At 47.1% G+C, this 72,089-nt stretch overlaps 1 protein-coding gene across 1 annotated transcript; it reads right to left on the reverse strand.

Annotated features, from left to right (window-relative positions):
• Positions 1-2,607: 2,607 nt before the first annotated feature.
• Positions 2,608-40,310, reverse strand: LOC146799785 (fibrinogen-like protein 1-like protein). The gene is made up of 3 exons (XM_085627468.1): positions 40,212-40,310; positions 8,936-9,106; positions 2,608-4,278 (listed from the first exon to the last, which is right to left on the reverse strand). The coding sequence occupies exons 2-3, from the start codon at positions 9,081-9,083 to the stop codon at positions 3,584-3,586; spliced, it is 843 nt and encodes a 280-aa protein (XP_085483594.1). The 5' UTR covers positions 9,084-9,106; positions 40,212-40,310; the 3' UTR covers positions 2,608-3,583.
• Between the last annotated feature and the right edge of the window lie 31,779 nt (positions 40,311-72,089).

Consider the following 72,089-nt stretch of genomic DNA (forward strand, 5'->3'; position numbering starts at 1 on the left):
CACTCATTTATTTTAAGTTTCATCGATAAAATTGCTCAAACTGGAGTGCAAGCAGGAGCATCCCCCTGTATTCACACTTTCCTCAAGTGCCTCTTGCCACTCCGTGCAGTTGGTTGTAGGCATGCTAGCCATTAATTGTGGACATGCTAGCCATTGTTTATCGGCACGCTAGCCATTGTTTGAAGGCACGCTAGCCAATGTTTGAAGGCACACTAGCCAATGTTTGAAGGCACACTAGCCATTGTTTATCGGCATGCTAGCCATTGTTTGAAGGCACGCTAGCCAATGTTTGAAGGCACACTAGCCATTGTTTGAAGGCACACTAGCCATTGTTTATCGGCACGCTAACCAATGTGTGTGAGCGAGCTAACCATTGTTTGTGGGCATGCTAGTCATTGTTTATTGGCATGCTAGTCATCATTTATGGGCATGCTAGCCATCGTTTATGGGCATGCTAGCCATCGTTTATGGGCACCCTAGCCATCGTTTATTGGCATGCTAACAGTTGTTTGTGGGCATGCTAGCCATTGTTGATGGGCACGCTAGCAATTGTTTATTGGCATGATAACAGTTGTTTGTGGGCATGCTAGCCATTGTTTATCGGCACGCTAGCCATTGTTTGAAGGCACGCTAGCCATTGTTTGAAGGCACGCTAGCCAATGTTTGAAGGCACACTAGCCATTGTTTGAAGGCACACTAGCCATTGTTTATCGGCACGCTAACCAATGTTTGTGAGCGAGCTAACCATTGTTTGTGGGCATGCTAGTCATTGTTTATTGGCATGCTAGCCATCATTTATGGGCATGCTAGCCATCGTTATTGACATGCTAGCCATCATTTATGGGCATGCTAGCCATCGTTTATGGGCATGCTAGCCATCGTTTATGGGCACCCTAGCCATCGTTTATTGGCATGCTAACAGTTGTTTGTGGGCATGCTAGCCATTGTTGATGGGCACGCTAGCAATTGTTTATTGGCATGATAACAGTTGTTTGTGGGCATGCTAGCCATTGTTTATTGGCATGCTAGCCTTTGTTTGTGGGCACGCTAGCCACTGTTTGTGGACACGCTAGCCACTGATTATGCGCACACTAGTCAATGTTCATCGCCCCTTTTGGTTCTGAACATGCTACAGGTCGTTTATTGCCTCCCCTGTAGATTTTGCATGAGCTCATTACAGGTTGCTTATGGGACGGTATAGGTTTACAGGCCTCCTGTAGGTTGTTTATGTTCATTCTGAGCATCCTGCATGCTGTGGATTAGTACTTTGTTGTTTGTAGGTGCACTATAGGTTCCGTGGGTGCATGCATTAGGCTGTTCATGGCCATACTACTGGTTGTTTGTGGGAATACTTTAGGACTTTGAGGGCCATACCATTTGTTCTTCATGGGCATACTACTGGTTCTTTGTGGCACGCCTTATGTCCTTTATGGACATACTACTGGCTATTCGTGGGCATACTACTGGTCGTTTGTGGCATACTAATGGTTGTTTGTGGGCATACAACTGGTTGTTCGTTGGCATACTACTGATTGTGGGCGTGCACTATGGGTAGGCTATTTGGTTTTAGGTTTAAACCTATAATAACTGATAAAACCCCACTGAAAGGAAAATACCCATCACTGGTGTAATCATATAAACACTGAAAAAACACCTTTGCAACCACAAACTAAGTGCCATTCAAAGGAAGGAAAAGATGAGTGAAAGAGTCATTTTTATTTTGTCTTTAAGGGGCCAGTACAATGTAACTTTGTTATACGAGGTAGTATCAAGAGAGACTGGGCTAACATTATTCTGTTTGAGTTTTGTTGTTTAGGGATGTCACTGAAACATTGTCTCTTCTTCCTTCTGGTCTAAAGATGCAATGTTTAGATGCATTTGTAGGTCTTATTTAGTTATTTTATAAACTGTAGAGAATAGGGAAATATCCAAATCATATATGAAATTTTGGCTACATTTGACTTCACTGATAGGTAAAATGGCTGGTTTAATTAGAATCTTTCCTAATATGTAGCATCACATTTACCCACAGACAGAGAATGGGTGAAATCCTTTGATACATCTGCCCCCCTTTCTAGTGAGTCAGCATTGATTGTAAGTGAATTGCCAAACACCCCAGTTTTCAAACATTCAATGCAAGATGTAGTGACAGGTATGTGTGAAAAGAATGTTGTCACCAAGCATCTGAGATAGTGGTGAAAACATGACACCAGGTGTTTGGTAAACATGGAACACAGTCTCACTTGGAATGCTGCTGAAAAAAGTTCCTACCAAGTTCAATTAAGATTGGAGTGATATTATTTGTATTTGCTGTAATTCAGCTATGTAAATGAACATGTTATATGATGGCCTGTCAAAATCAATACCTGAGCTGAAGCGCTTCCATGTAAGAGATCCTTGTCACTTGCTAGGTGGTATGCTGAAAGCATCTTTACAATCTTCAGAGTTAATGAAGAATGCTATTGACTTAGTAGTCCATTCTGGTGCAGTAAAAATGTATTTGGTCCTCATATACCCTGTGCACACACTACCTATACACATGCACTATTAGTGCAGAAAGCAAGCAATAATTACAATTAAATTAAAATTCCATAAACACCGGAAAAACACTGTTTCTGTTGTTTTTAATGGCGCAAATAAGTGTAACCACTGATAACCACTGTTTTTTAAGGTATTGAAAAAACTGAATAATTCCCACCAGAATTTACCAAAAATAGAAACTGAAAACAGGAAAGCCTAACTATGGGTATACTACTGGTTGTTTGTGGGCATACTACTGGTTGTAGGTGTGCACTATGTCCTCTGTGGCCATACTACTGGTTGTTTATGGGCATACTACTGGTTGCTCGTGGGCATACTACTGGTTGTTCGTGGGCATGCAACTGGTTGTTTGTGGGCATGCACTAGGTCCTCTATGGGCATACTACTGGTTGTTTGTGGACATACTACTGGTCGCTCATGGGCATACTACTGGTTGATCATGAGCATAGTACTGGTTGTTTGTAGGCATACTACTGGTTGTTTGTGGGCACACTAATGGTTGTTTGTAGGCATACTACTGGTTGCTCATGGGCATACTACTGGTTGTTCATGGGCATACTACTGGTTGTTCGTGGGCATACTACTGGTTGTTTGTGAGCATACTACTGGTTGTTCATGGGCATACTACTGGTTGTTCATTGGCATACTAGTGGTTGTTCATGGGCATACTACTGGTTGTTCATGGGCATACTACTAGTTGCTCGTGGGAATACTACTGGTTGTTCATGGGAATGCTACTGGTTGCTTGTAGCCATACTACTGGTTGTTCGTGGGCATACTACTGGCTGTTCATGGGCATACTAGTGGTTGTTCATGGGCATACTGCTGGTTTTTCGTGGTCGTGCACTAGGTCATCTAAAGGCATACTGCTGATGTTTGTACGCATACTACTGGTTGTTCATGGGCATGCGCGACAAAGTCACTGAGAGATGCAGTGCTAAGAGGATGCTCCTTGATGTCCTAGTGCTTTTAGATCTTTCCAGGACCTCCCAGCAGACTTGCGACCTATGGTAGAGTCAGCTGCCCACACCACCAATGCAGGTTACAGCTCATCCTTGCTGCAGCGGCAGCTCTGGTTGCACGGTGGCTGTGTTGCAGGTTGCACCATCATCCAGGAGTACTTGCATGGGTGCTCTTTGTTGCAATCTTTCTGCCAGTAGATGACATTGCGACGGTTGAGATTGGCGCCCGCGCAGGCATCATACCACCAGCCACCTCCGGGGACTCCATTGTACTCCAGTTTTGCACAGTTTTGAAAGTAGTTGTCATTGTCTTGGTCCTTGGTGGTGAACCTCTGGTTGTCATGTAGGTAGGCCTCGGTGTCCTGGGTCAAGGCGTCGGCTGCAGTGCCAGAAAAGAGCCCCAGCCGGATGCGGTAACCCAAGTCCTCAGACTCGATCTGGAAAGGCTCGTACTCGCCCCACTTGACCTCACCATCCATGTCCACCAGCTTAACTCCCAGTGTGTAGCGCCGTGGGGCTTGGGTCAGCTGATGCATGTACTCATTGCCAATCCAGTGGTCCCCAAGTGCCCTCCCAAAGCCAGCTTTGTAGTCTTGCCAGCCACGGTCAAAGTCCTCTGTGCTGTTGGCAGTGAGGTGCTGCAGGACAGTCCAGCCACCATCACTCATGGCACAGAACACCACAATGGCCACTGCCGCCGGCCGGATGATATACAGGCCATCGTTGGCTGCGCCTTCTGACTGATGGAAAACCTCATGGCAATCACGGGGGAGGTCTGTGGGGAGAAAAGAGAGAGAGAGAGAGATGAGACACTCATTGCAGACTCCACCCTGTTGCACCAGACCAATGTCAGGCTGAGGTCCGTGATTAATATACATGGGGCCACTAGCAGCTGACCCCAGACTGGCAATGCGTGCACTAGACCGCCATCATCATCGGACTGCGGTCCTGATACGTCAGACCCCCTATAAGTGGACTCCAGTCTGGCAATAGGAACACTAGACCGTGGTCATCAGGGTGCAGTCTGGTAAAAATGACACTTCAGACCCTATCAGCTGCCCGAGCCAGGCAATGTGTGTACCACTCCTCTGCCAGCTCTAAGGAGCCTGGCATGACCTCTGCCAGCTCTAAGGAGCCTGGCATGACCTCTGTCAGTAGACACTAGACTGGCAATGTGTCCACCACACCTCTGCCAGCTCTAAGGAGCCTGGCATGACCTCTGTCAGTTGACACTTTGACATCAGCAGCCAATGGCTGGACAACCCTGGTACCACATGAGCCCCGTCAGCAGCCTACGGATGGGCACCCCTGGTACCACATGACCCCCGTCAGCAGGCTACAGCCAGCACCACTGGTACCACAAGACCCCCATCAGCAGCCTATGGACGGGCACCCCTGGTACCACATGACCCCGTCAACAGGCCACAGCCTGGGCACTATTGGAAGCGCATGGCCCCCATCAACAAGCCATGGCCGGGCACCACTTGTACGACATGACCCCCATCAGCAGCAGGCAAAGGCCGGGCTCCACTGGTGCCACATGACCCCCATCAGCAGGCCACGGTTGGGCACCCCTGGTACCACATGACCCCCATCAGCTGCCTACGGCCGGGCACCACTGGTACCACATGACCCCAATTAGCAGGCCACGGCCGGGCAACACTGGTACCACATGACCCCCATCAGCAGGCCACGGCCGGGCACCCCTGGCACCACATGACCCTCCCCCCCCATCAGCACGACACGGCCAGGCACCACTGGTATCACATGACCCCAATCAGCAGGCCACGGCCGGGCACCACTGGTACCACATGACCCCCATCAGCTGCCTATGGCCGGGCACCACTAGTACCACATGAACCCCATCATGGGACGATGGCCGAGCACAACTGGTACCACATGATCCCGTCAGCAGCCTATGGACTGGCACCCCTGGTACCACATGACCCCCATCAAAAGGCTACAGCCGGCACCACATGACCCCATCAGCAGGCTACGGCTGGGCACCCGTGGCACCACATGAGCCCCACCAGCTGGTTACAGCCGGGCACCAAATGGCCCCATCAGCAGCCAATGGCCACGCACAAGGAGCACTCTCTGTGAGCTTCCGAGTGCCAGATCACCCTTACATGCCCTAGTCATCCACCCTCAGAAAACAACAGTATTGAACAGGGAAAATCATGTGCCACAGGGAGCAGTGATACCCTAAACAGAATCCTGTAATTGTTCAAAACTACTATTGATGAGGGAGTCCTGCAGACTCGTTGCCTTGGCTGTGTGGATTGAAGCGGGTGAAACACTGTGCCACCTCATCTGGTGGTACCCCCCCCCCCGCAGGGGGAGTGCAGGCATCTAGTCCTAGCTGATCGGAGGACCCAGAGACGCCCAACGCCCCTGTGGTCTCCAGCCCCTGGTGCTGCTGCTCATGGCCCATGGGTCCGACACTGCGGAGCAGCAGAGGAGATGTACTGGGACTGAGACCAAGGTTTATGCCTGTGACTAGAGGGGCACAAGGGGTCCATGGGGGCTGGCTTGGGTCTCATCCCACTCCGAGCTCACGGACCCAGAACGGAGGAGTGGTGTCGCAGGTTGGAAGAGGTGGAGAGGGCCGACTTACTGGTGGGTGAGTCGATGGACACTGACCTGGTCGGGGCTTCTGCACTGGGCACATCTGGTGCCCCCCCGACCCCTCTGGGTGCAATATATACCCAGGATTTCCCCCAACTCTCAAGAGTTGGAGGACGTTCAACCTGCTCAGGAGGAAGACATATCAAAGAAGATTGGAATTCCAAGCCCACCTCCCATCAAGCAGATCCTCTACCAGCCTCACGAGCGAAGAGCCTCAACCACGCTCTAGCACCCCTGTGGACAAAGATAATAAACAGCTCCCTGAACAATGGGTTGTTGCCCGACAGGCTCAAACTACAACAAGTCCCTCCTTTGCTAAAGAAACCAGGTGCTGACCCAGAGCACCTCAACAACTTCAGGCCCATTTCTAACATCCCCTTCCTGGCAAAAATACTGGAGAAGTGCGTCCTCTCCCAACTCAACCAACACATTGACTCCAACAATCTTCTTTACTCTTTCAAATCTGGTTTTAGAAAAGGATGTAGCACGGAAACAGCCCTACTGAACATAGCAGACAACATCCAACAGTCGCTGGACACTGACAAATGCTGCCTACTCATCCTCCTTGATCTATCAGCGGACTCCGACACAGTCCATCACCAGATGCTTCTACAATCCCTTCAAATATGGATTGGAGTGGACGGCCCGGTCTTGAAATGGTTCACCTCATATCTTCATAATCGGTCCCAACAAATCAAAATAAACAACTCAACCTCTGACACATCCGCCATAACCAGAGGTGTCCCCCAAGGATCAGTCTTCTCACCTACTCTCTTCAATATTTACATGGAACCCCTCACCGCTATACTGAAACAAGCAAACGTCCTCTACCACCTCTAGGCAGATGACACCCAACTCTACCTTGACGTTTCCTCAATAGAAGACTGCAACAAAACTCTCAAAAAAGTCCAAAACTGACTATCTCACAACCACCTGAAACTCAACCAAGATAATAGAGAAATACTGCTCCTATCCAAAAATGGACGGACAAAACAAATCCAAAAGTGGATACAAACCACTGACGCTCTGAATTGTAGCAAGGATGGTCACTGGTGTAAAAAGACACAATCACATTTTCCCCTCCCTCAAAAAAATCCCAAGTGGCTTCCGATCAAAGCCCGCTGCAGCTTCAAAATAGCGTGCCTCACACACAGAGTCCTCTACACTGGGAAACCAGCCTACCCTGCGTCCAAACCATCAAAGGCGGGCCAGTCAAGAAATGTAAGAAGCAGCGATACTCTTCTGCTCCTCCCACCAAAAAAACACAAACTAAAGGCCCTTGCACGCTCCTTTTCGGGCAATGCTCCCAAAATCTGGAACTCCCTCCCAGTCCTGATCGGGAATAACCCTTGCTATATGAGCTACAAGAGACGATTAAAAGACCTTCTCCTCAATCGACACCTCAACCCTCCAGGCTCTATCACCTAGCCTACTACTTCTGGAGGCCTGCTGCTCTCCAGAACTTATGTTACCCTTTCTGAACCCTTCCCTCAGGTATACCTCCTAGACTCATCTGATTCCTCGCCATCCTTTGCCCTAATCCACTCCTAGAGCCTCCCCCCTCCATCCTTTATTGATCCCAAACCTCCTCCTGCTGGTATGATCTCCAAATAAACACTTTCTAGACCCTTCCCTCTTCTATCCCTCCACTATCCTTATCAATCCAACTAACAGACTCACATGTCCACCACTCAAATTAATTCATATTTCCCTAACCTAGTTCACCACTAATCATTTTTGGGTTCCAGAGTACTAGCTGGAAAGTGGCTTGACGCCCCGTTGGGGGTAGTAAGCGCTATATAAATGCAATTAAAATATTAGATGGAAACACTTTTAGGGGGCTTATTTACAAGCCCACTGCACTGCCAGTGCATCACTTTGTTTGACACACCAGCGGCACAGTATGCCTGTCCATATTTACAAGGCCGCGTAAAGCCGCCCTGCGTGACTTTTCCTAGCCTCGTAAATATGGGCCCCTTTCATGCATCACTCTGCGTGAAAGAGGAGTTCCATGGGTGTTTCTGTGGATGAGCCCACGCGACATCCATGGAACTTGAAGCAATCCCGGATTTACAAGGTTTCATAAACCTGGGAATGCGTCAGTTTCGAACACCTCCTCAAGGGAGGCATAAGGGAGGCGCAACGAGAAGAAATACCTTTATTTCTCCCAGTTTATCCTTTTTGTATGAGTGCTGCATTCTGCGGCACACATAGAAAGAGGAAAACACCTTTTGTGATTGTTTTTGTGCAAGAAGATGTCCTTTCCTGCACAAAAACAACCACCCTTCCAACACAGACACTCTTGCACCATGGCACAAGGGCACATACGTTGGCACATACGTTGGCACATGGCAGCCCATTGTGCCCAGGGCAGGGAAAATCGACAGGAATGCGCTGTATCTATAGATGGGGATCATTCCTGCCTTGTTTCTTTTGACGCACGGCGGCGGGGCAGGAAGGCTAGCGGCGCTGCTGTGCTTCAAAATACTGTAAATGAGAGGCTTAGAATTTAGACCAGTGTTCCGGTCAATGGGTCAGGGACCTGGCCAAAGAGGGCATGAAAGAGCTGTAATTAGATCATGAATTCAAAGCTGTTCTGAACAGGATCCTCCAAAGCACATTTGGCCAATGACCCCCAAATCCTTAAGATGTCCCTGGAAGAAGGGAGAGGTAGGTGCAGTCAGAGAGCAGAGGTCTCGGTGTATGGAGGGAGAGGAGGGTAAAAGGGTTTGGAGAGAGCAGAGGTCGCAGTGTGTAAGTAGTCGAGGTCTGAACGGGAGACATAGTGAGGCAGGCTGACATACCTTGTCCCCCTGGATTCAGGATTCTCCCATAGTCTTCAGGCAGTAGGAGGTTGGCATTGGCCAGGACTGTGGCGTCTCCAGCCCCTGCATAAATGGCTTCACCCAGGAGCAGGACCAGGAGGCTTGCGGATTGGCACCAGAAGAACATCTTCAGGGCAGAACTGGGGATTGCTGTGAAAGGAGAGACATGCTGGTTACAAGCCTTCAAACAGCAGGGTCTATCCAGAAGGAAATGTCAGCCAAACACTAATGAAAACCCCAAAGACCAAGATCAAGAACCCACAGAACAGAGAGGTTGAGGAGCTGCTGGCGAGAACATAACAGAATGTGCACTCTAGGGAATCACTCAGATAAGAGAGAGCTCGGGCATACAGCATGAAGTGTCCAGATGTGCAACGAACATGTGCGCTTGCTTTCTGCACCGGGGCACTTTGTTACTACAGAAGACTCCTCAGATGCTTGTGCAGACCCTTCTGTAACACAGATCATGCAGACTCAGTTTTCAGGGGGCGTTCCCCCCTTTAGCATGGGGCGTAGCCCCCAGCGAATGATGGAAACATAATAACAATCCCCAGCACACGTTTCGTAATTTCAAGAAAGCGGCAGCAGCAGCATCTGTAAGGCCACTTAATCACAACACAGACATAGCAATGGGGGTCTTTGTTTGTTCCTTTCTTTTCTTTTCCTCTGTTTCCTTTTTATTCATACAGGTTCTTAGCCAGCCAGCACGTGTTTCGTCAACACAGCGGGAATATAAACCAACGACTTTTTCAAGGCTCTAATGTCTCTTGTTTTCATCCATTTCAAATGTGGTGATAATTCCAACCCACACGATTCCTCGGCGGAGAGAAATTGTACTTTTGTAGCTTCCAATATGTTTATTCACTGACAACCGGATATTTTAGGTATGTCGTCGCGTGCGCTCTTTCAAAGAACACATGTACATTCTGTGCCGGTTCCTCGAGTACAGATGCTACTGCTGTCACTGTTTTTAAAATTGCGAAACGTGTTCTGGGGATGGTTATTACGTTTATTTGTAGCTCAGGCCACAAGGTTTGTGGAGGCTGGTGGTTCTCTCCACCCTTCAGCACCGTTGAAGCAATAGAGTTAGCAAGATATTGTGTGGCTTCTCTCGAAGTGCCAGGATCCCTATGTATCATACCACCGACCATTTGTTTAATGATGGAAACACCTTAAGTTTGCATCCGTGCCATATTAGGCAGCGGGCGCAGAGGCAAAGAGATCGTCAGAAGGCACACTGGGTGGTGCAGTCAGTGAGACCCCAAGAGCAAACTCTGCCAGGGGATAAGAGTGTTCAACAAACCTACTAGGCACCCCCTGCAGGTGGGGGCAGTCATTCATTGCACCCACTTGCAGGGGCATCTCTTCCCCCGTTCAAAGGAAGTCCAGAGGGATCGGCTGCTCCAAACAGCCGATCCCTCATTATCATGGAATACACCGCACCTAGTGAAAGGTGTGTCAAGAGACAAACAGGGACAGTGCACCCTGTGTATAATACAGCCCAGGTCTCACCTGTGCATTTTGAGAGACATCATCACTAGAAGAAGCAGAAACCTGCTCTAGAAGCTAGAAAAACCTCACCTGGTAACAACTAAAAAACCTGCAAAGAAGTCAGAGACTGCTGGAAAGGAAAGATCTGACCACGTCTTCCCATGTTACAGGGCTCCACAGCCAGAAAATACCAGAAATATACTAAGAGATAGAGGTCAGACTTTGTCAAGGACTTCAAACTAAAGATTAGCCTGAACTTCCGAGGAGTAGAAATCAGACAACATTTACGTGCGTTGTGGAACTCCATGTCCAGAAGAAGGCTCACACCTGCCCGGAAACAGAAATCATAAGTCACCTGACAATGCCTCAGGACTCTAGAGTGCAAGGCAAGCCCCATTGCTCTTTCACGACTTACTTTCGGTGACCACTTCTGCTACAGAGTCAGTCAGGGGGACCAGCAAGGTTCACAGAAAAAGTTACCTCGAAAATAAGAGCAGTCTTCCGTCGGTTCCAGGCACTTTTACCCCTTGTCTATAGGTTCCTATGGAAGTGGCCCTGATGTAAGGGATACAGGATCCCAAAGATGCTCATGGAGGCTTCATCAGCTGTTGTGGCCTTGTGATGCGAGCAGGAGGTCAGTCAACTGACCCTTGGGGTTTTGTGCTTTACATCTGAGCTCCGGAGAAGACTTCTCCACAAGCAAGACCAGGGCTGTTTCTCCATTAGGGCTCTGAGGATGGGCCCTTCTGAAATTCCTACACGTTTACCTCACTACATATTAAATAGATGAATTTATTTAGAGATACAATTGTATCTCTAAACAGTAATGTATTTAAGACTGGGCTGTCTGTCCCAGGCTGACTGCCCGCCTCGCTCTGAAGCAGAAGATGAAAGTTAAGCAGTAAATCAACTTTCTGTACTGTGATGCACGACGCGGTGCTTACCTCTCTAAAGCCCTTCATTGCCTTTGTAGTCTATGGTGGAATCCACTGTAGTGAAAAAAACCGAAATCTCAGATAGAGGACCTAGCAGGAGATAATCGCTCAAATGCAGGCGAAGAAATGTAAAGAAGGAAAAATGTCCTTTCTTGAGTCCCCTCACTCACCAGGGTTTCCCCACGGTGACATGCTTCATCATAGGGGCCATCTCAACCCGCTACGGGTTGAGGCGTGCTACGACTTGCGGAAATACGTTCGTTTTGTGAGACTATGTGTGGTGTAGTGGTGTGTATGGAGTGGAGTGAGTTTTAAAAATATCTAACTAGTGGGCTTAATAGCTTTTATTCTTGCTCCTCGTTGATATATTAAAAGGGGGTGAGTCTCTAGGGGGCCTGGTTACCATGAGTCAGGTGTCCCTAGTGGGTGTCAACATGTTTCGAGCTTCCCCTAAGCTCTTCTCAGGACAGGCACAGGGTCCAGCCCTATGCCTTCCACTCCTTAAGTGACCTAAATTCGGGATAAAGAATCGTGCTGCAACTAATAAGCAAGCACGTTAATACATACGAGTTTCTTAACGTAGTATCTCCGAAAATGGAAAAATCACAAAAGTTAGTATGTTGGACAACCTACTCCCGGTGGGGTAGGTAAATTCACTAGCAATCGGTGAGTACGTTTCAAATGAGTGCGCGTGTTAATGACATGCTTGATCAGAGACACACACACACACACAGTTTAGGGTGCCACAGAAACTGTGCCTTGTTTAAATTAAAACCTATTCCTTAGTGACATTTACAGAAAAAACCATGACTGACGGATTCTGTATGAGGGAGCTAGTCATGCAGTGTCCGTGCCTGGGGTGCTCAACATCATTAAGCCAAAAGTAATGACCTGTACGCGCTGACCGTTTTTAAACGCGTGACTGGATGTACTGTTTTAGCCGTGTGCCTTGCTGTAACGCACCTAGGATTAGTTGACAAAAGGAGAGCCATGAATACATTTTACTGTTGTCTCGCTGTCTTATAGAAAAGCGCGTAACAGCATCTAAATATTTGTTGTGTCCGGAGAACCGGAATGCGTGCTTGTGACGTCCTAACAAAAGATCGTAACAATGAGGCATGCTGATAAAATGCCGGTGCTCGTGAAAAATATATCAAATGAGTCAAACAGACAGTACTAACAACATTGAGTATATGTTACAACACATGAAACATATAAAACATACTAGTTAGAGGGCAACAATGCGCCTGATGGTACTGGAGGGGCTGGGAGGTTCTCGAGCGCTGTAAATCCTCTGTAGGCCAGTGACACTCTCCGTGTCACAGCTTTGGGCGTCGGAGTCTGCATTAGGCGAGACGTTACAGGCATAGATCCCACCCTTTCCCGTTCGTCACACGGTAAGCTTGGATGCAAGCCTGTGTGGTTTGGTGCCTTGTCCTTGGTAATGGTAAGTGTTATAATGCTAATCTTGTGTTATATACATTGTGCTGAGACCCCAGGCCATGCTACCCTCCCACCGTGTGAGACCCCAGGCCCTGGCTGCGCGTCGAGGGTCCCTTCAAAAGTGGAGCTGCTGTATTTGTTTCCCTGAGCCGGGTTTTTGTTTCCTTGCGTAGTTGATCCAAATATCCGAGTCAAGTGCAAAAGGCGAAATGCGTTCTTATAGTAGAGACAGTTAAATGCTGCATGGTGTTAAAAACTGGCCCTGTCTTCATGCCCTAACCATTTATGCCAAAAACATGGATTCATTTACGAACAATGACTGTTAAAAACATTAAGGCAATGCATGTTTACTTCCTCTTTTATTTCCCATGTTTTACTTAATCTTGCATTCCCTAAGAGTTGGATATTTCATTATGTTTTGTTTCAGGTTTTTACATGCATGTCATTACTCTTGCATAGTGCATGCTTTGAGCCCTGCCAGGTGTTTATGAGGGGCTTTGATTGACAGCTCTGGCGCTGAGGCTGACGCAAAGCAAAGTGGCTGTCAGTGGGTTGGCCTCTCTGCAACACACCGCATGGTTATGTATTCCAGTTGCAATATATATTCTGGATAAATGTGTGAGAAGGAGGTACACAGATGTTGAAATATTTACAAGACAAAAGGGAGGACCTGGCCTGGCAGCTCGGGATGGACTGGTCCCATTGGGCGCAGAGTCAAGACTGATTTGCATATGGCTGGGTCCAAAGTAGAATGGCATGGTGAGCAAAAAACGATGGATTTAGGCCAGATCTCTGTAGTGAGATTAATGCATGACATTGTTCTGCATTCTGTCCATCAATTGTTCTTTTTGCAGCCCGTGACAGCATACCACATGCGGGTATGGGCCCAGAAATGTCAGTGAAAATTAAAAGGCAATTCTTATTTCCTACACAGGGGGAAACGTATCAACACCATCTGCACCATAGGACAAAGATTGCTAATGTAGGTGCAGCAGTTGAACCTGTGAAATGGACTCAAACATCCAGCATGCCATGGTAATCCACTCTATATATAAACAGCAAAGAGGGACACATCAACTTTCTTACTACTTTGAAAAAGACCAGTCGAAATGCGTCAGTGGCTTTTGATGGAAGTTTCTGCAATGAAAGACAATATTGTCAATTTATGGGAGTGCGGTGAAACTTTGTTGGAACATATATATATATATATAAATATATATATAAAATTCACTTAAAAAACCATAGGTTTCACACACGTTATAGTTAGCTGGACATTTCACTCGTAAAAAACCATTGAAATTCCCCCGTTATAGTTAGTTCAGCTAACTATAACTCGCGCACCCGCAATCCACTGCTGATGACGTTACATATTACATCACTCATGACATGGTCAGTGACATCACTCATGACATCACTGATGACATCATCCTTGTGATAGAGTGGCGGTCGCGCGAGTTAAAACTAACTATAACTGGGGAATTTCAATGTTTTTTTACGAGTGAAATGTCCAGCTAACTATAACATGTGTGAAACCTATGGTTTTTTCAGTGAATTTGCAAGGTTTTTTAAATGCTAATTCCTAACTATAACGTGTGTGAAACCTATGGTTTTTAAGTGAATTTGTAAGGTTTTTTAAATGCTAATTTATGTATGTATTATTATATTTTTTATATATTTATTTTACAATAAACTACCTATGTATATAGTTATAGATTGACTGTATCCTGTAATATGGAATGGCTCATTTAAAATGTTTTTTTTTAAGGGTTTTTTACCGTGCGCACACGGTGCATGCACCCCGCGATTTTTTTAAAAAAAAATAAAATGATTTTTTCACCCTTCGGGGTCCTTCAAGGACCCCCTGACAAAGGCTAGGGGGTCAGGAACTCTCTTCCCTGCCCCCTTTTCACGTTCTCCACATTTCTTTTTCACTGTCACACACAAAATGGCGGCCGACACTTCCTGATTTCGACCGATTCGAATGTTGACTGACATGTAACCACCAATCAGAATTACACTCGCGCACGTTATGGTGCGCGCACGGTGCGCGCTTATAGATATTTATGTACCTTTAACTGCAATTTTCTCAGGAACTACTGAACAGATTGACACCATATATGCAAAAGGCACATGCCTGACCCGAGGACTACCTCTTTGCCAAATTTCAAGTAATTCTGTTCAGCCGTTCGGGCTGTACCTTCGACTAAAGGTCCTATAGGAAAATGCATGGGGAAAATGCATTTTGGGACCCCCCTTTTTTCTCAGCCCCCGCTTGACGAATCACCCCGAGACTTTCAGGGTAGAAGCTGAGCGGAACGCCCCATAAGTTTTGAAAATTTCGCAAGGATTCGTCAACCGGCGCCAAAGTTATTCAAAATAGAATTTTCAGATGGGAACTCGGTCCTAACTATAACTATCTACTGGCGACCGCCAGTAGATAATATATATATATTTATATATTTATAAAGAGTTCTCCCTGTGAGGTCGACCCATTGGAAATTTATGCCTCAAAAATGACGAAGGCAGCTTGTGGGAACTCCGCTTTTATTTATAAAAGGGTCGACACGTTTCGGTCTCACTCTCTTTCTCATGAGCTGCACATCAAATGACACAAACAGCAACTCGATGCCGAGCACCTGCATAAATTCATGTCCCGCCCTTGTGGGTGTGTTCTCTTGCCGAGTAGGCATCTGGTATTTGCGGTCTCTCACCGTAATCCTCCCCATGTGGGGGTTGTTGTGTGCCTAAATTCCAGCCTTATTCATCAAGTGGGCACAAGCGGAATGCCCAGTCTGTCTTTAAGATTTCACCATTTTGTGCAGTTTCCATTCCTGTGGCCCAGTGCCAGGTTCTCCCAGCGCTGCATGTCCGTTTCATACGGCGGGTCATACCTCGCGGCATAGGCTAGCCGCTCATATCCACAAAAACAGTTGCCCCTGTGAGGTCGACTCATTGGAAACTTACGCCTCAAAAATGACAAAGGCATCTTGTGGGAACACCGCTTTTTTGTGTATATACATATATATTACCTACTGGCGGTCGCCAGTAGGTAGATATAGTTAGGACCTATTTTCCATAGGAAATCCGTAACATTCTATTTGGAATAACTTTGGCGCGATTGACGAATCTTCGCGAAATATTCAAAACTTTTGTCCAGCTCCGGTCCGCTCCTATCCTGAAAGTTTCACGGTGATTTGTCAAGCGGGGGCCGAGAAAAAAGGGGGTCCCAAAACGCGTTTTCCCCATGCATTTTCCCATAGGACCTTTAGCCGCAGCTACAGCCCGAACTGCTGAACGGAATTACACCAAATTTGGCAAAGAGGTAGTCCTCAGTTCAGACTCGTGCCTTTTGCTTAAATGGTGTAAATCCGTTCAGTAGTTCCTGAGAAAATTACAGTTAAAAGTACATTTATATATATGGCCTCGAAGGATCCGCGCACCCTCCCGATCACGAGCTGAATTTTAATTGGCTGCCAACACTCTGAATCAGGTAGTGTTGGCAGCCATCTTGTGCCTCGGTAGAAACCCCCCCAAAAAACGTTGCAAAACGCGAAAAGGGGGCAGGGTAGAAACATCCTGACCACATAGACCTGCTCAGGGGGTCTCACAAGGACCCCCAAGGCCCAAAAAAAAAATGTTTTTGTTTTAAAAACCGGGGGATGCGCACTGGATGCGTGCATCCTGCCAATAGAAAAAAACATGCATAACTTGGACTAAATGCAAATCCCATCGCTGTACCGTTCACTTGTCTATAAATTTCCTCTCCAAACATGAATACATTTTCTGTTGTGCAGATTTGAATCATCTCCAATAGCATTTGATTATGGTGGAAAATTGAAGAGCGAACCATATTTTTGGATACTGAGATCTATATCCATGAAAACCAAGTCCACTCAACATTATCTTGCATGCTGAGAGTTTTCATCAGCCAAGCACAATTAAAAGCATTCCATTTGGTGAACTCCTGAGAGTTCGGAGAATATGCTCACAGGAAATTGAATGGCAAAAAAATAGCCAAGCAATGTGTGCGAGATTCAAGAAACGAAAATATAATGCACAAGAGATATATGCAAGCCACCATGAAACTGAAAAAATGGCAAGAATTGAACTGCTCAGACCTAATAATGATCAAGAGAAAGAAGAAAACAAGAATGAAATTCGCCTGATAACGACACTGTCAACAGAAAATAAACAGATTAACAAAATACTATGCAAAAACTGGAACATATTGCAGTTAGATCCAACAGTGGCAAAGATAGTTGGAGATTATCCCAAAATGACTTACAGAAGAGCAAGCAATTTGAAGGACAAATTAGTCCATAGTCACTTCACAAATATAAAACCAAAAACATGGCTGAAAACAACTGGTTTTGTAAAATGCTCAAATTGCAAAGTTTGTACAATTGCGAAAAATGTGAAAGAAATAGAGATGGCTAATAAAAAGATGTGGAAAATAAATCAAGTAATAACATGCAAAAGCCAATTTGTAATTTGCATTGTGGAATGTCCATGCTCACTAAAATATGTGGGCAGCCCTATCTGTGAGTTAAAGAAACGTATCCTCGAACATGCAAGGGCGACAACTAATGTTGACAGAAGTAATGCTATGGAGAAAGAGCATGAAAGCAATTGGCGAAATCTGAAATTCTATGCAGTGGAACAAGTAACAATAAACACAAGGGGCGGTGACCGAGAAAAGATATTAAGACAGAAGGAGTCTAAACATATCCTAAATTTCAGAACACTGACCCCGAAGGGTCTAAATCAGGACGAAGAAATGCATTCACATTTATAAGGACTAAGAAACCCAATTTCGTAAATTTCTTTTAATGTACATGTTCGAAAAAGTGAACTAATCCTGTAACATTATTTTGAGATAATGTGGATAGATTAATCAATAATTTTTGATAATTGATAAAATGTCAGATATGAGCTTCCCGTAATTAATGTGTTAATGATTCACTACCGAAATGATTCTAATATGATTAAGTACAAGTGGTATAATGAATTTGTGTAGGATGAAAATATGTGTTAAATTGTAAAAATATGGTAAAAATTAGGGCGATAAATATGCATATAGTAGATTGACCATTAAGATTAAAGTCCAATTAGGTTACACCTTATTAATTGATTAAATGGTAGATAACCGTAGGAAGATTGGGATACAATTATGCCCACTGGAGGGCTGGACCTTAATGAGAAAGAAAAGACGAATTGCAATACTTTTTGTCAGTTTATAATATCAGTGATGAATTGATATGAATATGTTTAACACCATACATACAAATCGGAAAATAGAAATGAGTAAAATCACTTGTAATGAATATTGGTGGAAAAAAGGAATCGGTATGTGAAAACGGAATGTTTTTATGAAAAAAACACAATTACCAGAATGCAAAGCGGCGCTGTAGAGGAAATGATGTCACTATGTTTAAATATGGAGTTGTAACGCCGCATTTTATGTTTGTTTGATCCCCATGAACAAGGTCTCAGGGAAGACCGAAACGCGTTGGGGTAGCTGGTATGCTTTAATAACAATAAAACATCGGAAAAAGTAACATATTGGGAGCGAGATTATTTTCGGATACTGCGAGTGCACAAGAATTTCTCTGGAAAAGAGTGTTGTGTAATAGATAACGGCGCGGCTCTGCTGTATCTTGAACGCACCGCCGAAGAGCGCCCAGAGGACCGGAACAGGGGGCCACGGTTTGGAAACAAAACATATATATATACATGTATATATATACAGATATATATATATATATATGTATATATATATTCACTTAAAAAACCATAGGTTTCACACATGTTATAGTTAGCTGGACATTTCCCTCGTATAAAACCAATGAAATTCCCCCGTTATAGTTAGTGCTGGCAACTATAACTCACGTGACCGCAATCCTCTGCTGATGACGTCAGATATTACATCACTGATGACATATGTGTCTTTATGAAAAATAAATATTTGTAATATATGTATAGCTAAAGATTAATGGAAGAAGACATGGGTAAATAAGTGTCTAAATACAGTGATGTAATATCTGACGTCATCAGCAGAGGATTGCGGTCGCGTGAGTTATAGTTGCCTGCACTAACTATAACGGGGGAATTTCATTGTTTTTTTACGAGTGAAATGTCCAGCTAACTATAACATGTGTGAAACCTATGGTTTTTTAAGTGAATTTGCAAGGTTTTTTAAATGCTAATTCGTAACTATAACGTGTGTGAAACCTATGGGTTTTCAGTGAATATATAAACATATAAATATAATCTGCATATCTATATAAATATAAATTCATGCAAACATATACATATATGCATACATATGCATGGCATTTACATGAAATTTTGAAAAACACTAATAAAAGCAAAGCTAAAAAGCCACCTAATTACAAACAGAATTGCTTTAACTTAAACGAGGGCGAGACCTATTGCATTTTCAATGCTTGTTTACTTTGGTTCCATCAAGAAGGCATTCAGATGTGACACATTTGCCATAAATTCTGAATGGTAGCACTCTAGTTCCTCATTAGATCACTGTAGTAAAGCTACTGCTCACCAGGGAAGTCTGCTGCTGGTATTCAAATTTCATGTTTCAGTCTGCATGTCAGAACTTTTTAATGAAATAGAAGAGGATTTGAGAAGTCAAAATGTGCCCTAAGTTTTCTTTCTGCAGCACTAGTCATAATTTCTATGGCAAAATGAACCCCCTCATTTTGTTCCTTTGCAAATTAAATGTTTTAAATGTTACCACTTTATTCCAATCAAGATGGCTGCAGGTGTGCCATACCTTTGTCATAAGTAAGACTGTTAGCGCTCTAGTTGTTTTTAAGAACACTCTGGGACATTCTGTCATTGGGCTATACTTGGGCTACATCTCGGTGATATTTGTGCTACATTTGGGCTCTTTTGTCTCTGGTGGCCATCTTGGGAGACTTGTTATGAAGTTTCCTAATTTCCTCATTTACTGCAGTCTCCTCAGTAGGCATACTGTCAGTTTTTTTACTTTGATTCAATGAAGAAGGCATTCAGATGTGTCACACATTTGCCATAAATTCAGAATGTTAGCACTCTAGTTGCTCATTAGATCACTGTAGTAAAGCTACTGCCCACCAGGGAAGTCTGCTGCTGGTATTGAAAGTGCATGTTTCAGTCTGCATGTCAGAATGTTTTAATGAAATAGAAGAGGATTTGATAAGTCACTCAAAATGTGCCCTAATTTTTCTTTCTGCAGCACTAATCATACATTCTATGGCAAAATGAACCCTCTCATTTTGTTCCTTTTTAAATTAAATGTTTTAAGAGTTACCACTTTAATCCAAGCAAGATGGCTTCAGGTGTGCCATACCTTTGTCATAAGTAAGACTGTTAGCGCTCTAGTTGTTCTTTGGAACACTCTGGGAAGCTGCAGTAGAACACAAAGGAATCAACTGACAGTTAAAAATTTGCGAACATTCGTGACAAGAATTTTCAATTCTATTAAGGACACGGAGGCGAGGATTATGCTTCTCATTTTCTTTACTGAAAATCTCAGCAGCCAATCAGAGAGAAGAAAAAACATAACAAGTACTACAATACCCATAAACCTAGAGGGTATCACGTCATAACCATAGAGAAGTCCCCTATAAATGCATCACAGGATAATACCACTTCCTCTTTCTTTGTGTGAAAAGTTAAGGCAAAAGATAGTCACAGTCTGGAATGCGAGGAGCAGGAAAAGAGTCCATTCAACCAAAGGCGCCAAGGGCCAACTGCAGCAACGAAGTGAAGACAACTTCAAAGGAACAGCATGTTCTGGAGGACGACGAAAATCCTTCTTTTAGGAAGAAAAGGCAGCAGAGCTCACTTGAGGTCAGAACCTGGAAATAGAAATATGAAGCCGTAATACCATAGTCCCAAGAGGGAAAATAGCAAAAAAGGGGGGGGAAAAACCTGAGCATAAATATACATTGCATGATAGAGCATTTCAAATCAGACAGCACAGTGCTGATTATGGGTGGGATAATCCTCGCCTCCGTGTCCTTAATAGAATTGAAAATTCTTGTCACGAATGTTCGCAAATTTTTAATTCTATGTCAGGACCGGAGGCTCCGATTATGCTTGTTCAAAGCTGCGCCACCACAACAGATGAAACATTTACAATAGGTTTGTAATAAAAAGTTTTAAATGTAGAATCAGAGGACCAATCAGCTGCATTCATAATGTCCAATAAACTGACTCCCATTGAAAAAGCCTTGGATGCCATAGCACCACGAGCAGAATGAGCTCCAAATTTGGAGACATCGATCCCTGCTTCGCTCATGAGCCAACGCACCCATCGTGCCAGTGTGGCTGGAGTCACCGGACGAAAAGGCTTTTGCAGTGCAATCAACAATTGACCCGCTAGATCATGACGAAAACCTGCAGTGCTTACCTCATAGTCTCGAATGCATTGAACTACACACAATTTAGGGTTTTGAGGAAAAGCCGGATAAGTGATAGAAGAGGTGTTACATTTAGTGCGTCTAGAGATCAAAAAGGTAACACCCTCTGGAGAAAATCTGCGACCTGCGAGGTCAAGGGCGCGAATATCAGAAACCCTCTTGCATGATACCAGACACAGCAACATAGCTAGCTTGGCAGAAAGCTGTTTACGAGACAAAGCCTGATTTTCAGGCCAGGAATCCAGAAAACGTAAGACAATGGAGACATCCCAAAGTTCAGAATATCTAGGACATGGCGGTTTCACCAATCGAATACCCCTGAGCAATTTACATATTAAAGGATGATCCCCAAGAGGTTTGCCATCAATAGCCCCGTGACCCGCCGAGATGGCTGATCTAAAATTGTTAACGGTACGATAAGCGAGGCCTGAAGCGGCTAAAGACGCAAGAAAATTCACTGCCAAGGAGACATCTGCTGTAGCGGGATCCACCTCCCGTTGAGAGCACCAATCACACCATCGTTTCCATGCAGAAGCGTAACGTTTGTGTGTGTTGGGTGACCAAGCCTCATTGATAAATCTGGTAGCGTCTGTTGAAAGACCTGGGACTTGCCAACGACCCCCGAAATTCGCCAGGCCACCAGCCGGAGTTGACCTGATGTTATCAATGGATGAGGGGTTTGAACAGGATCCAACAGGAGGTTCCACCGTTGTGGAAGAAGGACCGGGACCGCACAAAGCATGTCCAGAAGGACCGGAAACCACGCTTGAGCCCTCCAAAGAGGAGTGATCAGAATCAATTCCGAACGAAAGCGTTTGGTGCGTGCGAGGACCCTTGGAATCATCACAAAAGGAGGGAACGCGTAACAGAGAGTCGGAGGCCATACTTGCAGAAAAGCATCCGTGGCCTGGGCTTCCGGGTCCGGACGCCAACTGAAGAACTTCGGGATCTGTTTGTTGAGTCTGGAAGCAAACAGGTCTACTTGACAAGGACCCCAAATTGTGTTCAACATGCGGAACACACGAGGGTGAAGCCTCCAATCGCTGAAATCCCGAAGATGTCGGGAGTTCCAGTCGGCTATTCGATTGTTGCACCCCGGAAGGTATTCCGCTATCACAAACAGATTGTTCTGAAGGCAGAAGTGCCAAAAGTCTTTGGCAATCTCCGCCAGAAGACGAGACCGAGTCCCGCCCAACTTGTTGACATAACGGACTGCTGACACATTGTCCATGCGGAGAAGGATGCAGCAATTCGTCTGAGTGGGCGATAAGCATCGAATCGCAAAAGAACCCGCCAGAAGTTCTAAGCAATTGATGTGGAGACTCAACTCTTCCGGAGACCAACGGCCGCCCGTGGACACAGGACCGCACCGGGCTCCCCAACCCGATCGGCTGGCATCGGACTCGATCACCACCTCCGGAGAGGTGCCGAATAGGGCACGACCGTTCCATGATTCCATATGTTCCAGCCACCACAACATCTCCCACCTCGCCTCTTTGGAGAGAGGAATCTGATCGGAATACTTGAGGCCGTTCTGGAGATGCCGTATCTTGAGCCTTTGAAGAGCTCGGTAATGAAGGGGACCCGGGAAAATCGCTTGAATAGAAGCAGCTAACGAACCCACGACCCGGGCTACAGACCTCAAGGACACAGTCTGCTTGCTCAAAATCAACCTCAACTCTCTCTTGATGGATCTGATCTTCTGATGCGGTAAGAGGAGTTGACAAGTGAGGGAGTTGACTAGGAAACCTAGAAACTCGAGAGACTGAGACGGAATCAACGCAGATTTCTGCGGGTTGATCAAGAAACCCAGATTCTGCAACAGATCCAAGGACCAAGCAAGATGCTGAGAGACAAGGTGAGGAGACTGACCCAGAATGAGGATGTCGTCCAGATAAATTATGAGTCGAACGCCCCGGGCACGCAGAGCTTCGACTACAGGCCTCAGAAGTTTCGTGAAGCACCAAGGTGCTGACGAGAGGCCGAAAGGAAGGACTTGGTATTCGTACCAGACTCCCTGCCATCGGAACTGCAGAAAACGGCGATGCGGTTTGTAAATGGGAACCGACAGATAGGCATCCTTCAGATCGAGACGGACCATCCAGTCCCCTTCCTGCAGAAGATCGCGCAGAAGATGGATCCCCTCCATCTTGAAGTGTCGATATACAACCCATCCATTGAAGTCCTTGAGATTTAAAACAAGCCGTGATCCACCCCCCTTCTTCTGAACGAGGAAGACGTTGCTGACAAACCCGCGGGGGTGACGAGAAGTCTGCACTATGGCACCTTTTTGAAGAAGAGACTCGATCTCGCTGGAAATGAACAGTCGGTCTTGAAGGGAGAAAAGCATGGGACGAGGGGACTGAGTTTGAGAGGGGGTCTGAAAGAATTCGATCTTGTAACCTAGTACTGTATCCAGGATCCAAGCATCCTGCGAGATTCCTTGCCAATTGGCGAGAAAAAACTGAATGCGGCCCCCCAACCGAACCCCTGAAAAGGGAATCAGGCTCACCTGAAGGTGTGGCATCACGGTGTCCTCCTTGGTTGCCTCCAAAGCGTCCTTTTCTATTGTTGTTGCGGGACCCACGGGTGGGGTAAAAGGAAGCTGAGGAACTGGAATCTTGAAATTTTCCCCGTTGGGAAGAGTATCCTCGTTGGGAGCCTTGCTGATATCCACGGCCGAACGACCGCCCCCGGTGTCGTCCGGCCCGGCCAAAAACCGGGCGAAAAGCCCGTCTTAAGGAGCCCTGTGCCTTGTCAAGGCCACTGAAAGTAGCGACAAATTTGGTAAGTTCTTTCAAGAAAGGTTGACCAAATAGAAGGCCCTGCGCCAAGGGGCCGGACTCCGAGTTAGACAACTCCGCCAATTTGGGATCAAGTTTTAAAAGGATAGAACGACGACGTTCAGAGGACATGGCGCAATTGGCGTTGCCCAATAGACATACTGCGCGTTGAGCCCATCCAATGAGGTCATCAGGATTAATAATTTGGCCAGAAGCCTTAGATTTGTAACCCAAATCCAAAATTTTTGTTAAAGGACCGGACAAATCCAGGAGTTTGTCCTGACAAGATCGCCACGCACGATCCAGACCCTTTTTTGGATCCTTAGTATATTTTTTCAGATACGTCAACATAGATGGGTCCACTTCAGGAGTGTCCGCGACTTTGTCTGCCAAATCCGGCCTGGGACATTCTGAGCGCAAGCGTGCTCTAACGTCTTTATCAAAGGCTTGACGTAGATGTGACTGCACATATTCTGCCACTTCTGAAGAGGGAATCCACGAAGAGGAATTAGGGTGGATAATGGCAGTGGGATCAAAGGTAAGTAAGGAAGGATGAGAAGGGGCATCGACAAAGCGCTCCTTGCGGAGCTTCTTAGCTGGTGGAGGAGAATCCTCCGGCTCCGACGCCGTTTCAGGGGAGGAATTGCCATCATCCCTGAAAGGCGAACTGGAAGGAGTATCCCTGGAAGAGGTGCCATAAGAATGGTCTGCATGAAAGGTCTTGGCCAGTTTGGCAAAATCCGAAGAATGAGGGTTTTTTGAACTTTTACCTCTAGATGATGAACGAGAAGAAGAGGAACCTGAAAACCAGCCTTGCTGTCTGGCAAAATTACATAAGTGCCGTTTGAGGGGTTCAACAGCCCTGACCATAGCCTTATTGACGGAGTGCTGGACTCCCACATCAAGAGCGTCATCAAGCTCATGCTCAAACGACCCAGAAGGGTCCTCCTCAAAGTAATCCTCCTCTTCATAATAATCAGACATCTTGGCACAGTAAAGTGACCAGTTAAAAACCCACCAGAGGAACAAAGGAGGAGCAAATATGCACTGTACTGGTGAACAAAACGCACACAAGAGTAAAAACTGTGTGAGAAGACAGTGATATTATAAAGGGGGAGTGGCAAAAACCCCTGGCAAGCCACAGCCACACAACCTCACTTGTGTGGAAAAAAGGCAAATTCAAATGTGGAGGGAGGGCTTGCCAAATAAGCCACTCTAGGCAAAGCCTATGCCAAGTTTACAGCCCAAAGTAATATAATGTAGTCTCTGAGCGTCAGGAGAGGGTGGCAGTCACAGGTGGGAATTTTGAGCAAATAGCGCTGCTCCCGCGCTCTCTCAACCCGAAAAAACGGCAAAATCGGGAAATAAACATTCAAAATGGCCGCCGCGCATGCGCGGAACGGCCAGAAAGTGAAAGCCAAAAGAGGACTACGCGTCGGAACGACGCGCGTCCTCACCCTCGTCTCCCTCTCCACCAGGAAAACACACGGGCGCAGAGCGCCCGGTGAAGGAGGCAGACGCGCTCCCAAAAGTAAACACACCGCAGTGTGAGAACACAGGCAGACAGCGCGAAGCGGGCTGCAGGACAAAAACGTCCCCAACACGAAGAAAACAGGAGCTGGCAGTACGGACACGCGCAACAGCGCGAGCGCGAACAGAGGATTAACAGTAAGGCGCGTACAGCGCTAAAGCATAACAATAAGCAAATGCAAATACCATGACATTGTTAACCATAAGAGAAAAAGTGATGTACTTAACTGGCTGCGGAGCAGCAAAGAAAGAGGAAGTGGTATTATCCTGTGATGCATTTATAGGGGACTTCTCTATGGTTATGACGTGATACCCTCTAGGTTTATGGGTATTGTAGTACTTGTTATGTTTTTTCTTCTCTCTGATTGGCTGCTGAGATTTTCAGTAAAGAAAATGAGAAGCATAATCGGAGCCTCCGGTCCTGACATAGAATCTCTGCCCTTGTTGGATGTACATGTTTTACTGAGAATGTCAGACTTCATTCTCACATGACTGAGAAAGATAATGTGAATTTACAGAAAATATGCTCTCAGTTTAGCTTATAGATCACCTTCCAAACCTCTGTGGGAAAAGCATGTGAAAATAGTTTTCTCTCAAACATGATTCATGATATCCCAGCAGAAGGCTTTTTCACATGGTAAAATCACCTTAGAACATACCACAATTCCTAAAATGAGTATGGTACCATCAACAAATGATTTATAATGTAACTAAAGTCTTAAAACCTTCTATTAACTGCAATGCTTTTTAATAAGGTGCTATCATGTATATTGGTCCCAAGATGGCTGCCAACACTTCTTGGATGAAGTGCTGACAGCCAATCAGATCTCAGGATGAGATGTGTGGTTAGGCTCCGCCCAGATATATATATGATTTTACTTTTGATTTTCTCAGGAACTACTGAACAGATTTACACCATTTAAGCAAAAGGCACATCCCTGACCTGAGGACTACCTCTTTGCCAAATTTCAAGTAATTCTGTTCAGCCGTTCGGGCTGTAGCTGTGTCTAAAGGTCCTATGGGAAAATGCATGGGGAAAACGCGTTTTGGGACCCCCCTTTTTTCTCGGCCCCCGCTTGACGAATCACCCCGAGACTTTCAGGGTAGGAGCGGAGCGTAGCGCCCCATTAGTTTTGAAAAATTCGCGAGGATTCGTCAACCGGCGCCAAAGTTATTCCAAATAGAATTTTGAGATTTCCTATGGAAACTAGGTTGTAACTATAACTATCTACTGGCGACCGCCAGTAGATAATGTATATATATATATATATACCTGTCAGCCCTCAGTGTGAGGGACACAGCACTGTTGATGCCTGTTCACTACCTGTTCTAGGAGAAGGAAGCTTGCACTAGGTGCTGTCAGACTGTACCTATTGTAGATGAAGGAAGCTTGTACTGCTGTCAAGCTGTACCTATGCTAGATGAAGGAAGCTTGCACTGCTGCTACGCTGTAGCTGTTTTAAGTGAGGTACTCTTGCACAGCACCTACCAGCCTGTACCTGTTCTAGGTGAAGGAAGCTTGCACTGCTGCTAGGCTGTACCTGTTCTGCATGAAGGCAGCTTGCACTGTTGCTGCAGGCTGTACCTTTTCTAGTTGAAGGAAGCTTGCATTGCTGACAGGCTGTACCTGTTCTACTTGAATGAAGCTTGCTTATCTGCTTCCAGGCTATAACTTTTCTAGGTGAGGGAAGTCTGCACTGCTGCCAGGATGTACCTGTTTTAGATGAAAGAAGCTTGACCTGCTGTTACCGGGCTGTACATGTTCAAGGTGAAGGAAGTTCGGACTGTTGCTGCCAGGCTATACCTGTTCTAAGTGAAGGAAGCTTGCACTGCTGCCAGGCTGTACCTGTTCTAGGTGAACGAAGCTTGCACTGCTGCAGGCTGTAGCTGTTTTATATTAAGGAAGCTTGACCTGCTGTTGCCAGCTGTACATGTTCAGGGAGAAGGAAGTTCCGACTTGCTGCGAGGCTGTACCTGTTCTAGGTGAAGGAAGTTTGCACTGCTCCCTATGTTGTATCTTTTGAAGGTGAAGGAAACTTGCACAGCTGCTGCCAGGCTGTACTTGTTGTAGGTAAAGGATGTGTGCACTGCTGCCAGGCCATACATGTTCTAGGTGAAAGAAGCTAGCACTGCTCCTCCCAGGCCAGGCCTGTTCTAGATGAAAGAAGCTTGCACTGCTGCCAGGCCATACCTGCTCTAGGTGAAGGAAGCGTGCACTGCTCCTGCCAGCCTGTACCTGTTGTAGGTAAAGGAAGTTTGCACTGCTGCCAGGCCATGCATGTTCTTAGTGAAAGAAGCTAGCACTGCTACCAGGCTGTACCTGTTTTAGGTGACAGAAGCATGCGCTGCTGCCAGGCCGTACCTGTTGTATTTGAAAGAAGCTTGCGCTGCTGCCAGGCCGGACCTGTTCCAGGTGAAAGAAGCTTGCGCTGCTGCCAGGCCATACCTGTTCTATGTGAAGTAAGCTTGCACTGTTGCTGCCAGGCTGTACCTGTTCTAGGTGAAGAAAGCTTGCACTGCTGCTGCCACCCAGTACCTGTTCTAGGGGAAGGAAGCTTGCACTGCTGCCTGGCTGTACCTGTTCTAGGTGAAGGAAGCCGGCACTGCTGCTAGGCTGTACCTGTTCTATGTGAAGGAAGCGTGCACAGTTGCTGCCAGGCTGTACCTGTTCCAGGTGAAAGAAGCTTGCGCTGCTGCCAGGCCATACCTGTTCTATGTGAAGTAAGCTTGCACTGTTGCTGCCAGGCTGTACCTGTTCTAGGTGAAGAAAGCTTGCACTGCTGCTGCCACCCAGTACCTGTTCTAGGGGAAGGAAGCTTGCACTGCTGCCTGGCTGTACCTGTTCTAGGTGAAGGAAGCCGGCACTGCTGCTAGGCTGTACCTGTTCTATCTGAAGGAAGCATGCACAGTTGCTGCCAAGCTGTACCTGTTCTATATAGAGGAAGCCTGCACTGCTGCCAGCCTGTACCTGTTCTACTTGAATGAAGCTTGCTTATCTGTTGCCTGGCTGTAACTTTTCAAAGTGAAGGAAGCCAGCACTGCTCCCAGAATGTACTTGCTCTAGGTGAAGGAAGCTTGCACTGCTGCCAGGCTGTACCTGTTTTAGCTGAAGGAAGCTTGACCTGCTGTTGCCGGGCTGGACATGTTCTAGGTGAAGGAAGTTGGACTGTTGCTGCCAGGCTGTACCTGTTCTAGGTGAAGGAAGTTTGCCCTGCTCCTTACATTGTACCCTTATAAGGTTAAGGAAGCTTGCACAGCTGCTGCCAGCCTGTACCTGTTGTAGGTAAGGGAAGCTTGCACTGCTGCCAGGCCATACATGTTCTAGGTGAAAAAAGCTAGCATTGCTCCTACCAGGCCATACCTGTTCTAGATGAAAGAAGCTTGCACTGCTGCCAGGCAGTACCTGCTCTAGGTGCAGAAAGTTTGCACTGCTGCCAGGCCTTACCTGCTCTTGGTGCAGGAAGCTTGCACTGCTGTCAGGCCGTACCTGCTCTAGGTGCAGGAAGCTTGCACTGCTGCCAGACTGTACCTGTTCTAGATGAAAGAAGCTTGCACTGCTGCGAGGCCGTACATGCTCTAGGTGCAGGAAGCTTGCACTACTGCCAGGCTGTACCTGTTCTAGATGAAGGAAGCTTGCACTGCTGCCAGGCTGTACCTGTTTTAGATGAAGGAAGCTTGACCTGCTGTTGCCGGGCTGTACATGTTCAGGGTGAAGGAAGTTCCGACTGTTGCTTCCAGGCCTGTTCTAGGTGAAGGAAGTTTGCACTGCTCCCTACATTGTACCTTTTCAAGGTGAAGGAAGCTTGCACAGCTGCTGCCAGCATGTACCTGTTGTACTGCTGCCAGGCCATCCATGTTCTAGGTGAAAGAAGTTAGCACTGCTCCTACCAGGTTATACCTCTTCTAGATGAAAGAATCTTGCACTACTGCCAGGCCGTACCTGCTCTAGGTGCAGGAAGCTTGCACTGCTGCCAGGCTATACCTGTTCTAAATGAAAGAAGCTTGCTCTGCTGCCTGGCTGCACCTATTCTAGATGAAAGAAGCTTGCACTGCTGCCAGGCCGTACCTGCTCTAGGTGGAGGAAGCTTGCACTGCTGCCAGGCCGTACCTGCTCTAGGTGCAGGAAGCTTGCAATGCTGTCAGGTCGTACCTGCTCTAGGTGCAGGAAGCTTGCACTGCTTCCAGGCTGTACCTATTCTGGATGAAAGAAGCTTGCACTGCTGCCAGGCCGAACCTGCTCTAGGTGCAGGAAGCTTGCACTGCTGTCCAGCCATACCTGCTCTAAGTGCAGGAAGCTTGCACTGCTGTCAGGCTGTACCTGTTCTATTTTATTTTTTATTTATTTTTTGTTTGCTTTTATTCAGCAGTATCAGATTTCATTAAGGTTACATAATAGCCAGTCTTCATACAATGCAGATACAGATCAAACATAAATTCCTTAAATAAACCTTTTAACATTCATCTCTTATCACAACCAGCCTGTTATCGGTGCCCATAATTGCTCACCAAATTGCTTTCTTCTATGACCCTTCAGTTTGTAAAGCACCATTTCCATATGGTATAGAGCAAGAATCCTAGCCCTTCATTCAGAGAAGAGGGGTGGAACCGGGCTCAGCCACTGCGAAGTTATGCAAAGACGCAACACCGCCATACATAAAAATAAGAAACCCCTTTGAGGTGGTAACCTTTTGCTAATTGCTGTATCAAATTCATTGCCAAACAGAACAAAGCCCGGATTAAGAACTACCGATATATCTAAGGAGGAATTCAAAAATATTGCAAATCAGATAGGAAGGGGGCTAGGGACTGGCACAAAAAAAACATATGTGCAGCATCAGCGACTATCTCACCACACCGAGCACATTTATCCCCCCTCCCCGTCTTCCATTTTGCAATCTTAGCTGGAGTGTAATACAAGTCAAAGATCGACATATAACACTGACTTTTTAGACTCCCAGACAACAAAATAGAACTTGCCCTTTCTAAAGACTCCTGTAAATCTATTTTCAGGATCCCAAGCCTTCTTTCCCATTTTTGTTCCTGTACTGGGAGATCGTCACGCTGTCCACGAGTAACTTCTTGATACAATTGCGTCAGCTTCCCCCTGCGGATTATAACCTCAAGTATGGGTATTTCCTCAAAAGAGCAGGTGTCCTTCAATATAGCTTTATGTAAAAAACTACGCAGCTGTAGATATTTTAAAAAGTCACCCTTGCCTAGATTAAATTTCTCTCGCACTAAGGTATATGACATTATTTAACTATGCTCACATAGATCCCCCACAGTCCCAATACCTACCGCGCGCCACTTACGGGCAACAGAATCCATAAAGACTGTTGAGAGAGCCCCTGGCAGGCCGATCGGGGTATACTGATTAAAATCCTTGATCTTAAACAGCGTACGTATCTTTTTCCAAACAAAGAATACGGCTAACAAAGTTTTAAATCTAGTTTTTTTGTAATAACTTGGCTCTATAAACCTAACTAATAAATTCCGAGCTTCTGAGCCCCGAACTAATTCGTAAATAGAGGGAGAGATGGCCGGATCCTGAGTAGCTCTATCTCCAGAGATCAAAATTCCAAAATATTGGATCATCGATACATAATGATAAAAACGAAAATTAGGAATGGCCCACCCCCCACGACTGTTAGGAAAGTAGAGCTACTTCAAGGCCCTCCTCGCCCTTTTATAGCTCCATAGAAACCGAGAGCCTCAAAAATAAAGAATTAGGAAACAGTAGCGGAATTGCCCGAAATATATATAAAAATTTCGGAAAGATTAGCATTTTAATAACATTGCTTCTTCCATAAAGTGAGAGATGCAAATGATCTAATCTCTCCAAAGTTTTATTAGAGTCTGAAACAATAGGATCAGCATTTAAGACTGGAATATCCTGTGCTTTCGCCGAAATTCTAATACCCAGATAAACTGCCTCATCAACTATTTTGGGGTCTGCTGGGGGTCCCTTTTCCAAATGTAAAATCTGAGTCTTGGCTAAATTCAGCTCATAGCACTGAAAACTCATTCGTCAAAATGTCGATTCTATTTAATGCACTAACCACGTCACTTGTAAGGACTGCTAGGTCGTCGGCGTAGGCTAAAACTTTAACATCATGTAACTGAGGTTTAACGGGGATAATTAAAGAGTCATATTCCAGTTTAATGATCAGCGGCTCTATATAGAGTGCAAAGAGAAGAGGCGAGCAGGGACATCCCTGTCGGGTGCCCCTTAACACTTTAAACTCCTCCGATTCCACCCCTGAGACCCTAACAGTGGCAGCCGGCTTCCTATATAGAGTCTGTACAGCCTTCAGAAAGTCGGGGGGAATCCCTTCCAAATAAGGACTGACCATAAATAATCTCAGGAGACCCTGTCAAATGCCTTTTCGGCATCCAACAGGGCCACCCCCATCTGGGAGTCCGTCGCCTGTGCCCAGTCCAGGAGGGCTATGACACGGCTTATATGATCAGTGGTGCCCCGTCCGGCAATAAAGCCATGTTGACGTAATGAGACAATTGAGGTGATGACTTTAGCTATTCTCCTAGCAAGGAGTTTTGAATAGATTTTACTATCTGAATTTATTAGAGAAATGGGCCGGTATGAGCCAAGCTGAAGCCCCTCCTTCCCCTTCTTCTTAAAAACCATGATTATCGTTTTGGACCATGAATCCGGCGGGAGTCCTTCAAAAGCATTTTGAAATAGAGCCAGTAGCTCTAACCCCAATTCGCCCTAAACTTAATATAAAACTCCAGTGGAATTTTATCAGGGCCCATTGCCTTGCCACACGGAAGTGAGAGGAGGGCAGTCTCCACTTCCTCCAGTGTAATTGTCTCTGATAACATATCTTTCTGTTCCTCTGTTAAGGAGAAGGACTCAATCCCTGCTAAATAGCTCTCTGCCTTGTCCGTTTCCTCATTAAGATATAAATCCTCATAAAAGATTTGAAAGGCTTTCCTCACCCCTTGAGGCGTTTCCTGAAGCATTCCCTGAGTGTCTTTGATTTTAATAATTTTATTTTGCACCTCTCTTTGGCGGAGTCGATTGGCAAGGACTCTTCCGGTCTGCTCCCCGTACTCATAACATTCCCTCTTATAAAGCTGAAACTTTGCAGCAACCTCCTCAGCAAACTGTTGGAATAGTATAGATCTATTAATTGCAAGCTTTCTCAGTGTCTCGGTCAGATCCACTCCTTCTTTAATTTTTTCATCCAACTCACATTCACTATTACTTAACTCACTGATACGCATTTGCAAAACTGCCTTCATATTTTTGTGTTTTTGGGCAGCAAAACTAAGGGTCTCGCCCCTAAGCCCCGCCTTAAATGCGTCCCATACCATGTCTTGTGAGGCAGAGTTCCTATTGATCTCAAAAAAGCAAGTTAACCAGTCCTTAATGCGATTGCAGTACTCCAAATCAAACAACAGTTTTCTATCAAATGTCCACTCGAATTTCCGTGGGGTAACTGTATCAAGCTCGATCTTTAAGACTAAAGGGTTATGGTCAGAAATAAACCTTGGCAAGGAAAATATATTCCCCTTCCCCAACAAGGAATAAGAAACAAGAAAGTAGTCCAAACGAACCATTTTTTTTATGGGGGGCTGAAAAAAACTTATAGCCTGATTGGTCAACATTAAGTCTACTCCATGCATCAAATAGTCCTTGATCCAGGATAAATCTACGCAGACTTTTATATGCTCTTGGCTTCCTGCCGTGATAAGCCTGATTACCAACTACATCAAACCCCCATCCAAATGTATATTTAGGTCCCCACAAATTATAAACGGTTGAGTCCAGGTAGACAGTTCTAAGTTAATCTTATCAAAAAATTCAGAATCATCTAAGTTTGGACCATAGACAGTGCCGATTGTAAACATTTTGCTATTAAAAATAACTTCTACCAATACCCAACGCCCCCAGTTATCCTCCTTAAATTTCCTAACCATTACTGCCCCCTTCTTAGATAGAATAGCGACCCCCCTCGAGTTTATTGACTGACGTGAGCAAGCAACCAAGTCCATAACCAAAGCCTTAAGCCATCCTCGGTTCGACCATGATATATGTGTCTCTTGCAAGCACAAAATATCCCAGGATAACGCCTGAATTACCCTAGCCAGGACCCGCCTCTTATTAGAACCCTTCAGCCCGCATATATTAAGAGAACATACTGAGAGTTTACCCATTTATATTATGATAGTTATTTCTAATATAACGCTACTTCTTCTCCAATACTCTCCCCCTTATACTCTTTCTTTTTCAGACTTAAACATACTGTTTCTAATTCCAGATTAACACTATCAAAACAAATTGAGGAAGTCCCTCCATACCAGTACAAAAAGAAATCATCTACTGCTGCAATTTTCACCCCTAGATCCCCCCTATCTCCCTTAGCCCCCCCACCCAACACAAACAATCCCTACCCCACTCCCCCCCCCTCATTCCAAAAAACACCCTACCACCCCCATGAGGCATTGGGACCATGGTCCCTTGTGATGCAGAGTCGGACACCCCCCCCCCCTCCCCTCCTCACCCAAACAATATTAAGTCTACTTTTCGTATCATATTCAGACGGGTAAATATGACCAACTGTCAATACACATAGCCCATTCATAACCAGTTATTGAAGAGAATATTACAGTCATCAATTGGGATTTATAAGGACTGCAGAAACTCCTGCCCTTTAGCAATAATCTTCAGCCTTGCCGGATTCTGGAGGAAAACCTGAGCACCTTTGGCCTGAAACTGTGGGATCAGCTGCCGCAACCTCCAACGAAGATCAACTGTGGACTGGCAAAAATCGGGCCTTACAAAGAAATCACAATCCTTCGCATGGCCCTTTTTGGTAGGATGTGCCAGATCGTAAAGGGCTTCACGAGCCAGAAAGTTATTTGATGATATAAGGATTGCACAAGGATAAAGAGTACTCTGTCCCAACTTCTTTCTCTGACTAGCTGGGAAACGATGCGCTCGCTGTATCTCTACCTGCCGGTCCCATTGTGACAGCTCCGGAAAAGCCTCTCCCAATAGTTCAGCTACAAACTTGCGTGGGTCCGCAACTTCTTTATCTTCGGGAACCCCCAAAATTCTAAGATTGTTGCGCCTTACACGATTCTCTAAATCGGTCAGTTTCCACTGTAGATCGTCCCGATGAGCTTTCAGAGAACCTGCAATTTCTCTCTGCGTAGTAAGGTCATCCTCCAGAGCAGAAATCCGTGTTTCAGCCTCGCGAATTCTATTAGACATGTCCGCACATGTCTTCACAACCCTCCGTATTGAGTTCTGCAATTTCTTAGATGAGTTTAGCATATGTAAACTCTCAGCCTGGGTTTGTGCCGTAATCAGGTCATAAATAGTTGACAGCGTTATCTCTCCAGTCTTGCTCCTTACTGCACCATCCTCAACAAATGCAAATGGATGAGTTTCTAAAGGGGGAACTATTGTATTCGGTGAGCCCTCATAATCCCAAGAGAGTGATGCATCTGACCCAGGTGGGCTCAATCTTTCTGCTCCCTCTGCTGAAGTCGTACCACATATTGCGTTCTCTGTGACCAGACCAATTGAGGGCCTTGCCGCTTTATCTCCACCCTCCCCAGAACTCGCTTCCTCAAGCCCATCTTCTACAAGGCTCTCATCTGAGGAATGGTCTGACAAAGAAAAAAAGTTGTCTGCATTCGATATTTTGTCAGGCGGCTCACAAAGATCCGGATGATTCTGATTGTCCACCACAGTAGAATCCTTGCATTCTCTTTTATAACATTTCTGACATCTCCGCTATCACACACGCATGCTAAAGAAGCATTATCAATAGGCCGTTCGATTGTATCTGCAAGTAGGACTTCAACGCCCAGAATACCTTCAGAGAGAGATTGACATACAGGCTCAGAGCCCTGTAAAACAGCTGAATGAATTGGGGCTACTAGAACAGGGCATGATTGATGAGGCCAGGCAGCATGACAAAGGTCTTTTCGGCACTGGCAGAATGGTGCAGGCGGCGAAGTAGTGCCATTACAGAACATGGATTTGTCAACATTCAGCTAGGAAATGATTAGCAGCAGGAAGGTATTAAACCAGGGTGAGCAATTGGTTTTGGTTTCGTGCTCAACAGGAGCAAGGGAATTGCATTCTGTCCCATCAGGGTACGGGGACCGTCTATAGCACCAGATACTGTAATGCTGCCATCTTCGCCCTGGGCTGGGGGGTCAATGTCTTCCAACTTTACAGCCAGACTCTGAGCAGGCAAAGGCATACTTGCGATGGTGCAATGGGCACTCAGCAGTAGAGTTAGATGGGTCATCATACCCCGGTATGACGCAGTGATGAAACATAGGTTATGGCCTCACACGACCAGGCACTCGAGGGCAGCTGTGGCGGGGGTGTGCCAGTGCCAAGAGGGTGCGGGTTGCCTGTTAGGGCTGCTGGCTTGGAGGGAGCACTACTCTGATCGCCACAAGGGCACGTTTGTTTCATAGAAGGCTGAACTGTTACTTTTATGGCATGGTGCCAGTTGCTTTAGTTATGCGCATGTTTCTTGGCAGTGTCAGAAACATTCAGAACGCAATGCTGGTGGTTAGCCTGTTGTCAGGCTGTTCAGAGGTATTTTAGCTCAGGCATGGCCAAGCATGGGTTATAGGCCGGTGGTCTGCCCTGGGATTCGTGTTAACAGGCAGGTGAAGCAGCAGAACTTGGAGGGGCTTGGGTTTGACCTCTGGGTACTAGGGCAGAGTCTGGTTGCTCACTGAGTAGCACGCCCTTGAGTTTGGCGAAACAGGTACCTTTGCGAGCATCAGTACCGGGTAACTTCGCCCGCCCTACAGCACTGGCTGGCAGCTATGCAGGTTGTGGAAGTGGCCTTCCAACAGGGGCCTATGGTCCATATGATTAAGGGAAGCACCGGGGGAACACTTTAAGCTATAAATCTGTTGGAGACCAATTGGCTTTTCCAGTATTCAAATAGAGAAGCATTTTACACGTTGTTCTCCTCTGGGGTCACTCTGACCTGTCTCTCCCTGGTATACTAGCAGAATTTTGGGAGGGCAAGGCTTTACATTTGGTGGTGACTGATGGAATACGATGGGCATACTCCAACGGAGTGAAAGAGGAAGGAAGGCAGGCTGGGCACTGCCAGGCAGGAGTGTCTTGGCAAAGGGATTGTTATTTAGCCATGCAAAGGCAACTTTGGACCATCGCCTATTTAGGTTTAAGGTCATTTCAGTCAAATCCACGGAGGAGTTTAGAAAGGTTGGGGGAACCTGTCCTGATGGTGCACGCTGGCCGCCGGCCCGGTTGGGCGTAGACTTGTTTTGACTGGACCTGGGAGAAGCCCGGTATCAGTATGCTGTAGGTATGATGGCCTACCAGGAGCCATGCGCAGTTGCGCAGAGCAAAGAGGTCTTGGCTTCATCAGGCATGGTCTTATACACGCCAAGTCCACAGGGTGCCGGGAGGGAGATGGGGTGCACCTCCCTAGTTTAGGCACGGTTCTTTTCCTACTGGACCTAGGGGAAGCTTTGGCTGCAGCAGGCTGTTAGTAATAGGCTACCTTGGCAAGGAGCCCGCTCAGGAGAAGCCATTGAGGTGTCAAGGAGAAAAGTTAATAGCGCCATGTGCAAGTTCACTGAGCTAAGAGGCTTTGGCTTCATCAGGCATGGCCTTTTACACGCCAAATCAACAGGGTGTCTGGAGGGTGATGGGGTGCACCTCTCCACGCTAGGCATGAATTTAATTTTACTTGACCTTGGTGAAGCCTTGGCAGCTGCGGGTTGCGAATAGACTGGACCTACTGGGCCTAGGGGAAGCTTTGGCTGCAGCAGGTTGTAAGGAAATAGGTCTACCTTGGTGGGGGGCCCTGGTAGTGACGGTGGCCACTCCCAAGGCTGTGGAGGAGTTACAGGGCGATCCAGGGTCTGCACATACCAAGGGGTATAGCATGCAGCAGCACCGTGTGGTGCTAAGCCAGGATACCCAGGGATCTTTTAGCGTGTCCACTGGAAGACCTACGGCGCCCCGCTAACCGACAGGCGGTTGTGGGTCTGAGCAACCGGGGGCTGCCATGTATGCTCCGCCCACCCATCACGGGGGGGCGTGGTGAAGCATGTGGACTGGAGGTCCACGGATGGGAGGGGTGGACCCTCCCAACATTTGGTGGTCACCAATTGGCGTTGCCATGGTGACTCTAGGCTTATCAGACGGGCAGGCGGCATGGGGCTGGCCTGCCCTGGGATCGCCCGTAAGATAACCCACCGTGTTTGCATATTTATTATGCTAATAAACCTGCAGCAATATTTCTCCACTTACATTCAGTGTCATGTGTTTTATTATGATTATGTACTGATGTATGCTATGATAACGGTTGCCGATATTGGCACTATGTAAGGCTGCCCGGGGTGGGGGTTGCGCAGCGGCCCGCCCCCTTGAGGGCGGCCGCCTTAGTGCCACAGGAAGGCACAGGGGTGGGAGGTCGTGTCCCTGGGCTTGACCTAGGGAGACCCCAGTCAGGTAGCTGCTTCCGGCGGGGAGGAGCCAAGGGGGGGGTACATATTCGGTCCCCGCCCCCTCCTCGCCCTCTTGTCCGCTCGTTTGCCTTGCCCGCCCATCCGCTTACCCGGCATCAGGAGGGACAAGAAGGGGGGGGAAGGTTTTTCTAACAACTTTCACTTTTGTGTTGCAGGAGGAGTTACAGGGCGATCCAGGGTCTGCACATACCAAGGGGTATAGCATGCAGCAGCACCGTGTGGTGCTAAGCCAGGATACCCAGGGATCTTTTAGCGTGTCCACTGGAAGACCTACGGCGCCCCGCTAACCGACAGGCGGTTGTGGGTCTGAGCAACCGGGGGCTGCCATGTATGCTCCGCCCACCCATCACGGGGGGGCGTGGTGAAGCATGTGGACTGGAGGTCCACGGATGGGAGGGGTGGACCCTCCCAACATTTGGTGGTCACCAATTGGCGTTGCCATGGTGACTCTAGGCTTATCAGACGGGCAGGCGGCATGGGGCTGGCCTGCCCTGGGATCGCCCGTAAGATAACCCACCGTGTTTGCATATTTATTATGCTAATAAACCTGCAGCAATATTTCTCCACTTACATTCAGTGTCATGTGTTTTATTATGATTATGTACTGATGTATGCTATGATAACGGTTGCCGATATTGGCACTAGAGTCTCAGCAATGTCTTTCACTGCCCCCGATTTTGCGCTTTCCCTGCTCACCGCTATTGCAGAACTTCCAATATTTTCCCAGACGTCAGGTTCGTCACCATGAATCAACCGAGCAGCAGTCTCGTCTTTTCGGTTTTTTTTATTCGCTTTTTGTGTGAACATCGCCGGTATAGCCGGATTTGGCACGTTGTCTCCCCCTTGAGGGTCATCCATTGAGCCCGTTGGACCCTGCCCCGGAGATTCCGACACCAACACGGCTGCTGGGGGTGAGTGATTCTGCTGCCGGGGCCCTGCTGGGCTGAGCGGAGCTTTATTGCCCAAAGTGTTTTTGTTTAAAGCAGTAGTAGCGGCAAGCCGTGTTTTAACTGGCGTGCCGCTCTGCGGTGCCGCTGTACGAGGTACGATTTTAGAAGCCATAGCTCGCCCTCCGTAATCAAACACCCTTAAATAGGGCAACCAGTGAGGGGTTTTTAGCAGTATCAATATCTGCCAGCACATCAGGAGTTTCACAGTTCGTTCTCTTCACTTTCAGCTAAGCAGATCAGCAAGGTCACAGCATCCGTAGCAAGATTGAAGGGAGCGAGGAGCAGCCCCTCAACCGGCCATCAGCGTGGCCGCCATCTTGCCTCTAATCCACACGTTTTTCAGTGAAAAAAATTATTCACTCATAATTAAGGCTCCAGGCTGTACCTGTTCTAAATGAAAGAAGCTTGCACTGCTCCCAGGCTGCACCTGTTCTAAATGAAAGAAGCTTGGACTGCTGCTGTACCTGCTCTGTGTGAGGGACGCTGCACTGCCGCTGCCAGGCTGTACTTGTTCGCAGGGCACAGCGGCTTCGTGTTAAGAAAGACACTATATTTCTGAGAAAAAATATCTTATCTTAACAAATGACTATGTGGGGAAGGACTGCGAAGCTCTCGTTTTGTGGCCTCTGCCCCTGATCCCGGAATACAGGCATTATCAGTCTACGGGTGTCAGAGCCGGTGAGGCCTCGGGGGGCGGAGTCCATGGTATCTAACTGGTCTCTGTGGTGGGCCCTTGACCTCAGCACTGACACTGAGGCCTCGGGAACAGGGCCCCATCATCGTCCAGCGAGGCTGCCCCACTTACGGGAGTCCGGACAGCACCAGCCGGGACTGCCCCTTAAGTAAACCGTATAATACACCCTCACTTTAAGGTGTAATTAAGGCAGGTGGGTGCAAAGGCTTCTCAGCGCCTAACACAGATGATGCATCCTCTAGGCGCAGGCCCTGGAGCGCCTGGAGACGCAGCGGACTCGTCCAGGCCTGGGGCGGTGGTTTCCTTGGCACAAACCTTGGCATCTATCGGTCAAGGTAGCCATAGCGTGGAACACAGCTCCACATTCCCAAAGCAGATCCGGCACGTGGGGCCCGTTACTTCCCCCCAACCCCTGAAGCGGCCCGTGCCCTCGTCCCGGTGCCCAGCTCTGCCCCCCCAGACGTGGCACCGGTGCCAGAGGCTGCTCCAATCTTACCTGCGCGTCCAGGTGTGCTGCTGCCGTCGTCACCTGCCTTGGACCAGCGTCTGAGAGCTCGGACTCTGCCTCCTCCGGCGGTGACTCCCTGGCAGGACTTTGCCCTGGCACACATCACCTTCCAGTGACTCACCTGCAGAGCCCCTGCGGGCCGAGGAGTGGGGTCAGTGACGGTGCCCAGGTCTGCAGAGGAGGCAAGGGGCAGCGGGGTCACAGCAAGCTACTTACCTGGGCAGTGGGGCCACAGCAAGCTACTCACCTATACAGCGGGGTCACAGCAAGTTACTCACCTGGGCAGCGGGGCCACAGCAAGCTACTTACCTGGGAAGAGGGGCCACAGCAAGCTACTTACCTGGGCAGCGGGTTCACAACAAGCTACTCACTTATACAGCAGGGTCACAGCAAGCTACTCACTTATACAGCAGGGTCACAGCAAGCTACTCACCTGGGCAGTAGGGCCGCATCAAACTACTTACCTAGGCGGCGGCCCCATCATGTCATTTACCTGGGCAGTGTGGCCACACCGTGCTACTTACCTGACCAGCAGAACCACTGCATGCGTCTTACCTGAGCAGACCCACCATACCAGCCTCCCTGCCCCTTCACTGATGCCAGGGCAGCCCCATGGGCAGAGCCCGAAGTACTTTTGTATTTGAGGCTGTGAGCAGAGCACATCACGTCGACGTCAGAGACCTTTATATTGTAGTGATGAAATCAGAACCCATTGTTAGGACTTCTAAATCGGACTACAGTTTACATTTTTCAAGGCTATCCTACTTGTCACAGAGAACACGCTGCAGCAGTGGAGCAGCGAGGATCCGACAGACACCTCAGCACATGGTCTCGGCAGAAGCAAATGTCTCCTCTGGGAGGGGAATGTGAGAAGGAGCTTCATATAGTGTCTAGAGTCAAGACTCGAATATATCCCAGGAGGGGATTGGATGGTGGCCATTCTGGACTCCAAGAGCCTTGAACAAGCCATGGAAGGCTGGGTGGGGGGGCGAAGCGAAGAGCTAAGAAGGAGAGGACCCCGGGACTTACAAGGAGGGCACAACCCTGGAAGAAGAGGAGCAGCTGCATGAGGGGCTTCTTCCACCTGCAGCCACTTCTGGTCAAGAAATCACCAAATGATCTGGACCACAAACAAGCCACATCAATACCAACGGCAGCGAAGACATCTTCACCATTGTGAAAGATTTCACCTCCCCATCAGCCGCCTGCCACTCAATCCCCCCTCGCAGGACCTCTGCAACAAACTCTCTCAACTCTTCAGCACCATTTACAGCAAGCCGAACCTGCAACTGGACCCAGCAAACCTCGTCCAACGCCTCCCGATCTTATCCAAAGAGCCGATGCTAAACACGTGGCACAACATCACCCCAGAAGAAGCAGCCACCGCCATGAAGGCTATCCACTCAGGGGCCTCGTGCCCCCACCATGCCTACTCCAGAGGACTGTAACTCACCATTACCATGCGCACAACCATGCTGAGTACCTCCACCCAGTGACTGGGGAGAGCGCTCCGTCCAACATCTCTTCGTGTTTGCTTTGTTCGCCCTAAGTTGGCAGGGTATGCCCAGACGCGAGTCCCTTGCTCACTTTGCCACTGGATTCAAGCAAACCTGGCTGAAGACGGCTGAAATGCCAGAAACCGGTCCTAGGAAGCTTGTTTCCGGTCCAGGGAAGGCATGGCTTGGCAGTTGGGGCTGGACTGTTCCCATGAGGCACAGGGTCAGACTGATTTGCATATGGCCATGTCTGAACTGGGGTGGCAGAGTGGGCTAAAGAATGGTGATGGATCAAACCCAGATCTGTTGACTGGGTGTGAGTGTTTGATTGGTTCTGATGCTCCGTCCATCACCACCCCCTTTTGTACGCTTTGTTCGCCATAAGTTGGCAGGGTATGCCCAGACGCGAGTCCCTTGCTCACTTTGCCACTGGATTCAAGCAAGCCTGGCTGATGAGAACTGTTAGCCCGTAACCGGTCCCAGGATGATTGTTTCCAGTCCAGGGAGGACCTGGCTTGGCAGTTCGGTCAGGACTGTTCCCATGAGGCACAGGGTCAGGACTGATTTGCATATCGCCATGTCTGAACTGGGGTGGCAAAGTGAGCTAAAGACCGATGATGGATTCAACCCAGATCTGTGATGGGGGGGGGGGGGCGAAAAGTTTCAGCGCTCCGTCCATCATCTCCTTGTGTTTGCTCTTTTTGCCCTAAGATTGGCAGGGTATGCCCAGACATGGGCACCTTGCTCACTGTGCCACTGGAATCAAGCTATCCTGGTAGAAGAGGGGTGAAACCCCAAAACCGGTCCCAGGATGCTTGTTTCCGGTCCAGGGAAGACATGACTTGACAGTTCCGGCTGGACTGATCCCATGAGGCACAGGGACAGACTGATTTGCATATGGCTGGGTGTAAACTAGGGTGGTGAAGTGAGCTAAAGAACGATGATGGATTCGACCCAGATCTGTGACTGGGGGTGAGTGTCTGAAAAGTTTCAGAGATCCGTCCATCATCTCCTTGTGTTTGCTTTGCCGCCACCTCTACTCCAGAGGACTCATCAGCACCATGCTGAATGCCTCCACATCTTCTACCGCCTCCCCAGATGCTTGGAAACTTGCAACTGTCCTCCCATTGCTGAAGAAACCCTCTGTGGACCCTTCAATGCTTATCAAGTACCGACAGACCTCCTTGCTACCATTCGTGGCCAAGATCTTCAACATCAACAGACACCTTACCAAATACCTCTGCTCTCATGATATCAATGCCCTCTCGTACTCCGATGACAAGCAACCAATTCTCTCCCTTACGGACAAGACAGTAAGTACCCGGATCAAGTTCAACGCCTGCATGGCTAAAATGTCCAACCGTATGAAGATCAACTGTCTAAAGCTGATAATCGACAAGACCAAAATCGTGATCTTCGGGAAGAACACCTCACTGTGGGACTCCACCTGGTGGCCAACAGAGTTAGGACTGACACCCACAGCCACGCATGCCACGAACCTCGGGATTGTCATCGACCGCAAACTCAACATGACCACCCAAGTCTAGGCCATCACCGCCTCATGCTTCCATACCCTGAAGATGCAGAGGTAGATTTTCAAATGACTCCCAATCCGCCCCAGGGGAAACCGTCATGAACACTGGTCAAAAGCAGGCGGGACTACGGGAACACACTATGCCGGAATCAACAAAAAACTCACCAGCAGGCAGCAGACCATTCAGAACCCGGCGGGCGGAATCACCCCCCCACGCAGCCTTCACAGCACACCACACCTGAAGGAGCTCTATTGGCTCCCTATTCACAAACGAGCACAACTCCTCGCCCACACTTTCAAGGCGCTACATAACACTGACCCAGCACACCTCAACAATCGTATCTGCTTTCACAAACCTTCCAGACGCCTCCGCTCATCCGGACTGCTACTTGCACACATCCAGTGCATACGATAAACCCTGACGGTCGAGGCTTCTCCCACATCGCTCCTAAAGCGTAGAACAATCTGCTGCTACAGATAAGAGCCTTCTCACCCCTTAAATTCCGCAAGAAGCTGAAGACCTGGCTTTTCGAGTAATCCCATAGGCCCTAGATGTGCCTAGACTCATGCCTGCTCAGCGCCAGGACACCCTCCCAAGTGATGGTGCGCTCTACCAATCAGCATATCATGACAGGATAAAAGAGGGGCGGGCTTGGCCGGCCAAGATGGCGGATGCGCTCTAGCGAGGCTCCACCGCATACTCCATAAATCGTTTAAAATCCTGCTGTGCACTGAACATTCAAAGTAATCAGACCCCCCAACGACCTGTTTACAGCTGTTGCGCACCGGGTGCGCTGAAATCTGCCCTGGACTCACATCTGCGGCACAAGACGGGGCCCACTAGAGTAACGTGTGCCCCGGCCGGACTTGAGGGCAGAACCCCTGTGTGGAGGGGATTGAGCGGCCGAGGTGGGAGCTGCCTGGACAGCCTGCGAGGGACCTCAAGGACTGTGACTCCTGCTGCCGGGATCCCCCGTCGCTCTGTATGGCTATCGAGGGCGAATGAAGGCGCACCCTGCCCTTGGGTGATCAGCTAGATACTGCCCGCCCTGGCTGTTCTCCACTGCCCAAGAGACCCAGAAGACAGCATTCCGACTCTTCAGCGCACCGGCAGGAGGCTGCCTGCGCCGGTGTGCCCCGAGAGGACTGTGACGGAGCTGGACCCCAGAAGATCTCGGCCTGCCCTGAGGACTGCGCTAATGTCACGTGGCCTGTGATGCCCACGCGACTATCGTCCTGGGAGGCTGTCCCCATATGCAATAAGCGGAGGCCACAGACGCGGTGTAGCACATGAGACCCATCTGACTTTCCTCCAGTGTGGCTCCCCCCATTTGCAGTTCATAAGGATTATGGACAGCAGCAGCGGCCACGACGCGGATGTGAGGTAGGGAGGGACATTGCCCTGCATCGTTTGACTGCCTGGTACAATAGATAAGTTGCTGGGTGAGACTGTGGCCTTCCACCCCCTCCTGGACCCAGTGCTGGCTGTGAAGGGACCCTGACCGCCGGACACATGCTCTGGGCCTTGTAGAGCTACAATAATCCACAACATGAAGGCAGCAGCCTGTACTATTCTGCAATTAAAGTGTATGAACACACCATGGCATGAACACCCTCAACTGCCGGCTGCCGCTGGAATGCTCTGCCCTGGGCTTGTTTATAGCAAACAAATGCAGGGGACTTTGAAGCCTCGCCTCTGTTAACCACTTACCTGTTGTCCTGTTACCATCGTCATACCTACAGACTGCTGCGGGCTGCAGGTGCTGTGGTGCCTGAAAGGAGGGCCCGGGCACAAACAAGTGGGCCCTGACCACACTCTGGGTGTGACATTCTCCGAGTGCATGCAACATGGGAAACGATAAAGTTGCTAAACCGATGCAAAACAACAAAATAGACAACAACACCCATTCAGTTACATCGGCAGGGAACACGGACGAGGTGCACAGAAAACTTACTGAACAGCCTCCTGTGAATGCCCAAGTAAGAGAACCCACGTTATCTGACCTAATGGCGGCCATCCAGGATACACAAAGAGAATTGGTCACCAAAATAGACTCGGTGGTCATCAGCGTCAATCTACTTTGGGCAGATCTTCGAGGTCGCATGGACCACGTAACCACTGCAGAGGGTAACGTGGCCGACCTGCAATCTGAGGCTGTGACCCTTTGAGAGACAGCATCCCTCCTCCAAAAGTGAACCATCCGGCTTGAAGATCAAGTTGAAGATGACGAGGGCAGATCTTGGAGAAAAAACCTGCACTTGGTAGGATTCCCTGAAAAGGCAGAGGGAAAATCGGCGGTACTATTACTTGAGGAATAGCTTAGTAAGATTATGCATCAACAACAGTTGTCACAGTTTTTTACAATTGAACGGACACACAGAGTGCTGGCTCAGCCTCCGAGCTGAGGTGTGCCGCCAAGAGTCCTTATCGCCCTGCTGTTTACTAATAGAGACAGGGACGCAATATCACAACAGGTGCGAGTGAAGGGCCTGCCGAACTTTGAAGGTCACCCAATTTTCACAGACTACACCCTAAAGGTCAAGGAACAGCGACTAACATTTTCGGCAGTTAATAAAAAGGCTCTGAAACCTCAACTTGCGGTACCGTCTGATGTTCCCTGCACAGCTCCAGGTGGTCTACCGGGTAAAGGTGCATTTCTTGTTCCCTGCATCTAATGCCTCGGGAGTGGGTGGACACATTCCCAGAATTTGGGGAAAACTGGAACTCTGACCCTGACGGTGAAGTGAAATTCGGCGCGATAGTGGACGCAGACTGTGAGACGCCCCCGGACCGGTTCCCAAGCCGGGCAGGGAGGCATAGTGGTGTGCTCTGATGGAACATTGCGAGATACTGAGGCCACGTCAGCAACATTACTGCTCAGATAGCAACAAAGGCCTATCATGACTTTTCTCCTGTATGGTGTGCAGTGAGTACGAAGGAGGTGAGGAAATATGAATTTTGTGATCAGTTATGTCCCCTATCGTAGACCCCAACGGCTCCATGTGCATGCTATAAGTACATGTATGTTCCCTCCAGTTCCAGTTTTGAAGACGCAAATATATGTGCGTCCACCGTCAACATGTCCTCTTTCAGATCCGCCATGAATGGGTCAGATATTCCATTCCTAAGTATGAAAGGCCACCGACTTTATGTGGTTCACTTTCCACATTTTACAGATTCAGGCGAGTAGGCCCAGAATTCTGTCATCAAGCCTTTTCCTGCCTTCTGCCTCTGAAAGCTCCAGTCTGAGCCTGCATCTGTATCCATGAACTTTGTCCTACTCCCTGCGCGGCTAACGGTGCCTGATCCAGCCTGTTGCCTGCCAAAAACTGTATTTCACCTTCAAGATTATCTGCTCCGCTCCTCATTCGATACATTCCTGTCTAGTAGTTTAGGTAAACATTCCTCCAGCTACCGTGCAAAGGGCCAGGCCTCGCTGTCCTCATGCAAGTAATTCATAGCCCCCGTTACCATGGAATATTCCTACCCCCTCGCATCTCATGTAGACACTTAGACGCTTGTACACGCACTAACAGTCAGTATAGAATAGATTCTATCCTAGAGACCTTTCCTTTTGGATAACACAGTTCTTTAAACATAGGATATTAGATATGATTTGGGATTAGGTTGACATGACCCCCCAGACTTCTGTCTCCACATGTAGAGCTAAATGTCAAGTCCCCTTCACCCTCTAGTTGCACGTCATTCACACGTCATGCGGCTGCGCGCGCATCTCTGCCAAATATTTCTGCTGACATTGCAGGATTCTTTTATGGATCCACCCACTTGTGACATCATGTATAATGACGTTTACTAAGTTACGCCTATATGTCCGCCTCTATTAGTTACGTATGCACATTTTATCTGTATTATCAGCTGTTACGCCTCTTGCATCTGTTTCACTGTAATGCATTTCCTATAAAACTGATTATCTGTCAATAATGTATGCCCTTCCTTCCTGAACTTTCGTGGTGATGGAATAGAAGCCTGCAATTCGAATTGTATTTCCTTTGTATAGGAATAAAGCCTTTTAGAACCTCTAATACCACGGATTCTGCCTCTTATATTTACTGAGTTATTCTTACTAGACTTTACCGCATAAAAAATAGTACCGGTAATGAAATATTTACCACATAAATTGGCGCCCGAATAGGGACACTTTCTCATCTCACGCGCCGGAGGTGCGTTGCAGGCCCGGTCTCCTGCCACAGCTGAACGGACAAAAACGCGTACCTGCAGGATTTCCTGTATCTCCCTCCGGCCAAGCGGGGGCGACTGAGGCTGCGATCAACACCCAGACGAGGCGGTGAGAAGTGCGAAGTATCCCGACCAGAGCCTAGCTGAGAGAGCAAGATCCGAGGTATACAGAGGCCCACCAGGTTCCGAAGTTCCGAGTCCAGTCGAGTCGAGTCCAGTTTCAGTTCCGTTCCGAGGCCTTCCGTTCCGAGCTACCCGGTGAGTACCATTGCCGGGGAGGCATTTAACGTGCACATAGTCTGTGCCGGTCAAGACGGGTTTGGGTACACAAATCCGGTCTGCACTGTTTCAGCAGTGTATCTGTACTGTTTAGCAGTATATATAGTAAGTCTTGCATATAAATAAGTATTATCTAGTGTCAGTATTATGTCAGTAACTAGTGTTCTATTAGTTATCATCGTTTCGTAAAACTGTTAAGTGTTAAATGTTTTAATACGTTATATATATTGTGGTGTGAATGACTGTTCATTATTGTGTTTATTGTATAAAGTGTGTTCTAGTAATAAGGTCTAAAAATGCCGCTCTTTTCGAAATTAAGACAGATCAAAACTAGAAAAGGGGTACTCGAAGAAGCTGTTCCCATCCCACCAAGGGACACTCCAGGGTACTTTATGTATCATAAGCATGGCCTAGATGCCATACTATTTCTTGATTTATGGGTGGACTACACCAAGGATTTGCCAGAAAATCAGAGATGGCCCGCAGCGGGGACCTGGGATGCAGATAGCATCATGAGAGTAGAAGAAGAATTATGGAAAAAGAAAGCCAGACAGTCACAGAAGGATGCCATTGAATTATGGCGTAAAGAATCATATAGACGTACAGAAAAAGCGCTCAGACAGGAAGAGAAAGGTAGAGAGAATTCAAATAAAACCCGAGAAAATCTATTAATTGAGGAAGGTACCCGAGTAAAATCAGAACAAGTAGATAGACAAAGAAACACTCGTATGAATGGTATGTATCCTCTTTTGGCCGAAGGGTTACCTAAGGCTACCCCGGAAATACCAAAAGACTTAACTCCTCCATTGCTCCCGATAAAAGCACATCCCAAAACACATCCCAAAACAGCAAAGGACGTTTTCCTTTCCTCCTATTTAGATGACGTAGCTCCCGAGTATGCTAATACCATATCACACACACCGCTTGCCGATGGTGTTCAACACCAAGAGCATCCGTCTGTATCCCCGCAACTACAAACTCCTACACAAGTTCCCACAGGTCCGTCCGTTTCTACTGTTTTTCCCGCATCTACAATCTCTATCCTACGTCCAACGAATCCTTTCTTGCCCAGCACCTCAGATGGTGCTACAGGAGGTACGACAGACATGTTTGCCACACCGCCGCGAAATAAACAGACCCTTAGAGATTTAGCACTCCAACGTACACCTCAACTAGCAACATCCGACATGTTTAAAGAACAACTTGTGGATTGTAGATACGATCCAGTGCCAGGTAGACAGGACAAATTGCTCATATCATCACTACGTATACGACGAGCTACATTATATTTAATGACGATACCAGGAATGGTTGAACACCTAGACAATATATATCGCTTTGTCCAAACAGGGCGAGGTCCAGAAAGTATTAACGAGGCTATGGAATACCAGAAAGTGGATGTACAAAGACAACTACTACGTTTCTTCATAAATTGCGTGATTAGGAACCAAGACAGGCCTGGGGCAGATCATGATACCATGCAAAAACTTGCCAAATGGGGTCAGAACATATCAGAAGAGAAACATGATAGGCAGGCGTGTATAATCGCCATGTATCGAAAGATCCGCAAGGAAGTAGAACGAATACATAAAGAAAGACGAGAAGCAGACAGAGTTGAATCAGAGGAAGAGGAAGAGCAAGAATCAGAACAATTAGATACGATAGCTTATGTAGGTAGAGGAAGACCCCATAATAATACCAGAGGTTTTAATGACCCGATACGTCCAATACGTCCAGAATATAATAGACATTTTCCAAACCCTATGTTAAATACAAGATCCCCTGAACACCTATTCCAAACCGCTGATAAATTACTCCGAGATCGAAGGGGGTACCATATGCTCGATTCCATGGACGAACAAGAATTAGCCAGGTCAGCAGTACAATGGGCTGATAGTCCCAGCGAATACAATGATGATGCACTAGCGCACACGTTTCTGAATCTTGACCCCTACGAACAGCGTTTAGCTAGTATATACATGATTCAACACCTCCTTATATTATATAAAAGCCAACACTCCGATCCAGGACCCTTACCTGACATATTGACAGAACTACTCACGAACATATGGAGAGGGTCAGGTACTGATTTGATTAGGGAAATTCTAGAATTTCGAAACCAGTATATAACTTTCGTATGCCCAGAACACGTTCCAGTTCCCATTATGGGAAGAAAAATGTATCACATAGATAGACAGAATCCGTTACGCGAAGTACACCCAATCAGAGGTGAAGGTAATAACTTTACACGCGTGTTTGTGTACACGCCTATAACTAAAATTGAATTATTAGAAATGAAGAAAGTAGTACCCAGCCATGACAAGGATCCAGCAGGTTTCCACCGTGAGATAAAAGACATGTTACTCATGGGAGAGTATACCTACCCCGACATTATGAAAATATTAAAAGTCCTATTACCCGCCGGTGTTTACGAGAAACTCAAAGAAAAGGAATGGGAGGTGGGAGACCAAAAGATAGATTGGACAGCATTGGAAAACGAAGAAAGGGCCCGAGCTGCAGGAGCAGGGCTTGGGGAAAAGACTACAGCATTACCAGGGTTGCTAGTGCAGGTACTGCCACGATTATTAACTACGAAAAAGGAAGACTGGGGTGCAATCTCAGCCTGTAAACAAAAGCAAGATGAAGACACTAGTGATTTCTATTCTCGATTTGAAAAATGTTTTGGTATAAATAGTGGCATAAAAGCAAGTAGCGAATCATATCCACATCTGTTTGTGACAAAATTAGTTGAAAATTCCCTACCACAAGTCAAGAATAGAGTATTGAAATTCGAAAGTACCTGGCAAGGTAATACCCCGTCACAGATGCTACAGATGTTACAATATCACCACAATAGAATTAGAGAAGAACAAGAACACGAACAAAGACGTATGAAAGATACAAAAATGAAAATGCTTGTTGCTCAGTCAGTTCCAGCTGATGGTCATCAAACGGGTGATTCCGCAGGTCCAACGAAAGGGACATGCAACTATTGTAAACAACAAGGTCATTATATACACGATTGTCCAGTCCTGAAACATAATATTGCCACAGGTAGAACCCAGGAGAGACCACGTCCACCTAGACAGGATCAGAATCAACAACAAATCCCTCAGCATGCACAACCTAGGTTAGCTCCGCAACAACTAGCTCCGCAACAGGCAGCTCCACAACAGACCGTAGCACCACCACAGGCGCAGCCTATTGCTGCAACACAAGCAACAACACAACAGATGTATCAGTATGCACAAACAGATTATCCCGATTATCAGCGATATACATGAAATAGCCTAGAGAGGGAAGTTGGCTTACCCCTTATTGAGGTTCCTGTAGACCAAGAGGGACCTTATGTACATAGTGAACTATTAGGGGAAGACAGAAAGTTTTTACTTGATACAGGGGCAAGCAGAACAACTATAAGACGCAGTGAAGTTCCAGGGGCACCCCTCTCAGGCTCACAGAATATTTCCCTTGGATTCTCAGGAAAACCTATAATTAATGACGTAACACAACCTCTTCCACTCACGGTTGGTCCATTGACACGTACTACAGATGTATTGCTTACTAAATCATGCCCGGAAAACTTGTTGGGTATAAAAACATTGAAAGCTCTAGGAGCCATTATATGTTGTTCTCCGGAAGGAGTACGACTATTTCTACGTGACTTTAAAGGTCACTACGTGTCCAGAGACATGGATCACCGGCTGCAGAATTTACCTACACATTTATGGGCACAAGGCCCCACTGATGTTGGTTGCATGAACATTACACCATATCGTGTCACACTAAAAACAGGAGTAGTACTACCACGAATGCGACAATACAAGTTACCACCAGATGCTGTTGTGGCTTTGCTGCAAATCATTGACGAGCTCATTGCACAAGGAGTGGTTGTCGAAACCGACTCCAATGTATGTAATTCCCCGATAATTCCGATTCTTAAAAGAACGGATCCAAAAGCACCACCAGTATATCGATTAGTTATTGATCTGCGCGAATTAAATAAATGTATTGTACCACAATACCCTGTGGTCCCAGATATCTCTTCATTACTAACAGCTATTGACTCGGAAGCAACGTTCTTCACTGTAATTGATCTCAAGAATGCTTTCTTTATCGTCCCAATAGATCCGGAAAGTCAATATCTGTTCGGATTCAGTTTAAATGGACGAAGTTTTAAATTCACACGGGCACCTCAAGGATTTACAGAAAGCCCCAGCATCTATAGCCAAGCACTGAAACGAGAACTTGACAGTATCCACATGCCAGTTAACACTGCCTTGCTTCAATATGTCGATGATCTGCTGATCACCGCTCGAAGCGAACCTGAATGTGAAAAAGCGTCACTGACGGTTTTAAAATTTCTGGCCGACAAGGGGCACAAGGTGTCCCCTTCTAAGCTGCAATTCTGTGTCCAGCGAGTTGTTTACCTTGGGCACTCGCTGTCCAAGGAGGGAAGACAGCTTACACCCGACCGCATCCAGTTAATTGCTAACATGTCACCACCCAAGACACAAAAGGAGGTGCGGGCTTTTATAGGTCTCACTTCATACTGTAGGCAGTGGATCCCTCAATATGCATTTCTAGCGAAACCACTCATCCAGTTGACAACACAGGAGGCAGCCACATCGACTGTCCTCCCTTGGACTCAAGAACATACACACGCCTTTGAAAGCTTAAAGAAAGCTTTATGTCAAGCACCTGTTTTAGCAACACCATGTTACAGTAAACAGTTTACACTCTTTGTTACAGAACGCGAAGGTACTGCCTTGTCAGTACTCACTCAGGAACAAGCAGGATCACACAAACCATGTGCTTATTTCTCTAATACATTAGATCCAGTAGCTCAGGCTCTTCCTGCGTGCCTGAAATCGGTGGCAGCAACAGCTTTAGCAATCAGACAAAGCGATGCCATAGTGTTAGGACACCAATTGACAGTACAAGTACCACACGCAGTAGAGGTTCTCTTGAACCGCACACAAACACAACACTTGACTATAGCGAGACTCACTGGTTACGAATTGACATTATTTCAGCCACACATAGAAATCAGACGTTGTAATACGTTAAATCCTGCCACACTGTTACCAGTGGGCGGAACAGATCCATTGGCACATGATTGTGTCGAAGTCATTACTATCACGACGAAACCCAGACAAGACTTGACAGATATCCCTTTGTCAGATCCAGACTTGACATTGTCTGTAGATGGGTCATGTATGAGAACAAGTACAGGAGAGTTAGTGGCCGCTTACGCAGTCACAACAGACACTGAAGTCATTGAAACAAATTGTATTAACATTTTGTCAGCTCAAGCAGCAGAGCTCATCGCTCTGACACAAGCCTGTATTCAAGCCAAAAATAAGAAAGTCAACATATACACAGATTCACGTTATGCATTCGGAGTCGTCCATGACTTCGGCGTACTGTGGCGAGAGAGAGGTTATTTAACTTCTCACGGTGCCCACATCCAACACGGACCCCTCATTCAAGCCCTATTAGACGCGATTCATCTACCTACTGCAATATCGATTATGAAATGCAAAGCCCACACAAAAGTTACCGATATCATTTCTCAGGGTAATGACCTAGCTGACAGAACAGCTAAACAGACTGCTCAGAATCAGACTCACACAACTGACATGACAAAGACAATAGTTCCAACACCAACACATTGCATGACAGTTAAGGATCCCGCCCTTGATGTAATTGACATACAGACACATGCTACACCAGAAGAAATAAAGAAATGGACTGAATTAGGAGGGATCCAAACGGATCAAGGATGGATGACGAAGGAAAAATCTATATGGTTTCTTCCCGACTCCATGGTTCAAGTCATCATTAATACAATACATAGTCCAGCGCACCTAGGAGAAAAAGCTATGCTAGACAGCATTCAACACATTTGGTTCAACAAACACTTGCGAGCAGCAGCTAAACAAAAAGTTCGTACCTGTATGATATGTTGTCAGTTTAATCCAGGTAAAAGCATCCCCGTAGAGCAGGGTGGATTTCAACCTCCCGATCACGCTTTTGAAGCCCTCCAGATGGATTATATCCAGATGGAACGATGTCGAGGATTCAAATATGTTCTCGTAGTTGTCTGTGCTCTTTCCCGTTGGACAGAAGCCTACCCGGTTTCAGATTACACTGCCCCGACTACTGCCAAACAGTTAGTTCGAGAATTCTTCCCACGGTACGGTTTACCACGTGTTGTCTACTCAGATAACGGCCAGCCATTCTCATCCGAACTAATGAAACACATCTCCCTTTTGTTAGGCTACCAATGGAAATTCCACTGTGTCCGACATCCCGAGGCAGCAGGTCTCGTGGAACGTCATAATCAAACCCTGAAAATTAGATTGTCCAAAATATGTAGAGAAAAAGGTGTCGATTGGATAGTAGCCTTACCAGTTGCGCTCTTTTACATGAGAATGGTAGCACATTCTCGAACAGGGCTATCCCCGTACGAGGTGATCTTCGGTAGACCACCAAATATGTGGGGGACGCCTATACCTCGCAAAATCACTGATGTTGACTGTAATATGCTGACAGATTACCTGGCTTCCTTGATGTCTGCACTACAATCTTGTCGTTCACAGGTAGCTGCAGCTTTTCCCGATAATACTGAGGTGAAGCCCCATGACGTGGTTCCAGGCGACCTGGTTCTGGTCCGGAATTTCGACCGGAAGACCCAACTGGAGCCTAGGTGGAAGTCGCCGAAGCTTGTTCTACTAACCACAAGGACAGCCGTGAAGATCGAGGGACGTAAAGGGTGGTTGCACTCGAGTCACATCAAGAAATTTTATGGACTACCATCCAGTGTGAATACTCAACCCTGCATTCCCTCACAGACAGACTCAAAGCTCCCCTTGGTTGAGCAGTCAAAACTAGGCCTGGGCGAAGCACTACGCTACGCTCGCGTAGTTTGCGAAGTTCGCGCTACTTCGCACTACGCGAACTGCACGTAGCACAGTGCGAACACGCGTAGCGTAGTGTTGCGTAGTGCTGCGGTCATTTTTTGCTTGTTCGCGGTCCTCAACGTCAAGTTGGCGACCGCGAGCAAGCAAAATGACATCCCGGCGAGACTTTTTCCTTGTTCGCGATCGCGAGCATGGAAAATAAACCTCCCGGCGAGATTCCCAACGCGAGGAGGTCAGGTTTCTCATTGCGAGGGGTCGCGTATGCTCGCGACCGCTCGCGATGAGAAACTACCAGTTCGCGTTGAGAAAGCTGCCGCTCGAGTAAATATCTACTCGAGCAGCAGAAAACTACAGCTCGCACTGTGCAAGATGCCATTTTCAATGATTGCACAGTGCCGGTTGCTTGTCCGCACTGTGCAATCATTGAAAACAACATCTTGCACAGTGCGAACATGTTACTACGCAGTTCGCGAAGTGCTACGCGTAGCTCGCGTAGTGCGAACTTCACTTTGCGTAGCTTCGCGAAGTGCTACTTCGCGAACTACGCCCACCCTTAGTCAAAACCAGAACTTTATAAACTAAAATTAAGGTCTAGCAAGTCAGACAATTTGATTGTTTAAGTCCTCTCCAAGGTGAATCGGTTGAATTTGTCTCTGACATGTGTCCTCTAGACCGGAATAGAGAAAGAAATCAACAGATGCAGCTTAAAAAGCATGCGTATTGTAAATCACTTCGTAGTCACTGCACAGTAACATTATTAATTTTGTTTTTTCTAAGTCTTCTGATCATCATTTCCAGCATATTATTGCACATGTATTACCCTATTCTTAAGCGTGCTTACAATGTAACTGCAGAACATTCTTTTAGCGAATTACCTCCGCATGAGTTGTCCTATAGATTTGCGCTGCGTAACAACACATTCATTAGTATGTTACATCATTCCCATCAGACCAGCAATGCCACAAATTGTTGGATATGTGGCCGACTCCCTCCCTATCAGAACTATAAGGGAGTTTTGCCCCTCTTTCCCTATCCGTTCACACACAATGGCTCCTGTGGAGCATGGTTTAGTTTGATTAATTCCCTAGATTCAAATTCCGCAGTTTATCAAGACAACTGGGTATGGGGAAACCTGAACCTAGTTTTGCTTAAAGTCTGCTACCCTAACAAGGAGGGACTTCCCAAAAGAACAGGAACTGATCTAGAAAATGAAGTATATGGATTAGGTAATTTTACACTTAACCTCATGATCCTGAACGTTGAATCTGAAGCTACACCAATCTTGCCCGCCATGTCAGTATTCCCAGTAAAAGGGGAATTATGTGTAAGAAAGAATGGTTCCATACACATGGGCCATAGTAAATGCACCACTGTAATAAAATTCAGTGATCAAGGCAAGTCTACATTTAAAGCTTCCCGTCATTCCTACTTCATATGTGGCCAGACCGCATATATACATCTACCTCTAGACTGGGATGGTACCTGTTACATAGCATTCCTTCTACCACCTGTTTTCCTAGCTCCTCCTGATTATCATAGAAATACCCATTTAGTACACAATAGACAGCAGAGAGATCTCCCAATTGTCGATTATACTGAAACAGCATGGGAGCAATACACAGATTTCAATAAAGGTTTCTTTCCCTATATAGGTACAGTCACTAATAGTAAGCTGATACGTAGATTAACCAGAACCCTTGAAGCAGTAGTGAACGAGACTACTTCCGCCTTAGGCAATTTAACAGAGGAGCAGTCTGCTATGCGGATTGTTGTGCTTCAAAATCGTCTTGTCCTTGACGTCATCCTGGCCGATAGGGGCGGAGCTTGTAGGGTCATCGGATCAAGTTGCTGCGTTTTCATACCAGAAAATTCGCCGTCAGTATATAAAGCCATAACTCGCCTTCATAAGATTATGAGCCAGATACACCAGAGTCCAGGCACCTGGACTTGGTCCGGTTGGTTTTGGAGCGTGTTGTCAGCCTGGGGATGGAGAATCCTATCCTTCCTAGGTATTGGCTTTCTCATACTATTCAGTTGCTGCTTATGTCTACAATGTGGGCCAGCGATTTGTGGTCTGTGTACCACATCGTGTATCCCACATCCAAGTTTTCGTTCAAGATCCCGGAAGAAGAAAGAAGAACAAATGATGCTCTATGAACAGATCGATGGATTGATGAAGATCGATATCTCCTGAGGGTCCGTAGGGGACAAGGAGGGAATGAGGAAATATGAATTTTGTGATCAGTTATGTCCCCTATCGTAGACCCCAACGGCTCCATGTGCATGCTATAAGTACATGTATGTTCCCTCCAGTTCCAGTTTTGAAGACGCAAATATATGTGCGTCCACCGTCAACATGTCCTCTTTCAGATCCGCCATGAATGGGTCAGATATTCCATTCCTAAGTATGAAAGGCCACCGACTTTATGTGGTTCACTTTCCACATTTTACAGATTCAGGCGAGTAGGCCCAGAATTCTGTCATCAAGCCTTTTCCTGCCTTCTGCCTCTGAAAGCTCCAGTCTGAGCCTGCATCTGTATCCATGAACTTTGTCCTACTCCCTGCGCGGCTAACGGTGCCTGATCCAGCCTGTTGCCTGCCAAAAACTGTATTTCACCTTCAAGATTATCTGCTCCGCTCCTCATTCGATACATTCCTGTCTAGTAGTTTAGGTAAACATTCCTCCAGCTACCGTGCAAAGGGCCAGGCCTCGCTGTCCTCATGCAAGTAATTCATAGCCCCCGTTACCATGGAATATTCCTACCCCCTCGCATCTCATGTAGACACTTAGACGCTTGTACACGCACTAACAGTCAGTATAGAATAGATTCTATCCTAGAGACCTTTCCTTTTGGATAACACAGTTCTTTAAACATAGGATATTAGATATGATTTGGGATTAGGTTGACATGACCCCCCAGACTTCTGTCTCCACATGTAGAGCTAAATGTCAAGTCCCCTTCACCCTCTAGTTGCACGTCATTCACACGTCATGCGGCTGCGCGCGCATCTCTGCCAAATATTTCTGCTGACATTGCAGGATTCTTTTATGGATCCACCCACTTGTGACATCATGTATAATGACGTTTACTAAGTTACGCCTATATGTCCGCCTCTATTAGTTACGTATGCACATTTTATCTGTATTATCAGCTGTTACGCCTCTTGCATCTGTTTCACTGTAATGCATTTCCTATAAAACTGATTATCTGTCAATAATGTATGCCCTTCCTTCCTGAACTTTCGTGGTGATGGAATAGAAGCCTGCAATTCGAATTGTATTTCCTTTGTATAGGAATAAAGCCTTTTAGAACCTCTAATACCACGGATTCTGCCTCTTATATTTACTGAGTTATTCTTACTAGACTTTACCGCATAAAAAATAGTACCGGTAATGAAATATTTACCACAGAGGTGTGACACCAGATGACAGCCCTGACGGAACCCCCTGTGGGGACCCCACTAGTGAACAGTGTCATTGAACTCCTTCTCATGGAGTCCAACCAGCACACGTTTATGACACAAGCTGCAGGGGGCCGTTAGATCATTCTAATGCATGCTGTTGTTATAATATTACCCAAAGGGAGGGTTCAAATGAGGTTAAAGTAGTTTATGCCTCATTTTATTCTTATCAAAAGAATGCGACAAGGTGCGCAGCTTCAACATGTAGGGACCAGGGGGTCATTAGGCCCGGCGGGGTTGTGGGTATATTTTACCCCTGCACCCGTCATGAAGCACAGATCCCTAGCATAGCATATTAGTCATTTCTTCGTTCGATGTTTCTTTTGATTTGATCATAAGTAAGATGTTGGGTGTGGGTGGGGGACCTGCAGGCTCTAGTGCTGCTGGTTGTATGGCGGGATGGGTTAGCGGTATTACCCATGGGGCATGGGGGGCTGAGGGAAGGGGAAGCTCTGTATTTGTTCCATTTTAGTGGGGTATGTGGCAGCTCAAGTGAATGTATGATGGAGGATGTGACGAGGCAGTGTCTGTTGCGATGACCAGACACCGGGCTGACATTGACTAGCTGTAGGGATGGCTGAGATGACATTCAAATTCCTGACGGGACTGGTCCAACCGGAGAAACATTGTAGAGTACATGCATACCTTAATAGATACCATGTTTCAGTTGCCTTCTTGCAAGAGACGCATATCCTGGGGGACTGTGTCTCCAATTTACTTAAACGCTGGAGGGGACAACTATGTGCTACATCGTATTCAGGGTTCGCGCAGGTTGCCTTTGTTTGGGTAGCTCCTGGGGTACCGTTTCAGCATAAGGGGCTCGTAACGGACCATGAGGGTAATTGTGGTTCTTTCCGGAGTTCTGGGCGGACGGGATCTCTGCCTTATAATAGTATATGCATCTAACACAGACTGTCCACAGTTCTTCATTGAGTTGCAGCTCCGTTCCTTACTACTGATATGATGTTGGCTGGTAACTGCAACTGCGCATTAGACGCGACATTGTACCGCAAACCCATGAAGGCCCATACAAAGACCCATATGACCGCCCAGTTACAGGCGCTGATGCAGAATTTTGGCCTATTAGACGTGTGGAGAAAAAGACATCCGAGCTCTAGAAGATTCTCTTGTTATACACCAGCTGCAGCTTTGTATAGCAGACTAGATTACTGTCTCTTGACTTCGAGCCTTTCTGTACAGACCCGCGAAGTAACATATTTGGCGAGATACATTTATGACCACTCCCCACCGATGGTCTCCATAACAAAGAGACGAATACGTTGTGCGGTGCCTTTTTAGCGCCTGCGAGCAGAGGCGCTGACGGACCCACCGTTTGTGGCTACGATCCGGAAGGCCCTTGCCCTTTACTTTCAGGAGAACTGGGGTAGTTCAAGCAGCAAGACCCATGACTGGGATGCAATGAAAGTAGTGCTTCGGGGAGTGTGCATGAACACTATATAGGGGTAAGGCAACAGTTAGTGCGCGACTTAAAACAGAATGAGACAAATTATTAGATATAGAAATGACACTCCCATCACAACGCCTGAGACTAGAGGAATGGTGTCGCACCCGAAGCACAGTGCTTAATGACTGGCCCAGGTTAGACAAATATACCTACACAGCCAATAGTCAGAGACTCCATGTTAAGGGGGATAAGACTCAAGCTATGTTGGCAAGCCTGGTGAGGTAGCAGGACTCCTGAGAGCCCATTTTGGCATTGCGCAATTCGGGAGACAAATTGAGGAAATTCGATTTTCGATCTCGCTTGTATTCAGCCACCATTTTCTTTTTGTGTGTTCCACCGCCATTTTGTGTTGCCCTCACTCAGGCAGCACAATGAACAAAGTTTTTCTGCTGATCTTACTGCGACGTGTCAAATAACCTCCTGCCTCTGTTTACGAGACTGATGTCAGGGACTGGCTGACTCCACTAATCCTCGTCTGGTTTGACTAAACCCTGTCTCAACTGTCTGTCGGTTCACACCATTCTTTCCTGACTTTATCTTATCTTCTGGCCTTCGCTATTCTCTACTTGTATTCTCTCATTTCACAACTGTCCTCCAAAGCATACAAATGTGTATTGCCACCTGCAAGTTGAGTTGTAGACACCACCACTGATTAACTTGTGGGGAGGGGTGACAAAAACTGTTGGAAGAGAGGTTTATTTGGGTTACTTGATATCTTGATATCTTGTTTTCAAACTTTTCTCATTGGTTATATCTTGTTTTCAAACTCTTCTCATTGGCTAACCATGTATGCATTGGGAGTGTTCTTGGTGAATCTATGTGCGATAAAAGATTGTGCACCACGGAGTAAAGTGGCAGTCTCCTAAGAACACACTGAGTGTACTTCTGGGACAACTGTACTTAGCTACAGCTAATAAACCTGATCTTCTACGCTCAACAGAATGTCATGTGTCTCTGTTCAACAAAGCAGGTGAACTCAGGAGATTAAGGCGTGCCCTGCGCCGCCAGGCCCATAAGGCCCTGGTTGTTCAATTGGTGCCCTCTGTGAGGCGGCTTCAGAGGTAGCGATTTTTCCTGAGGGTCGTGAGGAACCCCGCAAGAAAATTCTGGAGGAATCGCGAACCACGTCAAGCGACCCCTGTATGTCGAAGTGGTCCGAAGGTCTTTTTCAGCGCGGTTTCTCCTTCCTGACGGCTGTTGACGACTGCTGCCCTGACTACCGCCTTGCTTTGGCCCCTTTTGGTGATGTATGATATCGCGAGATGTTAGACGGGCCTCTGTTGGCGTAAGAAGACACTTAGTTAAGTATTGGTGGGTAGCTCCCACTATTTTGTTTTTTTTTTGTTTTGGGCCTTTGATTCGGCTATTGCAAAAGCCGAAGCCGAGGGGTGAGTATGTTTGTGCTATATTATTTGATTTAACCCCTTGATGTTTGTGAACAGTCCAGTGAAATAACGATGCCTGGTCTGAGTACGTTTAGAAAGTTTTGTTGTTTTGGTTGTGATAGGGATTCCCGGCTGGAGGACTCTTGTCCAATTCCTCCGGTTGGAACTCCCCCTTATGAGCTTTATTCTAAACATGGTGTTGGTCCCATTGCCTTTAATGAGGCATGGATCCGATACACGAAGAACGATGGTGTTCTGCAGTGGCCACAGAATGGTAGCTTTGAGCCTGACATATTAGATCATTTGGAACCAATTTGGTTTAAAAGAAAAGCCCGGCCGGCAATGTTTGACTCTTTCCGCCTCTGGCGCAAGGAAGCCAAACAGAGAGAAATTAAACAGGCAAAACGAGATAAGAAAACACAAAGTATGACGATTATACAGGCTGCCCAGCAGTTTAAAGATAATGAGATTAATCATGAAATGGAAATTTCAGAGAGACAGCATCGTATGGCGATAGATAAATGCTATCCGGTGTTGCCTATTTCCCCTTCTGATAAAAGTAACAATCCGGAGGAAGACCCTTTGATGTCTCTCTTATTGAGATTGCCTCCTCCCTATGCACAAGGTGCTAATGCACCCCCATTGTTACAACCAGTTCAGCCATTAGTTGCGCCTCCGCCTGCTACGGCTCTTCCGCATTTGCCCCTTCCGGTAGTGCCACCCCCACCTCTTCCGCCACCGACTTCTTTGCCTCCGTTTCCTGAACATCAATCTCCTTTGCCTTCGGCTCCCCTTATAACTGTTAATTCTTCTGTTAGTTCACCTAATACCTTGTCCCCTGTTCTTATGTCTAATTCTCCTACTGTGCGCAAACGAATCACAGATACTGTCTCTGGGTTTCTGTATCCTTTCTTTGAGACTTTGAATATGTCTCCGGCTTTTTCTCGAAGACAGTCTCATAGTCAACTCCCAGGTTCCGACGAACGGGTGGTATTGGATTCTCTCGCTCGCAAATGGATCGAGAAGGGACCCCAGTATATTGTGAAAGAAATCATGACCACCTTTCATCAGTGGGAGGCGCCCACGCAGAGATATGTATTTAATGTTATGTGTGACACTCTCGCTAAAGAATGGGAGGATAAGGATTTGGGTTTACTTCCTCAGGGTTTGTTAGATGTTTAGGCTAATTTCGATAAGGGACTCATTGTGGGTTCTAAGGTTGAGGATGCCGTAAGGACACTTGTCACTTTTAGGTCCTTATTTTCCTCACAGACTTTTTTTGATTCCGATCCTGCTGTTAGGCTGACATCCAAACATTATCCCATGAGAGAGGTTCCTCCAGTGTGGAGAGAAGCGGTTGCACAAGCAGGTGCTAATCCAGCTGTTCCCGCGCACTTCCAGCGTATATGGGTACATGTCCCCTGGAAGAGATCTGAAGTTTTGGCTCTTAAACAGTCTCTACCGGATCCCCGTAAAATCCCTGCTGGCTATTATAAGGAGTTGTCCCAGAGTGTTGATGCCTGTATTATGAATTTAGCCGATATTGATATGTTGATGGGAAATATAGTCCCACAAGCATTATGGGCTCGGATTCGTAGAGAGGATCACGCCCAAGCATTGGGTGGCGAGTGGGCTGCTATAACTGCCGCGGATGCAGCCCAAGTGGGTGGTGCTAAGCCTGATGTTTTGATCACAGAACTCCCTGGTAGGATTATTACTTTAATGAAAACAATGATGCCTGCCTTGAGAGTTAATAGGAATAAATTAGCTGCGTGTAGACAGAAGAAAGATGAGTGTCTCCGATTTCTTCACTCGTTTTGAGGAGACGTTTATTGATCACAGTGGTCAGGATATGACTACGGAGGGTGGACAGCGATTATTTGTAGATAAATTTGTATTTAATTTGCTTCCCGAACTGTCACATAAGTTGAAAGACTCCGAGAGTTCATGGGCTGTTTCTTCTTCTGCCCAGATATTGGCTACTGCTCAATATTATGAGAACAGGGATAAAGAGGATAAAGATAAGCAAGAGAAGAAGACGAAAGAATTAAAAACGAAGGTTCTTCTGCAACAAGCTTATCCTCCTCGTTATACTCAGCGCCAGTTTCAACAGCCTCCACAGTTTCAGAGGGTGTATCAAAAGCCTGAGCCATTTATTCCGCGACCTTTATTAGGTCCTAACCAATGTGCCTATTGTAGAGAGGAAGGTCATTTTAAGAATAGCTGCCCGGTTTTATTGCAACGTAAGGGAGAACTATCTGCTCCACGAGGCCGTGGTGGTTTCCAGATAATATACAGGAGTAGAGGTCGAGGTGTGATGCCCCAAGAACAGCGTTCCTTACCCCCTCCAAATTCTACGAACTACTTCGATCAGCAGAATACTCAGTCTACACAGTATTACAATGATGATTATCATGTTGAAGGTGAAAATGAAAGCCTTTACGCTAACTAGGACAGCCATAGACAAAGTGAGGGAGTTGTATCGATTCCAGTAAATCAGGATGGGCCTTATGTCAATGTCACTACAATGGGTGTTTCAGAGCCATTTCTTTTAGATACTGGTGCGATGAGAACTTCTATCATTCACTCTAAACTCCCTGGGGCACCTTTGTCTGGCTTAACAAATGTATCGGTAGGATTTTCTGGCGCCCCAGTTCGTAATCCGGTCTCTAGCCCGCTGCCTATTTCAATTGGCCCTTATGATTTGGAAGCTCCTCTGCTTTTAACGACTGGTTGCGGCGAGAATCTGTTGGGTTTGGATCTATTGAAAAGATTGCATGCAACGATATATTGTTCTCCTTCTGGTGTGTATCTTACTTTAGGGCAGAAATTGACTTCTTCAATGTATTTTTCTAAAGATCAATTCCCACCTGAATTGCTCTCTCTTCCTGCAACGCTTTGGGCTACGGGTCCAAATGATGTTGGTTGTCTTGAGATCCCGCCTTATGTTGTTACTCTCAAGCCCAATGCTAAATTGCCACGCATTCCTCAATACAGAATTTCCAATGATGGTGAAAGAGCGCTCTTGGATATCATTTATGATTTGGTTCAGAAGGGTGTGATTGAGGAAACGAGAGGAAATGTATGTAATAGTCCTATTCTTCCTGTTCTTAAACGCACTGATCCTTCTAAGCCTCCTGTTTATCGTTTTGTGATTGATCTTCGGGAGGTCAATAAAATTGTTGTACCACAGTTTCCTGTTGTTCCAGATATCACTGCCCTGTTAACTATGATACCTGCCTCAGCGGCTTGGTTTTCTGTTTTTATTCTGAAAAATGCTTTCTTCAGCATTCCCATTGCCAAAGAGAGTAGGGATATTTTTGGTTTCTCTCTAGGAGGCCGAAGTTTCCGGTTCAAGCGCGCACCCCAAGGCTATTGTGAAAGCCCCTCCATTTATAGTCAAGCTCTGAAATGTCAGCTCGATGTTTTTCCTTTGCCCCCAGGTGCTACTCTTATTCAATATATGGATGATTTGCTGATTGCTGCTGATTCAGAGGATGTCTGCAAGAATATGACTGTTGCACTGTTACGTCACTTGTCTGATCCTAATCATAAGGTTTCGCCTTCTAAACTACAATATGTCCGTCGAGAGGTTACCTATTTGGGTCATCTCTTATTAAAGGAGGGAAGGCGATTAACCCCAGAACGAATGCAAGCAATTGCGCAAATGTCTGTGCCATCTACACAAAGAGAGGTGCGCGCCTTTCTGGGCATCACTTCTTATTGTAGACAGTGGATTCCAAATTTTTCTTTGTTGGCCAAACGTTTGTTAGCACTCACTTTGAAAGACACACCCCAACCCCTTCCTTGGACTGACGAATGTCAGAAGAGTTTTTCTGATTTACGTACTGCTCTGTGTTCTGCTCCTGTGTTGGGTACTCCAGATTACAGTAAGCCCTTCACGCTCTATGTCCATGAAAGAGCGGGTTGTGCGTTGTCAGTCTTAACACAACGATTTGGAGGCAAACAGCGGCCATGTGCCTACTTTTCGGCTACATTAGATCCAGTAGCCAAGGCATTGCCTAGTTGTCTTAAAGCGACAGCAGCAGCAGCGATTTCTATTCGTCAGTCTGCTGGAGAGGTGCTAGATAATTGTTATGGTACCACATGCAGTGGATACCTTGCTAAATAGGACGAAAACACAACATCTTACAAGTGCTCGATTGTCTGGATATGAGCTGACGCTCTTGGCTAGTCATGTGCACATCAAACGATGTAATATTTTAAATCCAGCCACATTGTTACCTCTTCCAGAAGAGAAAGATATTCGAAAACAACATGATTGTTTTCTCCGTACTGAGGAGGAGACAAAAGGCAGGATTGATTTGAAAGATACGCCATTAGTGGATCCAGATGGGATCCTATGGGTGGATGGTTCTTGTTTCAAACTCCCAAATGGTGAGACAACTTCAGCTTATGCTGTTACCACCTTGTATACAATCGTGGAGACAGCTCGCATCAGACATAATTCAGCTCAGGCAGCTGAACTGATAGCTTTGACCAGAGCGTGTGTGTTATCTAAAAGAAAGAGAGTGAATGTGTATACCGACAGCCAGTATGCGTTCGGTGTGGCGCATAGCTTCGGTCGTTTGTGGAAGGAAAGAGGATTCCTTACCTCCCACGGTACTAAAATACAGCATGGTCAATTGGTAACTGATCTTCTTGAGTCACTCGCCTTGCCTACCCAGATAGCAATTGTGAAATGTAGTGCGCATAAGAAGATTACTGATGATGTTGGTCGCGGAAATGCTTTTGCGGATGAGGTAGCAAAAAGGACAGCCAGAGATGTCAGGTGGCACAACAAAGGCCCCCCTGATACCCCTACCTGTGGTGGTGGTACCCTTTGAAAGGGTAGGGATTGACATTGTTGGTCCCCTTGACCCTCCAACAGCATCTGGGCACAGGTTTATCCTGGTGGTAGTGGATCATGCCACCAGGTACCCAGAAGCAATTCCCCTCAGGACCACCACAGCCCCTGTGGTGGCAAGAGCCATCATTGGAGCTTTCTCCAGAGTGGGTTTCCCTAAGGAGGTTATAGCTGAAAGAGTTACCAACTTCATGTCAGGGTATCTAAAATCAATGTGGAAGTTGTGTGGTGTAAACTGCAAATTCACTACTCCCTATCACCCACAATGCAATGGGTTAGTTGAAAGGTTCAACAAAACCCTCAAGGGAATGATTAAAGGCCTCCCAGAAAAGCTTAGGCGAAAATGGGACCTTTTACTTCCCTGCCTTCTGTTTGCATACAGAGAGGTTCCACAGAAGGGGGTTGGTTACAGCCCTTTTGAACTTCTGTTTGGGCATCCTGTAAGAGGCCCATTATGTTTGGTGAAGGATGTCTGGGAGCTACCTCTCAAACCTCCCAAATAGGATGTGATGGACTATGTACTTGGTCTCCGCTCCAGGATGGCTGAATACATGAAGAAGGCAACTAAAAACCTGGAGGCCAGCCAAGAGCTACAAAAAACTTGGCATGACCAAAAGGCTGTGTTGACTGTATACCAGCCAGGACAGAAAGTGTGGGTGTTGGAGCCTGTGGCCCCAGCAGCTCTCCAAGACAAATGGAGTGGCCCCCATACCATTGTTGAGCAAAAGGGAGAAGTCCCCTACTTGGTGAATCTTGGAACTCCCAGGAGCCCCCTTAGGGTGCTCCATGTCAACAGATTGAAACCATATGTTGACAAAGCTGACATGGGCTTGCTCATGGCAACTGATGAGGAACAGGAGGAGGAGAGTGACCCTCTTGCTGACCTGCTCTCACAGAACCCTGATGATGGGTCAGTAGATGGTGTTGCTTTGGCAAGCAGCCTCACTGACCATCAGCAAACTGAATGCAGACAAGTTCTGCAGCAGTTCAGACATATGTTTAGCCTGACGCCTAGTCAGACTTCCTGGTGCACCCATGAGGTGGACACTGGAGACAGTCTGCCTGTCCTTGATACCTGAGGGTTATTGTCCTGCGCAATATAAATTTCATTTCATTCATTCATTCAAGAGTAAAATCTACAGGTAACCTGACCATGTCAGGGACTGTATCAGGACTGAAGTCCAGAAAATGTTGGAACTAGGTGTAATTGATCCTTCAGAGAGCCCCTGGGCTAGTCCTGTAGTTCTTGTGCCAAAGCCTCACACCCAGGGTGGTAAGAGAGAGATGAGGTTTTGTGTAGACTACAGAGGCCTCAATGCAGTCACCAGGACTGATGCCTACCCAATACCAGGGCAGATGAACTAATAGACACTTTGGCCTCAGCCAAGTATCTCAGTACATTTGACCTAACAGCTGGCTATTGGCAAATCAAGTTAGCTGATGATGCCAAGGCCAAAACAGCAGTTTCAACCCCTGGTGGGCACTACCACTTTGTGGTGATGCCCTTTGGTTTGACAAATGCACCTGCCACTTTTCAGAGGTTGGTGAACAAAGTTCTGACAGGTATGTAAACTTATTGCTCAGCTTATCTAGATGATATTGCTGTCTTTAGTTCCTCCTGGCAGGATCACCTGGTCCACCTCAGAAATGGTTTGGAGGCCCTGCAAAAAGCAGACCTCACTATCAAGGCCACTAAGTGCCAGATAGGGCAGAGTCAGGTTGTGTACCTGGCCCACCTTGTAGGTGGAGGCCAGAATCAACCATTGTAGAGCAAAATCCAGACCATAATGGAATGGGTAGCTCCAACCACCCAGACACAGGTGAGAGCCTTTTTAGGCCTGACTGGGTATTATAGGAGGTTTGTTAAGGGATATGGATCTATATTGACCCCCTTAAATGATCTCACCTCAAACAAAATGCCAAAAAAGGTTCCGTGGACAGCTAGCTGTCAAAAGGCACTGCCCCCATCTTACAGAGTCCAGACTACACCAAAAAGTTCATTGTCCAAACAGATGCTTCAGAGCTGGGTGTGGGAGCTGTAGTGTCTCAACTTAATGATGAAGGTCAAGACCAGCCAGTAGCTTTCCTAAGCAGAAGGCTGACCCCTAGAGAGAAACGTTGGTCAGCTATAGAGAGGGAGGCCTTTGCTGTGGTGTGGGCCCTGAAGAAGCTGAGGCCATACTTGTTTGGCACTCACTTCATAATTCAGACTGACCATAAGCCCCTCCTATGGCTCAAACAGATGAAAGGTGAGAATCCTAAACTGCTCAGGTGGTCCATTTCCCTACAGGGGATGGACTATACAGTGGAACATAGACCTGGGAACCAACATGCCAATGCAGATGGACTCTCAAGGTATTTCCACTTAGAACACAAAGACTCAACTGGTCAAGGTTAGTTTAGTGTCCCTGCATTTGGGGGGGTGTTGTGTAGGAGAGTAGGACATGCACTTATGTTGCCCCAACTTTTTTTCTGATGTATACACTGGTTTCTGGCTATAGTCTGGCTGGGTCCCTGCTAATCAGGGCCCCAGTCTCACTGATCTCTCTAAACAACTTGGTGTGCATATTAGATGAACTAGCGATTGGATACTGTGGTACCTTATGAGCCCCTAGTATATGGTACCTTAGGTACCCAGGGCATAGGTACTTCACAGGCCTACCAGGGGCTGAAGCATGTATTATGCCACCCCTGGGAAGCAGACTAAATCTGACACCACAGGCCTGCTATTGCAGCCTGGGTGAGGTAGTGTTAGCACGCCTCACTGAGGTATAGGTTCCCTATATCTCACCTTGCACACACATATAAACCTATAAGTCACCCCTAAGGTAGGCCCTATCAATCCTGAGGGCAGGGTGCTTGGTTTACAATGTGAGGGGGTGCCTCTGCATGAGCAGGGTCCCTCTGCAGCTGGCAGAGTCTATTCTCTGTGGCTGTTTGTGGATGCGGTTAAACCATATACTCTTAAGTGCATTATAACCTACCGGTAAATGCTAACTTTGGAATGACTGCATCAAAACATGTCTTGTTTGGTGTCAAACAACTTGGAATCATACCCCCACACCAGTAACTGGTGTGGGAGTATGATCCCACCCTTCTAGAGGGGAAGACATGTACCTACTGTGGAAACCCGGTAGAAATCTGAAAGAGCCTGGCATCACAAAATGGATGCCACCAGCACAGACACTGGGCTGCCCTCCTGCTGCTGACTGAAACTCGCAGTGGAGGAGGCCCAACAATAGGCATCCTGTCACAGGGAGGTGTAACCACCTTCCAGACAGGATTTAGTGTATTGGGGCTGGGTGGGTGCACTCCTAGAGTGCTTTGTAGTCCTGCACTGGGGAAGCAGTAGGCTCCTCTGTGCATATGTCAGCTCAAACCGGTTCAGAGGCTACCTGCCCCTGCTCTGGTGCGATACTGGACAAAGGGAAGTGGGTTTAACCACCCACTCCCCTGACCCTGCCAGAGGAGTGGTCATAGAGCTAGTCCCTCCCTTTCCTTTAGTATAAGATAGGGAAACCTTGCCGTTGCAAATCAGATATCCCTGGACGACGCTCTACAAGAAAAATCCTGGCCCTTCGACGTTCCACTACCTTTGGAAGACTGAAGAATCTCCCTTGGAGTCAAGGAGTGACTTCCCTGCTTGGCAGGCACCAAAAACATGAACCAACGGTCGCAAACTTTCCCGCTCCCGCTGGAGTCTGAAGTCCCTGCAGCCCTGGAAGTGGATTTCTTGACTTCTCGACTGCCATTGTGAGTCCCCAGCAAAGCTGAGGCAAGTGGACCCCACGGGTGATGAAGAACAGCAATAACCGGGTACCATGCACTATTGTCGAGTGCAACCCCTTCACGACATTCTACAAACTTGTGCATTGGACCACGTGTGGTCCAAGCCTGCAGCAGAATTTCCCTTGAAAATCAGAGGCCTACCTCGCCCTGAGTGACCGTGGGCTCCTGTGAAGCGAATCCTCATGAGGCGTTTTCATGATCCCTTGCCGGCTGGCTTGTGGGTCCCCTGAAGACTTTCTCATCAAACCAAAGGGCTCCTCTGGCTCCTCCAGGCCTGCCCTGACTTACCCTTGCTGAGTGAGTCCCTCAGACCTTGCTGGTCTGCACCACTGACTTTCTTCACTTTCCACGAGACTTGCTGTTGCCAAGGCTTGTTGGCTCCAATCCGATTGCCGACACCTCAGTAAGCTGCAGACTTCGTGGGACACTCCGAATCCAGCTCCTGGTTGTCATCGACACCTCCTGGACCTCGTGGCTGAAGAGTCAAAACACCCTTGATCACCTGAAATCACCCGACTTCCGTGGGCATCCATCTTCCTGGCCCCGGGTCACTGGCAAGTGACTGTGACACTGTCCCTTCTGCTTTCAGGTCTTCTTCATCTTGAATCCAGCCTTGGATTCCACCGGACACTTCTCCAGTCTTCACAAGCAGCAAAACCTCTTCGGCTTCCATTGAAAACGACAACGTGACCTGACACCAAAAGACACCTATGCACCCGGCTTCCCTGGGTGAGGTAACTTGTGCACTCCAGTGCTCCTGTGGGTGTTGGCCCTCAAACTACTTACCTTGTAAGTGGCTTGCTTGTAGACTCTCTAGAAGTACCCTAAAACTTTAAAATTCCAACCGCGACCTGCTCCATTGAAATCAATAGGGTACCTGCGGCTGTGTTCTCACACTGCACGCATCTCCCTTGGGTCCTTTACTTACCTGCTTTGGGTGGATTAGTGAGGCACCAGCGATTCTACAGGCCCTAGGCCTTGTCCCCTTGCAAGTCGACATTGCTAAACCTCTTTTTTAGTATATGGTCTGGTACGCCCCTAGGGCCCCAGCCATAATTGTGCTTAACTTATTGTGAAACGTTGATATTTGCATATGTTCCTGACTTCTAATCTCATAAAGAGATTAGTAGAGAGTTGTTTAGTAATAAATACATATATATTTGATATATATACCTGTGTGGTGTCCTTTCATTTGGTAATTCAAGAGATTAGAAGGTAAAACAAGCTGCTTTACATTCCTCTGAGACTTAGCCTGAAGGCTGCTCTCCACAGCTACCACTAGGATAGCTTTCTTTAAAAGGTTGTCTTAAACATATCTACCATAAGAGTCGAATAGGACTGGTGCAAGGTGACCACTATAACTAGTGACCAGCATATGCCAGGCCAACTTCTCACAAGGTGGAAATAGGTTACAAGCTTGTCGCAGAGGTCTTGGGATGGGGTGATATCTGTGGCTTTGCGGCGTGGGTTAGTGAATTCTTGAATGACACTGAAAAGTTCCTTGGAGTTGGTGGAGTTGGCCAGGACTTTGTTGTGGATGAAGTTCCTCTTGGTGGCTCTGATCTGGTTGTGGTAGTCCATCATGGCGTCCTTGTAGGTGGTGTGGTTTTTGGTTGTCTTGGTGTTTCTCCAGTTCTCCTCCAGGCATCTGCAGGTGCGTCTGGCTTCTTGGAGAGCGGTGGTGAACCAGGCGGCTTTCTGGGGAGTTGTCTGTTGAGGTAGCTTAGAGGGGTGAGCTAGTCTGCGCAGTCGGAGATCTAGGTGTGGAGTTCTCTGGCTGCGTTGTTTGCGTCGGGTGCCCAGGTGTGATTGTCTCGGGTGAGGGTGGAGTTAAGTTGCTCGTTGGTAACCTTGCTCCAGTTCCTTCGTGGTGGGCGTGGGGCTGGTTTGGGTGCCTTGGGTTTGTTGATGGCAAAGTGTACGCAGTGGTGGTCGGTCCATGGCGGTTGCGTTGTGCGGCTGAATTGGACGCTGTTTCCTGCCACGAAGATGGGGTCGAGGGTGTGTCTGGCTCTGTGGGTTGGTGTGTTGATGAGTTGTTTAAGTCCGATGCTGGCGAGGTTGTCATGAAGGATAGTGGAGTTGGGGTTGCTGGGGTTGTTGAGGTGGAAGTTCAGGTCCCCAGTGAGTATGTAGTTTGTTGATGCAATGGCGTGGGGTGCGATGAAGTCAGTGATGGTGGTGGCAAAGGGTGTTCGGGGGCCTGGGGGTCTGTAGACAAGGGTTCCTCAGAGTGTGGCTTTGGGGTGGTCTGGTTCTGGAAGTGCAGGTGTTCAGCGGAGGGGAAGGTTTCGCTGGAGGTGGTGAGGCAGAGGGTGCTCTTGTGGGAGATGGAGAGGCACCCTTCTGGGTGGTTGGGGCGGTCTGTCCTCTGGATCTTGTATCCGTTTGGGATGGAGGTGCTGATGTAGAGGGCAGAGGATGCGTTGGTCCAGGTCTCTGTGAAGAAGGCAATGTCGGGCGAG

Source organism: Triturus cristatus, chromosome 9 (genome assembly GCF_964204655.1).
Source record: "Triturus cristatus chromosome 9, aTriCri1.1, whole genome shotgun sequence".
NCBI classification, from domain to species: Eukaryota; Metazoa; Chordata; class Amphibia; order Caudata; family Salamandridae; genus Triturus; species Triturus cristatus.

Bases quoted from the DNA above. Each gene is read 5' to 3' on its own strand.
- LOC146799785 (XM_085627468.1), bottom strand. From the start codon at position 9,083: ATGTTCTTCTGGTGCCAATCCGCAAGCCTCCTGGTCCTGCTCCTGGGT. The intron at 4,279-8,935 runs GTATGTCAGCCT...TTCTCCCCACAG, and splicing joins CCTGAATCCAGGGGGACAAG to ACCTCCCCCGTGATTGCCAT.